This window comes from Trachypithecus francoisi, unplaced genomic scaffold (genome assembly GCF_009764315.1).
Source record: "Trachypithecus francoisi isolate TF-2019V2 unplaced genomic scaffold, Tfra_2.0 Contig00514, whole genome shotgun sequence".
Classification (NCBI taxonomy): Eukaryota; Metazoa; Chordata; class Mammalia; order Primates; family Cercopithecidae; genus Trachypithecus; species Trachypithecus francoisi.
Window position 1 is genome coordinate 1 of NW_022680690.1, and position 72,089 is coordinate 72,089.

The window sequence follows — 72,089 nt, forward strand, 5'->3', positions numbered from 1 at the left end:
GCACTGCTGAGAAGCCCAGCAGCTCAGAGCTGTGCCCTCACTGGGAAGTGCTGTTGGTTGCAGAATGCTTCCTCAAGTCTATGTCCCTTCTCAGACGGGTTCAGTTTAATGAACCAAGATCTCAATTCCCTACCTCATTTGAAGATGCCACTGAATGAAGGGCCTCCCAGCTCCGGAGCTCCCTGTGTGGACACCTGAGGCCTCAGTGGCAACCCCACCATGAGTCAGGGTCTCCTTCTGCCCATGTTTCCTCCCTCACTCCCTCCTAAATCTTCTGTGCATGGAAATCTCCATTGCAGAGTTGGCTTCCAGTGAACCCCATCTACAATGGCCAACTGTCCCCAACATGGGCCAACACGGACCTGAGGAGGCCACTATGCACTGAAAACTCCGGTTTCTGTCCTAAATTTTCAGAGCACATGTTGAAATGCCAAATTTGATGGTATCTTGAAATTTTATGGAAAGAAAAGGAAGCCTGAGTTGCCAGGTGCTCTGGGTTGAGGGAGAGTTGGAGCCAGATCTCCCTGCAGGGAACCCCGGGGTGGGCGGAGCAGCCTTCTCCCATGCAGGGACCACAGATGCACCCACAGGGTGAGCTGCAGGTGACACTGTCCACCTCCACCTTCCGTATCTTCTGCAAATTTCGCTCTTTTCTACACTCCCAACCAGATATGTAGATGTGATTAACTAGGTAAAACTCAGGTCACTTGTGATATCAAAAGCCACTGCAGGTCACCCTCATCAACAGAAAACCCATTCACATCCCCATCGACTACAGAGTCCCCAAATCATTAATCTCCAGAAAAATAACAGTAACAATAGCCAAGAAAATCTATGTAATTCATCTCATAAATAATTTCATGTTTATAACATGTGAAAATGATAGTATTTTGCTTTACTGACATAAATAAAATATACTATTTATCTGAATTTATTTGTCTTATCTTTTTATATTAAATGTGATTACTAGACACTAGGGGTCACAGGAGGATCGTGTCATACCGTTATGGGACAGAGCTGATCAGGACTCTTTCAGGTGACAGGTGCTGTCAAGTACCTACCTGGTGCAGGAAGCACCATCACCACCAGATGATATAAGTGTGAACCCAGGAAGAGGCACTGGAACAATAGACAGGACAACCTGCTTGTGCAGAGGACATTTCCCTCGAGCTCTCCTCCTGCTCCATCCTACTATAGATCCATCTCACTGTAGATCATTTCTTGCCCTGCCTGAGCTCATGACCAAGGGGATCCAGCTGGTCTGGCTGTGTGGTCACTGCTGTCTCATGTGGTTCTGTATATAACAAGGCCCATGAACATAAAAGAGGCTGTTTTGAAAAGATAAGTAATTCTCTACTGCACATGACATAGACATGTTGCTGAATCCCACGGGTCTACAGTAGGATTCTCCTCTAAAGCTTTACCTTAAGCACAAGGTTTCAGTTCCTATGTCCAGTTCCTCCATTATGGTAGAGTATGCTAGTTTCTCTGGCCCAGTAGCAGGACACTCACACTCCCCCCTGTACCTGCTGCAGAGCCTTTCTGCTCTTGGCCCCGAAACAATGGGGGACACAGTTCTTAGACCCTTGATTTATGAAGTGGCACAATCTCAGCTCACTGCAACCTCAGCCTCTCAGGTTCAAGCAATTCTCCCTGCCTCAGCCTCCTGAGTAGCTGGGATTAAAGGTGCCCACCATCACTCCTAGCTAACTTTTGTGTATTTAGTAGAGATGGGGTTTCACCATGTTGGCCAGCTGGTCTTGAACTCCTGATCTCCGGTGATCCACCCACCTAGGCCTCCCAAAGTGCTGGGAATATACACGTGAGCCACCGCACCTGGCTGTGTTTTTCTTATTTTTGCTCCTCCTCTTTTCCTCAATACCTCAGGTTGCTGAGCTAGGGAGATTTTGAGTAACAGACTCAGTGTTCCCTCAAAATCCCCCTGTCTCACATCACTGTGGCCCTGTCCTGGAAACTCCCCAGAAGTGGATGGTCTCCCTATAGGATGGGAGCTTCCAAAATGGCTCCACAGGAAGAGTTAACCTGAGTCCTTTCCTTCTTCCTCACTGACATCCAGCATTTGTGATTTCCATGGGCGTCAATACTTTTGTAGCTGAAATCTTTATTAATCTACTAAAAGTGAGAATGAATTGACAAAATATTCAGACATTAGTTGCATCCAATTTTTAAATTTCCTTAGTCAATTGGTAAACATCGCCATGATAGTGTGTAGTTTAGGATTCATAAACTTTGATTAAATGGATTTTACGAAAAACAAAGTAACCATTTTACTATATGTGTATCCCATATCAACATGTTGTATACTTGAAATATCCACAAGAAAATTTATTTCAGAAACCAAATTGTATTTGTTGTCTATTGTTGCATAAAAATTGCTCCCCAATAGTGAGCATGGTAAAAGAACATGTGTTTGTGATCTTGTCACTTCAGTGCACCTGGAATTGACAGTTGCTTAGTTTTGTGGTTCTGGCTCTGGGTTGGTCATGAAGTTGCAGCCAAGTTGTCAGGCCAGGCTGCATTGAGAGACCAGAGCAGGTGGCCAGGCCCTGCCTGAGGGGCTTTTATTGTCCCTACCCCGTTTGGCTGATGTGGAAAAGCTCAGAGGAAAAGGAGAGAGTGAAGTGTAAGGGGCCTGTCCTGGTTCGCCTTTGTCAAAGACCATCCCATACATGCACATTTCTTATTCTTTCCCAGGACATCTTAGGCATAGAGCACTGCCCAAGTATTCTAAGGTTGTAGAGTATTCCACAGCAGGATTTTAGCCAGGCAACCTCTAATGGTTATCACCATGATTTTGATCCTACAGATCACACTGCAGTGAGCATCCTGTGCAGACTCCTTTGAGTTCCTGTGTGCATATGACTGTAGGATAAATTTCCAGAAGTGGAATTGCTGGGTCAAAAAGATGTTCATTTCTAACTTTTACCCATTGTTTTCACATTCCCCTCCAGAGAGGTTCTACCAGTTTACAATGCCAGCCCTAAATATTGATGGGAGTACATTGGTGAAAGTGCAAATTTGTACCAATCTGTGAGATATAAAATGTTATCTAGTTACACTTTGAGTTTTGATTTCTCCTATTTTGCTTGAGGTTCAGCATTTACTCACATATTTTAGGGCTCATTATCTTTTAGGATTTGTTCAACTATTTATTAAATGTCTAGATAAGAAGCATTTTAGTCTTTGCCACACACAAGACAATGTTGGGGATAATATGTAGGTTCTGATAGCACCATCTGCAACGTAACCATTTAAATGTATAAAAACCACTGTCAGTTCTGGGGACATTAAAAAAAAAAAAGGTAGCAGACCAGGGACGTCCCACAGGATATGGTTTAACAATCCCTGGTTTCTAGGGTGATTTGAAGTTTGAAAATTGCACAATTATATGTTCTAGGTGGAGACCTCTTTGTGAGGGACACTGCAATTCACTTCACCTCCTATAGCAGCCTGAGGTCTTTCTTTGCATAAGAACATACTTGTACCATCTATTTAATTGGAGCTTGCAAATTATCTTTTTGTGTAAAAGAGTATTTTCCCTTTTACTTGGATAAAAGAAACATCTGGAACATCCTTCTCTCCAACTGTGAAAGCACAATTAAGCCACCAATAAACTGTAACATAAAGTAGGCAACAACTGCCTTTTTATATAACCATTGAGAGGTTGCTTTATTTGCACACCAAAATGTTGATGCTCAATGCTAAAATTGGATTTAGTAATTTAATGTGCTTACAAGTGTTTAATTTTCTTTGGACTATATTATTTCTGTCTACAATATATATTAGTTAACTCGGACATATTCTGCTCTAAAAACAATTCAATTTTTGGGTTTTTTGGGGTTATATTTTCCATATCAACTACGACTCCTTTCAAATGCTGTCAGAATAGCCCATGGCTACTGATTATATAATTTAATTTATGCGCATTTAAATTATTATGTCCTCTAAATTATTTTAGGAATGTACAGTGAATTTCACTTTCTTTCTTTTTTTTTTTTTTTTGACAAAGTCTTGCTCTGTTGCCAGCTGGAGTGCAGTGGTACAATCTCGGCTCACTGCAACCTCCGCCTCCCAGGTTCAAGTGATTCTCCTGCCTCAGCCTCCTGAGTAGTTGAGATTATAGGCACACGCCACCACACCCAGCTAATTTTTTTATTTGTGGTAGAGTCGGGATTTCACCATGTTGGCCAGGATAGTCTCAGTCTCTTGACCTTGTGATCCACCTGCCTTGGCCTCCCAAAGGGCTGGGATTACAGGTATGAGACACCACACCTGACCTATTTCAATCTTAATGAAGTAGAAGTTTATTTTTCTGGAACCCAGATGATAACAGGAGACTGGAGATGAAGCCCCCCCAAAGCTGTTTTCCTTTAAACCCTCAGGATGAATCATCCTGGGGAATCACTCACACTTGATTTGGATGATATGTAAATGAGAGTTGGGTCTTAGAGTTGGTGCTGAGTTAGTTTAGGATTTTGGCTACTGGAATGAGGTGAATATTTTTGCAAGGGAGAAAGACGTGAGTTTTTTGGAGTCCATTGGGTGGGGGGTTATTTGCTGAATTATGTTCCTCAAAATTCATGCACTGAAGCTGTAATGCACAGTGTGTGACCAAAATTGCATATAGAGTCTTTAAAGAGGTGATTAAGTGAAAATGAAGAAATTAGGGTGGATTCTTATCCAATCTAACTGATGTCATCCTAGAAAGTAAATATTTGCACACACAGAAGTGAGACACCAGAGATGAGTGTGCAGAGGAAAGACCATGTGAGGACACAGCAAGGAGGTAGCGAGAGAGGACACAAGCCAAGGAGAGAGGCCTTAGGGGAAGCCAAACCTATGAAAACATTTATCGTGGATTTTCCAGCTTCAGAAATGTGCAAAAATATGTGTTTCTGCCATTTAGGTCACTAGCTGTTTTATATCTGTTTGTGGGAGCTCTAGCAAATAAAAACCAGAGGGACCTCAAAGACCTTGGATGCGGGAGAAGGAGGAGATGGAGCAGGGTGCAGGAGGCAGAGTAGGGAGGGGCTGGAAGGTCAGGCTCTGAGGTGCATCTCCTGAGTGGAATCTTGACTCCACTCACTGCTGTCTGGCAGACTTGGGAAAAACATTTAACCTGCTAATATTGACTCACTAATAAAGATAGGCTTGGAGCATAAAGCTCCCCATCATCCTATTCCATATTATAAGTCTTATTGAAGTAACACTTGTAAAACTGTCACCAATGTATCTGGCATGAATTATGGGCTCATAGCTAGCCCTTCTGAGTGATCTAGTGACATACAGAAAATGGCATTCATGATGTGGGCACCAGGGGACACTGTGAGGTTTAGTCTGAGGCCCCTAATGAGTCCAAGCCCCTGGGAATGCTCAAGTGCAAAGGGCATGACTGTTGCTTTTTTTGAGGCTGCTTGTATTGGGTGAGTCTTAAAACACACTTGACCCTTCTTCTGATCTTGAGAAATTACTCAGAGAAGGCCATCAGGCCCAGACAAGAACTAGGACAAATGTTTTAGGGAATGGAGAACAAATTTGCATCCTCTGCTAACCAGAGCCACCTAACAATGACACAAGAATAAAGGCAGTAGATTTGCATGAAGAGACTTCCTTTCCTATGATAAGAGAGGACTGGAGGTTCCCCCTTAGCTGTGGGCTCAGAAGCCGAGCTCTGGGTCATCTCCACCATGGCCTGGACCCCTCCCCTGCTCATCCTCCTCACTCTCTGCACAGGTGCTGCCTCCCAGTGCTCAGCTACTGCAGAACCAGGGATCAACCTAGCCCTGAGCTTTAGCTCAGCACAGAAAGTGATGGAGGGTGTGGGGCTCTGGAAATGAGAGCTTCATCCTCAGACACCCCTCCTGTCCTCTCTTGCAGGTTCGGTGGTTTCCTCTGAGCTGACTCAGGACCCTGCAGTGTCTGTGGCCTTGGGACATACAGTCAGGATCACCTGCCAAGGAGACAGCCTCAGCAGCTATTATGCAAGCTGGTACCAGCAGAAGCCAGGTCAGGTCCCTGTGTTGGTCATCTATGGTAACAACAACCGGCCCTCAGGGATCCCAGACCGATTCTCTAGCTCCTACTCAGGAAACACAGGTTCCTTGACCATCACTGGGGCTCAGGTGGAAGATGAGGCTGTCTATTACTGTGGCTCCTGGGATAGCAGTGGTAACTATCCCACAGTGACACAGACAGATGGGGAAGTGAGACAGAAACCCCTTCACTATCTGTGTCACCCTCTCTCTCCAGCCCCAGCAGGATTGTGAACAAAGCCATAAGCAGACCTGACCAGTTCACCTGGATCTGAGACCTCCAGGCGGCCCTTCCCTGCAACCCTCTAGGCAGGCTCTGCAGAAGTTGGGTCAGTATAGGATTTGAGGCTATAAGGACCACTCTGTTCTGCTGTTGTTTGGACTGAGGGTGTCCTGGCTCAAGATGACTAAGTGGAAGGACAATAAGAGGGAGACACACAGCCGTTGAGTGGCCACGGTCCCTGGAGTTCCTCTTGTGTGGTGACTGGATCTAACACAATGCCTGGACCCTGTGGCCCAAATGCCCTGGATTATTGGTCTGAACTCCTCATGTTTAACCAAGATCCTCAAGCCCCAACCCCATGGATCCTGATGTTCTGAACAGGAAAGTTTCCTAGTGAGCACTGTGGCATCCCTTGGCACCCCCAGTTTCATACAGCAATTCCCCACTGAAAAGATGCCATGGAGTGCAAAGAATGGCTTCATGCAAAGATGTGCCTCCTTCAGAATGTAGTTCAGGAGCAGTGACTACCTGATGCCTTAATCCCAATGCATGCTTTAATTTAGAATGACATTGAAATGCCTTCTAGCTGAGCAGCCAACTGTAACACATTCCTACTCATGCCTCCCACACTTCTTTCCTGAGAGTATATCCTGAAACCCTGCTACATGGCATCCTGCCTCCCAGAGTAGGATTCCAGGGATCTGAAAAAAATTTTAAAAACAAACAAAAAGAGTCTAGTTGGAAGAGTCTTAAAGAGGAGACAGTTGCACATGGAGAGAACTCTGAAGTCTGCAAATATTCATGCACTGATGAGCACTTGCGTGCAAACAAACTCCCTCTGAAAGAGAAAAGAACCACCCAAAGACACTTGAGGGAACACCCCACAGAGCTCACACCCACACACACTCCCACACACACTTACAGACACTCACACACCGCAGTCAGAGGAAGGGCCTGAGTTACACAGCACAAGGTTGACTCATCAGAAGAGCTTTGCCTCAGTACTGGGGAAATGTGACCCTAGACAAAAGACTACTCAGGTCTCAACTATGAAAGTGTAAAAGCAAACAGGAAATTCAAACAGTTTCCAAGTAACTTTACTGAATTCAACAATAAAAGACAGAAATAGAGAATGAACTGCAAAAGAACTCTCAACCCAGCAGGAAAAATGTGCAATGCCTTCATCCTGTCAATATTTCCTGCAACGTACTGAGAAAATATATGCTATGTCACACAGAGAAGTGAATCAATCCCAAATGGCAGTAAAATTGCACAGGTGATAGACCTTGTAGGAAGGACATGAAAGAAATTCTTATAACTCTACTCTGTTGTACTTGTTCATAAGGATACAGGATTGAAAAAACATGTTAAGCAGAGACATAAAATGTATAAAGAGAGACCCAAGTTATACTCTTATAAATGATCCATAATACGGTTGCAGTGAAAAATACACTGAATGAGACTGATTGCAGATTGCATTCTATGAAAGAATAGATGAGTGAGCTTGAAGATATGCCAACGGCAGCTATTCAACATGAAGCACAAAAGTATAAACAGAGTGTCAGTGAGCTTTAAGACATCTTCAACTGCCTAAATTGGTATAATGAAAGTCATTAAAGGAGATAAGATTGGACAAGGAAGAGAAAAGGTAGAAAAACAATTTAAAGGAACAATGACCAAAACTTCCCAAATTTTGTGAAAACTAGAAACTTACTATTCCAAAAAGCTTAACATGTCCCAAAGACACACAACACACACAGGGAGGGTGGGGGGAGGGGGAAAGAGAGAGAGAAAGAGAGAGAGAGAGACAGAGAGAGGAACAACATAATGACAAGAACAAATTTGGTTTTAAAATTTTTTTAAATTTTAGTGGTTGCATAGTAGGCATATATTTTTATTGGGTACATGAGATGTTTCAAAACAGGCATGCAATGTGAAATAGCCACATTATGGAAAAGTCGGTATTCATTCACTCAAGCATTTATCCTTTGTGTTATAAAAAATTCAATTTTACTCTTTTAGCTTTATAAAATATACAATTAAGTTGTTATTGACTATAGTCATCCTGCTGTGCTGTCAAATAGTAGGCCTTATTCATTTTCTAACTAGTTTTTTCTTACCCAGTAACCATCCCCAGATAATAGCCGATTTCTTACTAGAAGTAATGCAAGCCAGAGTCAGTGGAGTTATATTTAGAAAATATTAAATGAAAAAAATTACTACCCAAAGCAATCTACAAACTCAATGCAATTCCTATCAAAATACCAATGACATTATTCACAGAAATAAAAAAAAACTCCTCTAAAATTGGTATAAAACCAGAAAAGACCCTGAATAACCAAAGCAATACTGGGCAAACAGAACACAGCTGAAGATATCACACTACTAGAATTAAAATATACTACAAACTATAGCAATCAAAGCAGGAAGGTATTGGCATGCAGTCGGACACTGAGACCAATATAACAAAGTAGAAAACCCAGAAATACATCCATATATCTATATATGGTTGGCTGATTTTCAACAAAGATGCCAAGAACATACACTGAGAAAATGGCACAATTTTCAATAAATGGTGTTGAGAAAACTGGATACCTGTGTACAGAACAATGAAACTAGACACTTATCCCCTCCACAAAAAATATCAACTAAAAATGGATTAAATACCCAAATATAACACCCCAAACTATAAAATGACTAGAAGGGAACTTAACATGGAAAGAACAAATTCTTTAGGACTTTGGTCTAGATAAAAATTATATGGTCAAGACTTCAAAAGCACAGGCAACAACAAATAATAGAGATATGAGACTTCATTAAACTCAAAGTCTCCTGAAAAGCAAAAGAAACAATCAACAGAGTAAAGACAACATGTAGAATGAGAGAAAATATTTGCAAACTGTTCACCTGGCAAGGACCTAACATTCTGTATAAGAAAAAAAAACTGAAATAACTCATTAGGATAAAAATAATATTAATACCATTAAAAAGTGGGCCAAGAATTTGAAGAGACTTTTCTCAATAGAAGACATACAAATGGGCAACAGTCATATGAGAAAAATGTTCAACATCACTAATCAGCGAGGGAACAAAAATCAAAACCCCAGTGAGATACAATCTCACCCTAGCTGGAATGGCTATAAACAAAAAGACAAAAAATACAAATGCTGGTGAAGGTAGGTGACTTCATATTTCTCTGGTCTGATTCTCTGGGAACAATGAGAGCTCTCTGTCTTTGTTCTCCCTCTAGGAATTATTTTTCACATACAAAAATACGGACCCTAGTGGAAAATTGCCTAAGACCACCAACACCTTAGTCATTTGTTCATCACACTAGAAATGAAACTGTTTTCCAAATAATATTAACATCTATCTCTATCTATCACAATTGTGTCAAAGTCTGTGTGATCCTACAAAATTTAGAAGGCCTAGAAGAATGTTCTTGCTTTTTGCAATACAAAGATGGCCTATATCATAGATGATACAGATATAAATAGATAGGGGGTTGTATCTTGAAATGTATTTCTCTAAAGGACTTATTTCACTTCAAATTTGTAATTATTCTGATTTTAAATGTCACAAATGATAAACCTTATAGAATATAACACAATTGTATAGTTATAGTCACAGGGTCTATCAAATGATGAACCAATCATTCAGTGTTGAGGTTAGTAGTTTTGTTTTTTTATTTCAATTCTCACTAAATGAGAACACATTTTATATTATATATTGCCCTAACCATACCACTTACAGGGATTGGTCAGAGACTGTGAGGTTCTGTCAACACTAAGCCAGGATGAGAATTGTATTCCTCACACTGCTCTCTGTACTCATTTGTATCCCATAATATCCCCCAATAGTGAACATGAAAAGTTCATTTTTTAAGCTGCTTGTTCATTCTCTTACATTTAATACATGTACCAAAAATTGTCTTCATTTTTAAAATAAAGAGTCTGGCAGCTCTTCAAATGGTTAATCATAGTGGCCCTGTGACCCAGCAATTCCACTCCTGAGTCTATACCCAAAAGAACTGAATACATGTGTCCACCCAAAAACCTATACAGTAATGTTTATAGCAACATTATTCATAAAAGTTAAAGGGTGGAAAAAAAATCCATCAACACTGATAATGAATGAATAAATAAAACGTGGAATATATCCACACAACAGAATATTATACACAATAAAAAGGAATGAAGTACTGATACATGCTACAACATGGATGAACCTTGAAAACATTATGCTAAGTGAAAGAAACCAGGCACAACATATCACACATTTTGTGATTCCATTCACATGAAATCTCCAGAGTAGACAAATCTGTGGAGTCAGAAAGCAGATTAGTGGTTGCCTAGCAGAAGGGGTCAGGGAGATGAGAGGATTGGGAAGTGGTAGCTAAGGGTGCAGGGTTTCTTCTTGTAATGAAGATGTTCTAAACTTGATTGTGGTGATGGATGCATAACTCTGTAAATAGGCTAAAAGTATAAGGGAGTGTACATTTAAATGGTGCGTTATATCTCAATAAAACTATTTAAATAATATATTTTATTCAACCCAATATACGTAGAATATTACTATTTTAGCATATCCTTAATATAAAAACTACAAATAATACATTTTACATTTTTTCATAACCCAATGTGTAATTTCTGCTTCTAGCACATCTCCACTTGGACTAGTCACATTGCAGTTGCTCAACAATCACTTGTGGCTAGTGGCTACCATATGGGACATCAAAGTTCTACAGCCTTCAGGAAGATCCTAGGAAGACTAAATAGTTACCAGATTGGTGGGGCCGACTGGTTCTTTTAATCCAGCTCCTTCATGGAATGTCCAGAGCGCCCACCCCCAGACCCTTCTGTAGCCGCTACTGCTGAATGAAGACAGAGTCAAGACTGCAGTCTGCATGAGAGATAGCCCTAGCAGGGAAGAGGGCTCCACGGTCTGTGACATGAGCCTCCACTTCTGGCTCCGTCCTGGCGCACACACCCTTTGTCAGGTTTGACTTCAGACTTGTATGAGTCTGTCTCATAAAAGTATGAGTGGTGTATGAGTGGTGTGTCTCATTTATGAAAATAGAGATGTCATAGTACCATTCCCTCGTAACTATTTTGAGAATGGAATGTCATAATGTATGTAAACTCCTTTGGATGGTGTCTGGTACAAAGTAAGCATTATTTGGTATTCGGTAATTATTGGGGAAGAATAATCATATTATTCATTTTGAAAAAAAAAAAGTATGCTGCCTTATAGTCTATGATCCTATAGAATAATCTTGATCCATACACTTTTGTTATCACAGGCAGAACAAGATCAACTTCCTCTCTCTGGGATAAATGCCGTGACCGCTGGTCTTTGAGCATTATTTTTCTTAGATTATTTTTTAAACAGAAATTTATCTGACATACCTTAACCAAATGTCTTTTCAAAGTAACCACTTTTCTTTTAAGTGAAAAATTAAATATTCACCGTCTATTATCAAGAATTATCTGAATACAAAATATTTATTGTTTTAACTATAGAAGGAATGAAAAACATGTACAGGTTACTAATCTAAAAATGCAGGCTCTAGGTTTATATGGTATTAACATGTCTTCCAAATTCTAAGGAATAGGTATTTAAATGACACACACTTTGTTTTCAAATTTAGAAAATGTTTCAACCTCGGCTGGGCATGGTGGCTCACGTCTATAACCCCAGAACATTGGGAGGACAAGCTGGGAGTTTTGCCTGATCCCAGGAGCTCAAGACCAGCCTGGGAAACATGATGAAACCCCATCTCTACAAACAGTTACCAAAATTGGCCAGGCATGGTGGCACCGCCTGTAGTCCCATCTACTCGAGAGACTGAGATGGGAGGTTGCTGGAGCCAGAGAAGTTGAGGCTGCAGAAGGTAAACTATCGAGGCTAAAACATGGTAAATACTTAATTCGCCACTTAAAAGAAATGTTGGTTACATTGAAAATAAATTTGATTCATCTAAGTTAGATATATTTCTGTTTAAAAAATAATTGAAGTGAGTTCTGTTAGCACCACTGCATTCCAGCCTGGGCAACAGAGCAAAACCTGTTGAAAGAAAGAAAGAAACGGAAGGAAGGAAGGAAGGAAGGAAGGAAACAAGGAAACAAGGAAGGAAGGAAGGGAGGAAAGAAGGAGAGCTGGAGGGAGGGAAGGAAGGAAGGAAGGAAGGAGAGATGGAGGGAGGGAAGGAAGGAAGGAAGGAAGGAGAAAGAAAAAAAGAAAGAAAACATTTCAAGCTTTACAGTAGCAGAGCCACTCTGTAATCAATAAGCAACAGAACCAAAATGAAAAGGGATTCTACAGAACAGTCTAACCAGCAATACAATTATAAACTGTTCAGATATCGAAACCATTTTTAACAGTAAATACATGGTACGAACACCCCATAGAGGTCAAGTAGGATGCATTATGTGTGAATGAAATTGTGACTTGAGAGTAGGAAATTTATAAATTTAATCAAACAAATTAAAGAATTATGAGTCAGTTGTGCTGCTAATGTATTATTTGGCAAGTTGTTCAGTGGAACACCAAGATATTCTTAAGGAAGATGCATATATCTTTTAAAATGTTATCATCGAAGTGGATTTTTAAAAATGAGGACATGAATACCTTTACAAAGTATTCAGGGAAAAAGAGAGAAAAATAAATTTAGATTGTGTATACATATTTAAAGTGTATTTTAAAAGATATGCATTAATTCTTTTTATTCCTTAAGTAAAAGGAGCAGATGTTGAAATTCCTTGCCTTTTATTTTAAAATTTAGAAAATGCTTACAGCTTCCCACACTGAAATTTATACTGAGACAGATAATCTAATCAAGGGATAACAAAATCAAAACAGAAGTCTCTTGACGAATCTACTTTCTTGATTTTGAAGTCTTAATATGTACTCTATAATAAAACTGTTTATCATTGATTCTGCTGTTTGAAAATATTTACTGATCATTTATCTCACACCAAGTGACCTCCAGCTCTGAAGATAGGTCAGTGGTAAAATATACAAAATTGCCCAACTTCGTTAAGTTTAAATTGTAATGAGGAAGAAAAGAAGTAATTGATCAGGGACTTTAAAACAGGAGTGTTGTGATATGACCTGGAACTCAAATTGCATACTATGCTTGCTGTGTGGAGACTGGATTGAAACATAGGGCAATGACAGAAGCTTAAATTCTTTTTTTTTTTTTTTTTGGGATGGAGTCTTGCTCTGCCGCCCAGGCTGGAGTGCAGTGGTCGGCTCTCAGCTCACTGCAAGCTCCGCCTCCCGGGTTGACGCCATTCTCCTGTCTCAGCCTCCCGAGTAGCTGGGACTGCAGGCGCCCGCCTCTTCGTCCGGCTGGTTTTTTTTTTTGTTTTTTTTTTGTATTTTTTAGTAGAGACAGGGTTTCACCGTGTTAGCCAGGATGGTCTCGATCTCCTGACCTCATGATCCGCCCGTCTCGGCCTCCCAAAGTGCTGGGATTACAGGCTTGAGCCACCGCGCCCGGCCGCTTAAATTCTTTTAGAGCATTGCTATCCTGCATTTTGAGGGCCTCTGAAAAAAGAATGTGTAATACTTCTCATTATTTCCTCAAGGTATCTCTGCAGTAGAGCTTTAGCCTTGTGAGGGAAGTACTATAGTCAGCAAGTGGTGAGGGTGGGAAGGTGAATTTGCAGATATCATCTGGAATGACTTCACTTTAAAGGTAAAGCTGGCAGGATTTTCATACATGTCAGTTCTGAAAGTGTGTGCGTATGTGTGTGTGTCTGTGTGTGTGTGTGCATGTGTGTGTGTGTGTGTTATAGAGAGAGAGAAAAAAAGAGAAAGAATGAGAACCAGACAGGTATAGAGAGACAATGACAGAGCTGCAATGACAGAGAGAATTAAAAGGGGACACCAAGAATATTGAGCTGAGAAACTATTAAATGGGAGTTGGCTTTAAACAGAATGGGGAAGAATAAGTTTGAGAAGTGTCAGCGGCTCCATGTGGACTTACTAATTTTAACATTCCTAACTGATATCCAAATGGAGAAGTCAGACGGGGTTGTGTGTAGTCTAGTGTTGTGGTATCAAAGAAAATACCAGGAAATGAATAACACAAAAGTTAGTAAGAAAGCAAAGGTAAGAAACGTAAGTCAAACTTCATTTAAAAACTTCATTTTGCCCTGGAATGGAATGGAATGGAATGGAATATGGAATGGAATGGAATGGAATATGAAATAGAATGGAAGGGAACTAAATGGAATGGAATGAAATTAAATATGGAATGGAATGGAATATGGAATGGAAAGGAATATGGAATGGAATGGAACGGCATGGAACGGAATGGAGAGGAAAGGGTTATAAAATGGAATAGAATGGAATAGAATGGAGTGGAAGGGAATGGAATGGAATATGGAATGGAATGGAATGGAATGTGGAATGGAATGGAATATGGAATGGAATGGAATGGAATATGGAATGGAATGCAAAGGAAAAAGGAATGGAATGGAATGAAATGGAAGATGGTATGGAATGGAATGCAGTGGAATGGAATGGAATATGGAATGGATTGTAAAGGATTATGGAATGGAATGGAATATGGAATGGAATGGCATATGGAACGGTATGGAATGGAATGGAATGGATTGGAATATATAATGGAAAGGAATATGGAATGGAATGGAACGGCATGGAACGGAATGGAGAGGAAAGGGTTATAAAATGGAATAGAATGGAATAGAATGGAGTGGAAGGGAATGGAATGGATATGGAATGGAATGGAATGGAATGTGGAATGGAATGGAATATGGAATGGAATGGAATGGAATATGGAATGGAATGCAAAGGAAAAAGGAATGGAATGGAATGAAATGGAAGATGGTATGGAATGGAATGCAGTGGAATGGAATGGAATATGGAATGGATTGTAAAGGATTATGGAATGGAATGGAATATGGAAGGAATGGAATGGAATGGAACGGCATGGAACGGAATGGAGAGGAAAGGGTTATAAAATGGAATAGAATGGAATAGAATGGAATAGAATGGAATAGAATGGAATAGAATGGAATAGAATGGAATAGAATGGAATAGAATGGAATAGAATGGAATAGAATGGAATAGAATGGAGTGGAAGGGAATGGAATGGAATGAAATGGAATGGAAGCGAATGGAATATAATGGAATGCAATGGAATATGAAATGGAATGGAATATTCAATGGAATGGAATGGAATGGAATATGGAATGGAATGGAATGCAATGGAATGTCGAATGGAATGAAATGGAATGGAATAGAATGGCATGGAATGGAATGGAAGCTGGAATGGAATGGATGGAAGGGAATGGAATGGAAGCTGGAATGGAATGGAAAATGGAATGCAATGGAATAGGGAAAAGAAGGAATTGGAAAGAAATGGAAAGGAATGGAATGAAATGGTGGATTTAATGGAAAGGAATGGAATGAAATATGGAATGAAATGGAATATTAAATGAAATGGAATATGGAATGGAATGGAATGGAGTGGAATATGGAATGGATTGGAATATGGAATGGAATGGAATAAAACACGGAATGGAATGATATGGATTTAAATGGAATATGGAATGAAACAGAATAAAGAACGGAATGGAATGGAATATCGAATGGAATGAAATATGGAATGGAGTGGAATATGGAATGGAATGGAATAAAATATGGAATGGAACGATACAGATTGAAATGGAATATGGAATGAAACAGAATAAAGAAGGGAATGGAATTGAATGGAATGATATATGGAATAAAATGGAATATGGAATGCAATGGAATATGGAACGGAATGGAATGGAAAGGAATATGGAAAGAATGGAATGGAATTCAATGGAAAGGAATGTAATGACATGGAATAGAATTGAATGGAATGGAATGGAATATGGAATGGAATATGAAATGGAATGGAATATTCAATGGAATATAGAAGAGAATGGAATATGGAATGGAATGAAGCGGAACGGAACGAAACGTAAAGGAACAGAACATGAAACGGAATGGAAGGGAACGGAATGGAATGAAAACAATGGAATATGCAATGGAATTCAATGAAATATGAAATCGAATGGAATATGGAATGGAATGGAATAGATTGGAATGGAATATGGAAAGGAATGGAATATGGAATGGAATGGAATGTGGAATAGAATGGTATGGAAGAGAATGGAATGGAACGGAATATGAAATGAAATGAAATGGAATGGATTGTGGAATGCAATGGAATGGAATGGAATGAAATATGGAATGGAATGGAATATGGAACTGAAGGAAATGGAACAGAAAGGAATGAAATGAAATATGCAATGGAATGGAATGGAATATGGGATTAAATGAAAGAAGGAATGCAATGGAATGGAATGGAAGGAAATAGGGAATCAAATGAAATGGAATATGGAAAGGAATAGAATGGAATGGAATGGAATGGAATCAATGAAATATGGAATGGAATGTAATATGGAATGGAATGGAATATGAAACGGAATGGAATGGAATGGCATGTTGAGAGGAATAGAATGGAAAGAAATGGAATGAAAAGGAGTATGGAATGGAAGGGAATATGAAGTGGAATATAGAATGGAAAGGAATATGAATGGAACGGAAGGGAACGAAACGGAATATAGTGGAACAGAAAGTAATATAAAATGCAAAAGAAGGGAATGGAATGGAATGGAATATGAAATGAAAAGGAATATGGAATGAAATGGAATGGAATAAATTGGAATATGGAATGGAACGAAATATGGAATGGAATGGAATGGATTGGAACACGGAATGGAATGGAATTGAAGGGAATCTGGAATGAAATGAAATGAAATGGAATGGAATCTGGAATGGAATGGAATGGAATAGAATCGATTGGAATGGAATATGGAATGGAATGCATAGGAATGGAATATGGAATGGAATGGAAAATGGAAGGGAATGGAATATGGACGGGAAGGAAATGGAAAGGAATGGAAAGGAAAGGAATATGGTATGGAATGTAATGGAATATGGAGTGGAATGGAATGGAAGGGAAAGACATGGAGTGGAATGGAATGAAATACGGAATAAAATGGAGTACAAAATGGAATGGAATATGTAATGGAATGGAATGGAATGAAATGCAATGTACAAACAAATGGAATATGTAATGGAATGGAATATGGAATGGAGTGGAATGGAATGTGGAATGGAATGGATTGGAATGGAATACGGAATGAAACGCAATGAGGAATGGAATGGAAGTGAATGGAATGGAATATGGAATGTAAAGGAAAGGATGGAATCGAATGGAATGGAATATGGAATGAAATGGAATAAAGAATGTAATGGAATTGAGTTTAATGGAATATGGAACGGCATGGAATGGGGAATGGAATGCAATACAATATGGAAAGTAATGTAATGGAATATGGAATGGAATGGATTGGAATGGAATAGAATGGAATGGAATGGGATACGAAGTGGAATGGAATAAGTAACGGAATGGAATGGAATAGAATGGAATATGGAATGGAAAAGAATGGAATGGAATGGAGTGGAAAGAATAAGGAATGGAATGGAATGGTATATGGAATGGGATGGAATAAAATCGAATATGGAATGGAATGGAATGCAATGGAATATGGAATGGAATGGAACGGAATATGGAAGGGAATAGAATGGAATATGTAATGCAATGGAATATGGAATGGAATGGAATAGAATGGAATGGAATATGGTATGGAATGGAATGGAATATGCAATGCAATGGAGTATGGAATGCAGTGGAAAGGAATATGGAATGGAATGGGAAGGAATTGAATATGAAATGCATTGAAATGGAATGGAATGGAATATGTAATGGAATGTAATATGGAAGGAAGTGAAATGCAACGGAATGGAAAGGAATGAAATATGGAATGGAATGGAATGGAATTTGGAATGGAATGGAATATGGAATGGAATGGAATAAGGAATGGAATGGAATATGGAATGGAATGGACTGGCATGGAATGAATATGGAATATAATGAAATACGAAATGGAATGGAATACGGAATGGAATAGAATATGGAACGGAATGAAATACGAAATGGAATGGAATATGGAATGGAATGGAATATGGAATGGAATGAAATGGAAAGGAATGGAATGGATGGGAATATGGAATGGGATGCAATGGAATGGAATGGTACGGAATACAGAATGGTATATGGAAAGGAAGGGAATGGAATGCAATGGAATGGAACAGAAAGGAATGGAATGGAATGGAATGGAATGGAATACGGAATGTAATGGAATACGAAATGGAATGGAAAATGGAATGGAATGGAATATGGAATGGAATGGATTGGAATTTGAAATGGAATGGAATATGGAATGTAATGAAATACAAAATGCAATGAAATAGGAATGAAATGGAATATCGAATGGAACAGAATGGAATATGGAATGGAATGGAATATGGAACGAAATGAAACGAACCGGAAAGGAATGGAATGGAATATGTAATGGAATGGAATGAAATTTGGAATGAAATGGAATATGGAATGGTATGGAATATGGAATGAAATGGAATATGGAATGGAATGGAATATGGAATGTTATGGAATATGAAATGGAAAGGAAATGAACGAAAAGGAATGGTATGCAATGGAATATGGAATAGAATGGAATTTTTTAATTGAATGGAATGGAATGGAATATGGATTGGAAAGGAAAATGGAATGGAATGAAATATGGAATGGAATGGAATGGAATGCAATATAAAATGAAATGGAATGGAATATGGAATGGAATGAAATGGAGTGGAATGGAATATGGAACGGAATGGAATGGAATGGAAGAGAATGGAATGGAATGGAGAATGGAATGGAAAGGAATGGAATTGAATATGGAATGGAATGTGATGGAATGGAATGGAATATGGAATGGAATGGCATTTGGAATGGAATGGAATATGGAATGAAATGGCATAAATAATGCAATGACATTGAATTTAATAGAATATGAAATGGAATGGAATGGAATATGGAATGGAATAGAATGGAATGGAATGGAGTGGAAAGGAATAAGGAATGCAATGGAAAGTAATATGGAATGGAATGGAATATGGAATGGAATGGAATGCAATGGAATATGGAATGGAATGGACGGAATATGGAATGGAATGGAATGGGTAATGGAATGGAATCAAATATAGAATGGAATAGAACGGAATGTGGAATGGAATAGAATGGAATGGAATGGATTGGAATGCAATAAGTAATGGAATAGAATGGAACGGAAAGGAATACGAATGGAATGGAATATGGAATGGAACAGAATGGAATATGGAAAGGAATGGAATATGGAATAGAATGGAATATCGATAGGAAGGGAATGAAATGGAATGGAATTGAATGGAAGATGGAAAGAACGGCATATAATGGAATGGAAGGGAATATGGAATGGAATTGAATATGAAATGGAATAAAGAATGAAATGGAATATAAAATGGAACAGAACGGAACATTACAGTATATAAGGGAATGGAACGGTATATGAAATGGAATGGAAGGGAAGGGAATGGAATGGAATGCAATCGAATGTGGAATGGAATGGAATATGAAATGTAAAGGAATGAATGGAATACGGAATGGAAGGGAATATAGAGTTGAATGGAATATGGAATGGAAAGGAATGTAATGGAATATGGAATGGAATGGAATGGAATGGAATATGGAATGGAATGAAATGTAATGGAATGGAAAGTGGAATGGAATCGAATGGAATAGAATGGATTGGAATGGAATAGGGAATTGAACGGAATGGAAAGGAATATCAAATGGAATGGAATGGAATATGAACTAGAATGGGATACGGAAGGAAATGAAATGGAACCAATGGAATAAGGAATGGAATTTGGAATGGAATGCAATATGGAATGCAATGGAATATGGAATGGACTGGAATATGGAATGGATGGAATATGGAATGGAATGGAATGGACTGGAATGGATTAGAATAGGGAATGAAATGGAATAACGAATGCAATAGAATGGAACGAAATGGAATTTCAACTGGAATAGAATAAAATGGAATATGGAATGGAATGGGAAATGGAATGTAATGGAATATGGAATGGAATGGAACGGAATGGAATATGGAATGGAATAGAATGGAAAGGAATGGAATATGGAATGGAATGGAATATGAAATAGAATGGAAAGGAACGGAATGGAACGGAATGGAAAAAACAAAATATGGAATGAAATGAAATGGAATATGGAATGGAATGGAAAATGAAAAGGAACATAGAATGGAATGGAATATGGATTCGAATGGAATGGATTGGAACAGAATATGAAATGGAACAGAAGAGAAAGGAATGGAATGGAATGCAAGGGAATATGGAATAGACTTCAAAGGATTATGAAATCAAATAGAATATGGAATGCAATGGAATGAAATATGGAATGGAATGTAAAATGGAAAGCAATGGAAAGGAATGGAATATGGAATGGAAAATGGAATGGAATGAAATGGGATGCAATGGAATGTGGAATGGAATGGAATGGATTGGAATATGGAATGGAATGGAATATGGAATGGAATGGAATATGGAGTGGAATGGAATGGAATATGGAATGGAATGGAATATGGAACGGAATGAAATGGAATGGAATGGAATATGGAAAGGAATGGAATATGGAATGGAATGGAATGGAACAAGGAATTAAATCGAATAAGGAATGCAATGGAATGGAATGGATTGGAATATGGGATCAAATGGAATGGAATATGGAATGAAATTGAAGGGGAATGGAATGGAATGGAATACGGAATGGAAGGGAATATAGAATGGAATGGAATATGGAAAGGAATGAAATGGAATATGGAATGGAATCGAATGAAATATGGAATGGATTGGAATATGGAATGGAATATGAAACGGAGTGGAATGGAATGGAATAAGGGAAGAAATGGAATGAATAGAATGGAAAGGAATGGAATATAGAATGAAATGGAATATGAAATGGAATACAGAATGGAAGGAAACATGGAATGGAACGGAACGGAACAGAACAGAAACGAACGGAATGGCATGGAATATGAAATGAAATGAAAGGGAACAGAATGGAATGGAAGGCAAAAGAATATGGAATGCAATGGAAAATGGAATTGATTGCAATGGAATGGAATATGGATTGAAATGGAATATGGAATGGAATGGAATATGGAATGGAATGGAATGGAATGACGTATGGAAACGAATGGAATGGAATATAGAATGGAATTAAATGGAATGGAATGGAAGGTGGAATGGAATGGAATAGTATGGAATGCAAAGGAATATGGAATGGAATGGAATGGAATTGAATATGGAATGGAACGGAATAGAAAATGGATTGGAATGGAATATGGAACGGAATGAAATGGAACGGAAGGCAAAGGAATGGAATAGGGAATGGAATGGATTTTGGAAAGGAATTGAATATGGAATGGAATGGAATAAGGAATAGAATGGAATACGTAATTGAATGGAATGGAATATGGAATGTAATGGAATACGAAATGGAATGGAATATGGAATGGAAAGGAATATGGAATGGAATAGAACATGGAATGGAATGTAATGGAACATGGAATGAAATGAATTAAGGAATGCAACGGAATTGAATTTAATGGAATATAGAATGGAATGGAATGGAATGTGGAAAGCATTGTAATGGGGAACGGAATGGAGTCGTATATGGAATGTAATGAAATGGAATGGAAAGGAATGGAATATGGAACGGAATGGAAAATGGAATGGAAGGGAATACAATGGAATATGAAATGGAATGGTACGGAATATGGAATGAAATGGAACGGAATATGGAATGGAATGGAATAGAATATGGAATGGAATGGAATGTTGAATGAAATGGAACGGAATAGGAAATGTAAAGGAAGGGTACAGAATGGATTGGAATGGAATGCAATGGAATATGGAATGGAATGGAATATTGAATGGCATGGAATGGAATGGAATGGACTATGGAATGGAAAGGAATATGGAATGGAATGGAATATGGAGTGGTTTGTAATGGAAAAGAATGGAATGGAACATGGAATGGGATGAAATGGAATGGAATGGAACGTGGAACGGAATGAAATGGAGTAGAATGGATTAGAATGGAAAGGAATGCAGTGAAATATGGAATGGAAGAGAATGGGATGGAATGGAATGGAATATGGAATGGAATGGAATATGGAAAGGAATGAAATTGAACGGAATGGAGTGGAATGGAGTGGAATGGAATATGGAATGGAATGGAATATGGAAAGGAATGGAATATGGAATGGAAAGAATATGGAATGTAATGGAACAAGGAAAGAAATGGAATATGTAATGTACTGGAATATGGAATGGAATGGAATGCAATATAAAATGGAATGCAATGGAACATAATGGAATGGAATGGAATATGGAATGAAATGGAATAAGGAATGCAATGGAATGGAATGGAATGGAAGATGGAATGGAATGGAAAGGAATGAAATGAAATGGAATGGAATAGGGAATGGAATGGAATGGAATATGAAATGGAATGAATGCAATGGAATGGGATGGAATATGGAACGGAATGGAATGTAATGGAAGGGAATAAGGAATGGAATGGAAAATGGAATTGAATGCAATATGCAATGGAATGGAGTATGGAATGAAATGGAATATAGAATAGACTGAAATGGAACATGGAAAGGAAAGGAATGGAATGAAATGGAATATGGAATGGAACATAATCAATTATTGAATGGAATGGAATGGAATGAAATGCAATGGAATATGGAAAGGAATGGAATGGAATGGAATATGGAAGGGAAGGGAATGGAATGGAATATGGAATGGAAAGGAATATGGAACAATCTGGAATGGAATTGAATGAGATGAAATTGAAGATGGAAAGAATGTCATGGAATGGAATGCAATGGAATATGAAACAGAAGGGAATTCAATATGGAACGGAATGGAATATGGAATGGAGTGAAGTAAAATGCAATGGAATTGAATATGCAATAGAATAGAGTTGAATATGGAACGGATTAGAATGGATTATATAACGGAATGGAATATGGAATGCAATGGCATATGCAACGGAATGGAATGGAAAACGGAAAGGAATATAGAATGGAATATACAATGGAATGGAATATGGAATGGAATTGAATGGAACGGAACGGAACAGAACGAAATGGGGAAGAACATGAAATGGAATGGAAGGGAACGGAATGAAATGCAATACAAAGGAATATTAAATGGAATGGAATATGGATTTAAGGGAATGGAATGGAACAGAATATGGAATGAAGTGGAATATGGAATGGAATATGAAATGGAATGGAATATAGAATATAATGGAAGGGATTGGAATGTGGAATGGAATGGAATGGAGTAGAATGGAATGGAATGGTATATGGAATGGAAGGAAATATGGAATGCAACGGAATATGGAAAGGAATGGAATATGAAATGGAATGGAATATGGAATGGAATGGAATGGAGTATGGAATGGAATGAATGGAATGGAATAGAATATGGAATGAAATGAAATAAGGAATGCAATGGAATGGACTGGAATATGGAATGGAATGGAATGCAATATGGAAAAAGGAATGAAATGGAATGGAACGGAATATGGAGTGGAATGAAAAGGAATGGAATGATATGGAATGGAATGGAATATGTAATGGAAAGGAATATGAAATGGAATGGAATGGAATGGAATGCAGAATGGAATGGAATATTGAATGGAATGGAATATGGAACGAACTGGAATAGAATATTGAATGGAATGGAATGAAACAGAAGATGGAAAGAATGGAATGGAATGGAATGCAAAGGAATATGGAATAGAATGGATTTTAATATGGAATGGAATGGAATGGAATATGGAATGGAATGGAATGGAATATGGAATGGAATATAGAAGGGAATGAAATATGGAATTGAATGAAAGGGAACAGAAGGGAAGGTAACAGAAGGAAACAAAATATGAAATGGACTGGAAGATATCTCAATGGAATTGAATGCAATGGAATATGGTTTGAGATGGAATGAAATATGGAATGAAATGGAACGGAATGGAATATGGAATTGAATGGAATATGGTATGTAATGGAATGGAATGGAGGATGGAATGGAATTGAATATGTAAGGCAATGGATTATGGAATGGAATGGAATGTGGTATTGAATGGAATGGAATGGAATATGGAATGGAATGGAATGCAATGGAATGGAATGGAATGCAATATGGATGGAATGGAATGGAATGCAATATGGAATGGAATGGAATGCAATATGGAATGGAATGGAATGGAACGGAATATGGAATGGAATGGAATATGGAATGGAATATAGAATGGAATGGAATGTTGAATGGAATGGAACAGAACAGAATGGAATGGATCAGAATATGAAATGGAATGGAAGGAAACGGAATGTAATATAATGGAATGGAATACAATGGAATTGAATATTGAATTAAATGGAATATGGAATGCAAAGGATTATGGAATGGAATGGAATAAAGAATGGAATGGAATGGAGTGGAATGGAATATGGAAATGAATGGAATGGAATGGAATTTGTAATGGAACGGAATATGGAATGGAATGGAATAAGGAATGGAATGGAACATGGTATGGAATGGAATATACAATGCAAGGGAATATGGAATGGAATAAATGAAACGGAATGCAATGGAGAGGAAAGGGATATAAAATGCAATGGAATGGAATGGAATATGGAAAGGAATGGAATGGAATACGGAATGGAATGGAATATGGAATGGAATGGAATGGAATATGGAATGGAACTGAATACAGAATGGTAAGGAATGGAATGGAATATGGAACAGAGTGGAATGGAATGGAATGGAATATGGAATATGAAATGGAATGTGAGAAGGAATGGAATGGAATGGAATAGAATTGAATGGAATAGAATGGAATATGGAATGGAATGGAAATGGAACGGAATGGAATGGAATGGTATGGAATAGAAAGGAATAGAATATGGAATGGAATGAAATGGAATACGAAATGGAATGAAATGGAAGTTGGAATGGAATTGAATGAAATGGAATGGAAAATGGAATGGAATGGAATGGAATGGAATGAAATGGAATGGAATGGAATGGAATATGGCATGAAATGGAATGGAATGGAGTGGAAAGGAATGGAATGCAATGGAATGGAAAGTGGAATGGAATAGAATGGAATGGAATACAATATGGAATGGAATGGAATATGGAATGGAAAGGAATGGAATAGAATGGAATGGAATATGGAGTGGAATGGAAAGGAATGGAATGGAATGTGGAATAGAATGGAAGCCAATATGGAATACAATGCATTATAAAACGGAATGGAATGGAATGGAATAGGGAATGGAATATGGAATGGAATGGAATGGAATGGTATCGAATGGAATATGGAATGGAATATGGACGCAATGGATTATAAAACGGAATGGAATGAAATGGAAGTTGGAATGGAATAGAATGAAAAGGAATGGAATATACAATGGAATGGAATATGGAATGGAATGGAATGGAAGGAATGGAATATGGAATGGAATGAAAAGAAATTGAATATGGAATTTAATGGAATGGAATGGAATATGTAGTGGAAGGGAATGGAGTGGAAAGGAATGGAATGGAACATGGAATGGAAAGGAATATGGAACGGAATGCAATGGAATGGAATGAAATGGAATGGAATGGAACCGAATGGACTGGAATTTAATACGGAATAGAGTGGAACATGGAATGTAATGGAATATGGAATGGATTGGAATGGAAAGGAACATGGAATGGAATGAAATGGAATGGAATATGGAATGGAATGGAATGGAATATTGAATGGTTTGGAATACGGAATATGGAAAAGAAGAGAATGCAATGAAATGGAATGGAATATGGAATGGAATGGAATGGGGAATGGAATGGAATGCAATATGGAATGGAATGGAATGTAATATGGAATGGAATAGAATGAAATGGAATGGAATGGAATAAGGAATGGAAAGGAATGGAATGGAATGCAACAGAATATGGAATGGAATGGAATAGGGAATGGAATGGAATGAAAAGGAATTGAATATGGAATGCAATGAAATGGAATGGAATGGAATACGGAATGGAATGGAACATGGAATGGAATATAGAATGAAATAAAATGAGGAATGGAATGAAACGGTACACAACCGAACGTAACAAAAAGGAACGGAATATGAAATGTAATGGAATGGAATGTAACAGAATGCAAAGGAATATGGTTGCGATGAAATATGGAATGGAATGGAATCGAATCGAATATGGAATGGAATGGAATATGGAATGGAATGGAAAAGAATATGAAATGGAATGGAACATGGAATGGAATATAGAATGAAATAAAATAAGGAATGGAATGATACGGAACAGAACCGAAAGTAATGAAAAGGAATGGAATATGAAATGGAATGGAATGCAACAGAATGCAAAGGAATATGGCTGGGATGAAATATGGAATGGAATGGAATCGAATCGAATATGGAATGGAATGGAATATGGAATGGAATTGAATGGAATGGAATGGAAGGGAATATGGAATGGAATGGAATATGGAAAGGAATGGAAGTTTGAATGGAATGGAATGGAATATGGAATTGAATTGAATGGAACGGAGTGGAATGGAACAGAATATGGAATGGAATGGAAGGGAATGAAGTGGAATGGAATATGGAATGGAAAGGAATATGAAATGGAATGGAATAGAATGAAATGGAATGGAGAGGAATGGGACATAAAGTACAGTGGAATGCAATGGAATGGAATGGAATATGGAAAGTAATGGAATGGGGTATGGAATGGAATGGAATATGGAATGGAATGGAATGGAATGGAAAGAAATGAAATAGGGCATGTAATGTAATGGAATATGGAATTTAATCGAATATGGAATGGCTTGGAATAGAATGGATTGGAATGGAATGAAATGGAATATGGAATGCAATGGAATATGGAATGCAATGAAATGGAATGCAATGGAATATGGAATGGAATGGAATATGGAATGGAATGGAATGAAATGGAATATGGAATGGAAAGGTATATGGAATGGAATGGAATATGGAATGGAATCGAATATGGAAAGAAATGGAATCAAATGGAATATGGAATGGAATGGAAAATGGAACGGAATATAGAATGGAATAGAATATGGAACACAAGGAAGCGGAACAGAACATAACGTAATGGAAAGGAATGACGTATGAAATGGAATGGAAAGCAACGGAATATAATGGAATGAAATGGAATCTAGTATGGGAGGAAATATGGAATGGAATGGAATGGAATGGAAGGGAATGGAAAACATAATGGAATGGAATATGGAATGGAATGGAATATGGAATGGAATGCACAGGAATGGAATATGCAATGGAAAGGAATGGAATGGAATGGAATGCAATGGAAGATGGAATGGAACGGAATGTGGAATGGAATGAAATATGGAATGGAATGGAAGAATATGGAATGGAATGGAATAGAATGGAATGAAATATGGAACGGAATGGAATGGAATGGAAAGGAATGGAATGGAATGGAATGCAATGGAATATGGAAAGGAATGGAATGGAATGGAATATGAAATGGAATATAGAATGGAACTGAATATGGAATGGAACGGAACGGAACGGAACAGAACAAAACGTAACGGAAGGAAACGGAATATGAAATGGAATGTAAGTGAACGGAATTAAATGGAATGTAGGAGAATATGGAATGGAATGGAATATGGAATGGAATGGAATGTAAGGGAATGGAATATGGAATGGAAAGGAATATCGAATTGAACGGAATGGAAAAGAATATGGAATGGAATGGAATGGAATATAGAATGGAATGAAATGTAATACAAAATGGAATGCAATATGGAATGGAATGGAATATGGAAGGGAATGGAATGGCATGGAAAATGGAATGGAATGGAATGGAATATGGAATGGAATGGAATATGGAATGGAATGGAATATGGAATGGAATATAGAAGGGAATGAAATATATAATGGAATGAAAGGGAACGGAAGGGAAGGTAACAGAGTGAAACAAATATGAAATGGAATGGAATATAACTCAATGGAATGGAATGCAATGGAATATGGTATGAGATGGAAAATGAAATGGAATTAAATGGAATGGAATGCAATGGAATATGAGATGGAATGAAATATGGAATGAAATGGAATGGAATACGGAATTGAATGGAATATGGTATGGAATGGAATGGAATGCAATATGGAATGGAATGGAATATGGAATGGAGTGGAAAGAAATTGAATATGTAATGGAATGGAATATGGAATGGAATGGAATATGGCACGGAATGGAATGGAATGGAATGAAATATGGAATGGGATGGAATGGGATGGAATACATAATGGAATGGAATATGGAATGGAATATAGAATGGAATGGAATCGAACGAAACGGAATGGAATGAATTGGAATACTAAATGGAATGGAAGGAAATGGAATGTAATGTAATGGAATGAAATAGAATATGGAATTAAATTTAATATGGAATGGAAAGGATTATGGAATGGAATGGAATAAAGAATGGAATGCAATGGAGTGGAATGGCAATGGAATTGAATGGAATGGAATGGAATTTGCAATGGAATGGAATATGGAATAGAATGGAATAAGGATGGAATGGAATAAGGAATGCAATGGAATATGGTATGGAATGGAATATAGAATGGAGAGGAATATGGAATGGAATCAATCAAAAGGAATGGAATGGAGAGGAATGGGATATAAAATGCAATGCAATGGAATGGAATGGAATGGAAAAGAATATGGAAAGGAATGGAATGCAATATGGAATGGAATGGAATATGAAATGGAATTAATTATGGAATGAAATGGAATGGCATGCAATGGACTATGGAATGGAATGGAATGGAAGGGAACGGAATGGAATGAAATATGGATTAGAATGGAATGGAATAGAATGGAATTAATGGAATATGGAATGGAGTGTAATGGAATGCAATCGAATGGAATATGGAATGAAATGGAATGGAATATGGAAAGGAATGTAATGTAATATGAAATGGAATGGAATATGGATGGAATGGAATGTGGAATGGAATGGAATGTGGAATGGAATGGAATATGGAACAAAATGGAATGGAACGTAATGTGGAATGGAATGGAATAAAAAACGGAATGGAATGGAATGTTGAATGAAATGGAATGAAATAGAATGGAATGGAATGGAATATGGAATGGAATGGAATGGAATCGAATATGGAATGAAATGGAAACGAATGGAATGGAGTGGAATATCGAATGGAATGGAATATGGAAAAGAATGAAATGGAACGATATGGAATGGAATGGAATATTCAATGGAATGGAATGGAAGGGGATATGGAATATAATGGAATAAGGAATGGAATTGAATGGAATTGAATGGAATGGAATGCAATGGAATATGGAATGAAATGGAAAATGGAATGGAATATAGAATGGAATGGAACATGGAGCGGAATGAAACAGAACAGAATGTAAATAGAATGGAATGGAACGGCATATGAAATGGAATGGAAAGGAACACATGTAATGGAATGAAATGGAATATGGTATGGGAGGAAATATGGAATGGAATAGAATGGAATGGAATACCTAATGGAATGGAATATGGAATGGAATGGAAAAAGAAATGGAATACACTGGAATGGAATATGCAATGGAATGGAATGGAATGCAACGCAATGGAAGATGGAATGGAACGGAATGTGGAATGGAATGAAATATGTAATGGAATGGAAAGGATATGGAATGGAATGGAATGGAAAGGAAAATGGAATGGAATGGAATATGGAACGGAATGGAATGGAATAGAAAGGAAGGGAATGCAATGGAATATGGAAAGGAATGGAATGGAATGGAATGAAAAGGAATGAGCAATGGAATGGAATATGAAATGGAATATAGAATGAAACTGAATATGGAATGGACCAGAACGAAACATAATGGAATTAAACGGAATATGAAATGGAATGGAAGTGAGCGGAATTATATGGAATGCAGGGGAATATGGAATGGAATGGAATATTGAATGGAATGGAATGGAATGGAATGCAATATGGAAAGGAAAGAAAAGGAATATGGAATGGAATGGAAGGGAATATGGAATGGAATGGAATGGAATATGGAATGGAAAGAAATAGCGAATCGAATGGAAGTGAAAAGAATATGGAATGGAATGGAATATGGAAAGGAATGAAATGTAATATGGAATGGAATGCAATATGGAATGGAATGGAATATGGAACGGAATGGAATATGGAATGGAATGAAATGGAATGGAATGAAATGGAATGGAGTGGAATTTGGAATGGAATGGAATATGGAATGGAATAGAGAAGGGAATGAAATATGGAATGGAATGAAAGAGAACGGAAGGGAAATTAACAGAATGAAGCAAAACATGAAATGGATTGGAAGATAACTCAATGGAATGGAATGCAATGGAATGTGGTATGAGATGAAAAATGAAATGGAATGCAATAGAATGGAATGCAATGGAACATGAGATGGAATGAAATATGGAATGAAATGGAATGGAATGGAACATGGAATTGAATGGAATATGGTATGAAATGGAATGGAATGGAATATGCAAGGGAATGGAATATTGAATGGAATGGAATGAAATTGAACATGTAATGGAATGGAATATGGAATGGAATGGAATATGGAATGGAATGGAATATGGTATGGAATGGAATGGAATGGAGTATGAAATGGAACAGAATGGAATGCAATGGAATGCGATGGAATGGAATATGGAATGGAATGGAATATATAATGGAATGGAATATGGAATGGAATACAGAATAAAATGGAATGTGGAATGGAATGGAAGAGAATGGAATGTAATGGATCGGAATAAGAAATGGAATGGAAGGAAACGGAATGTAATGGAATAGAATAAGGAATTACATGGAATATGGAATGGAATGGATTATGGAATGGAATGGAATAAAGAATGGAACGGAATGGAGTGGAATGGAATATAGAATTGAATGGAATGGAATGGATTTTACAGTGGAATGGAATATGGAATGGAATGGAATAAGGAATGGATGGGAATATGGTATGGAAATAAATATAGAATGTAAAGGAATATGGAATGGAATAAATGAAACGGAATGGAATGGAGAGGAGTGGGATATAAAATGCAAGGGGAAGGAATGGAATGGAATGGAATGGAATGAAATGGAATGGAATATGGAAAGGAATGGAGCGGAGTATGGAATGGAAAGGAATATGGAATGGAATGGAATATGGAATGGAATGGAATGCAATATGGAATGGAACTGAATACAGAATGGGAAGGAATGGAATGGAATGGAATATGGAACGGAGTGGAATGGAATGGAATGGAATATGGAATATGGAATGGAATTTGAGGTGGAATGGAATGGAATGGAATCGAATGTAATGTAATGTAATGGAATGGAATATGGAACGGAACGGAATGAAATGGAATGATATGGAATGGAATGAAATGGAACATGAAATGGACATAAACTGACGTTGGAATGGAATGAAATGAAATGGAATGGAATATGGAATGGAATGGAAACGAATGGAATGGAATATGGAATGGAATGGAATGGAAGGAATGGAATATGAAATGGAATGAAATGGAATGAATATGGAAATTAATGGAATGGAATGGAATGGAACATGGAATGGAAAGGAATATGGAACCTATTGGAATGAAATGGAATAAGATGGATGGAATGGAACCAAATGGAATGGAATTTAAAATGGAATGGAATGGAATATAGAATGTAATGGAATATGAAATGGATTGGAATGGAAAGGAATATACTGAAATGGAATGGAATACGGAAGCGAATGGAATGGACTATTGAATGGAATGGAATATGGAATGGAATGGAATGGGAAATTGAATGCAATGGAATATGGAATGGAAGGAAATGGAATGTGGAATGGAATAGAATGGATTGGAATGGAATAAGGAATGGAAAAAAATGGAAAGGAATGCAATAGAATATTGAATGGAATGGAATATGGAATGGAATGGAATGAAAAGGAATCGAATATGGAATTGAAGAGAATGAAATGGAGTGGAATGTAATATGGAATGGAATGTAATATGTAATGGAATATAAAATGAAATGAAATATGGAATAGAATGAAACGGAACAGAATCGAAAGCAAAGGAGTGGAACGGATTATGAAAAGGAATGGAAGGGAACAGAATGTAATGGAATGCAAAGGAATATGGTAGGGATGAACTATGGAATGGAATGGGATGGAATCAAATACGGAATGGAATGGAATATGGAATGGAATGGAATAGGAATCAAATGAAATATGGAATGGAATGGTATTTTGAATGGAATGGAATGGAGTATGGAATGGAATGGACTGGAATGGAATGTGGAATGGAATGGAATGCAATGGAATACGGAATGCAATGGAATATGGAATGGAATGGAACGGAATATGGAATGGAAAGGAAATGGAAAGAAATGAAATGGAATGGAACGGATTAATGAATGGAATTGAATGGAATATGGATTGGAATGCAATATGGAATTGAATGGAACATGGAACGGAATGGAATGCAATGAAATGGAATGGAATATAGAAAGAAATGGAATGGAATGGAATGGAATAGAATGGAATGGAATATATAAAGGAATGGAATGGAATATGGAATGGAAAGGAATATGGAATGGAATGGATGGAATGCAATATGGAATGGAATATAATGGTAAATGGAATGGAATGAAATACAGAATGGGATGGAATGCAATGTAATGGAATGGAATATGGAATATGGAATGGAATGTGAGGTGGAATGGAATGGAATGGAATATGGAATATAGAATGGAATGTGAGGTGGAATGGAATGGAATGGAACAGAATGTAATGTATTGGAATGGAATATGTAATGTAATGTAATATGGAATGGAACAGAATGGAATGGAATGGAAAGGACTATGGAATGGAATGGGATAGAATGGAGTGGAAAGGAATATGGAATGGAATTAAATCGAACGGAATAAAAGGAATGGAAAGGAACGGAATTGAATGGAAAGAATGTGGAATGGATTGGAATAAGGAATGTAATGGAATGGAACAGAGCGCGATGAGATGGAATGCAATGGAATGGAAGGGAATGGAAAGGAAAGGAATATGGAATGAAATTAAATATGGAATGGAATGGAATATGGAATGGAATGGAATGGAATATGGAATGGAATGGAATGGAATATGGAATGGAATGGAATGGAATGGAATGCAATGGAATGGAAAGTGGAATGGAATAGAATGGAATGGAATGGAATATGGAATGGAAAGGTATATGGGATGGAAAGGAATGGAATGGAATGGAATGGAATATGGAATGGAATGTGGAATGCAATGGATTATAAAATGGAATGGAATGGAATGGGGAATGGAATTAAATGTAATGGAATATGGAATGGAAAGGAAAGTGGAACGGAATGGAATGGAATGGAATCAAATGGAATGGAATGGAATACGGAATGGAATAAAAGAAAGTTGGAATGGAATAGAATGAAATGGAATGGAATATGGAATGGAATGGAATATGGAATGGAATGGAATGGAATGTAGGGAATGGAATATGGAATGGAATGAAATGGAAAGAAATATGGAATTCAATGGAATGGAATGGAATATGGAGTGGAATGAAATGGAGTGCAAAGGAATGGAATGGAACATGGAATGGAAAGAAATATGGAATGAAATGGAATGGAATGGAATAAAATGGAATGGAATGGAAGCGAATGGAATGGAATTTAATATGGAATAGAGTGGAACATGGAAAGTAATGGTATATGAAATGGATTGGAATGGAAAGGAAGATGGAAAGGAATGGAATGGAATATGGAATGGAACGGAATGGAATATTAAATGGATTGAAATATGGAATGGAAGGGAATATAGAAAAGATCAGAATGGAATGGAATATGGAATGCAATGGAATGGGGAATGAATGGAATGGAATATGGAATGGAATGGAATGGAATATGGAATGGAATAGAATGGAATGGAATGGAATGAGGAACGGAAAGGAATCGAATGGAATGCAACAGAATATGGAATGAAATGGAATATGGAATGGAATGGAATGAAAAGGAATCAAATATGGAATGGAACGGAATGAAATGGAATGGAATGGAATATGGAATGGAATGGAACATAAAATGGAATACAGAATGAAATAAAATAAGGAAAGGAAAGAAACGGAACAGAACCGAACGTAATGGAATGGAATGGAATATGAAATGGAATGGAATGTAACGGAATGCAAAGAGATATGGTTGGGATGAAATATGGAATGGAATGGAATCGAATTGAATATGGAATGGAATGGAATATGGAACGGAATGGAACGGAATGGAAGGGAATATGGAATGGAATGGAATATGGAATGGAATGGAATTTTGAATGGAATGGAATGCAGTATGGAATGGAATGGACTGGAATGGAATATGGAATGGAATGGAATGGAATGGAATGCGATGGAATATGTAATGGAATGGAACGGAATACAGAGAGGAGGGATATGGAATGGGATGGAATGGAATGGAATGGAATATGGAGTGGAATGAAATATGGAGTGGAATGGAATATGGAACAGAACAGAATGGAATGGAATGCAGTGGAATCGAACACAGAATGGAATGAAATGGAAGTTGGAATGGAATAGAATGAAATGGAACGGAATATGGAATTAAATTGAATGGAATGGAATATGGAATTTAATGGAATGGAATGGAATATGGAGTAGAATGGAATGGAATGGAAAGGAATGGAACGGAACATGGAATGGAAAAAAATTTGGAATGAAATGTAATGGAACAGAATAAAATGGAAGGAATAGAAATGAATGGAAATTAATTTAATATGGAATAGAATGGAATACAGAATGTAATGGAATATGGAATAGATTGGAATGGAAACGACTATGGAATGGAATGCAATGGAATGGAATATGGAATGGAATATTGAATGGAATGGAATATGGAATGGAATGGAATATGGAACGAAACAGAAAGGAATGGAATGGAATGGAATATGGAATGGAACGGAATGGAATGGAAAGGGGAATGGAATGGAATGGAATATGGAATGGAATGGAGTGGAATATGGAATGGAATAGAATGGAATGGAATGGAATAAGGAATGGAAGGGAAAGAAATGGAATGGAGTAGAATATGGAATGGAATTGAATATGGAATGGAAAGGAATGAAAAGGAATCCAATATGGAATGGAATGGAATGAAATGGAATGGAATGAAATATGGAATTGAATGGAATATGGAATGGAATATAGAATGAAATGAAATATGGGATGAAATGAAACAGTACAGAACCGAATGTAACGGAATAGAATGAAATATGAAATGGGATGGAAGGGAATGGAATGTAACGGAATGCAAAGAATTATGGTAGGGATGAAATATGGAATGGAATGGAATCAAAAATGGAATGGAATGGAATATGGAAAGGAATGGAATGGAACATAGAATGGAATGGAATATGGAATGGAATGGAATTTTGAACGGAATGGAATGGAATATGGAATGGAATGGACTGGATTGGAAAATGGAATGGAATGGAATGGAATTCAATGGAATGCAATTGAATATGGAATGGAATGGAACGGAATACGGAATGGAAGGGAATATGGAATGGGATGGAATGGAATGGAATGGATTAAGGAATGGAAAGGATTGGAATTTGGAGTTGAATGGAATATGGAAAGGAATGGAATATGGAACGGAATGGAATGGTATGGAATGGAATGAAATGGAATATATACAGAAATTTAATGGAATGGAACGGAATATGGAATGGAATGGAACAGAACATAATCGAATAAATCAGAATATGAATTGGAATGGAAGGGAAAAAAATGGAATGCAATGCAAAGGAAAATGGAATGGAATGTGGAATGCAATGAATTATAAAATGGAATGGAATGGAATGGAATATGGAATGGAAAAAAATGTGGAACGGAATGGAATGTAATGGAATCGAACGGAATGGAATGGAATACGGAATGGAATGAAATGGAAGTTGGAATGGAATAGAATGGAATGGAAGGGAATGCAACATGGAATGGAATGGTATATGAAATGGAATGGAATATGGATTGGAATGGAAAATGGAATTGAAAGGAAGGGAACGAGATATGCAATGGAATGGAATGGAACGCAAGGGAATGGAATAGAAAGGAATATGGAATGGATGGAATGGAATGGAATGGATGGAATGGAATGTATTTGAATGCAATATGGAACAAAATGGAATGGAATGAATGGAATATGGAATGGAATATAGAATGAAATGGAATGGAATATGGAATGGAATGGAACATAGAATGGAATGGAATATGGAAAGGAATGGAATGTAATGGAATATGGATGTAATAGAATGAAATGGAATGGAAGGGAATGGAATATGGAACGGAATGAAATGGAATGGAATGCTATATGGATTGAAATATGGAATGGAATGGATTGAAATATGGAATGGAATGGATTGGAATATGGAATGAAATGGAACATGGAACGTAATGGAATGGAATATTGAAAGGAATGGAGTGTAATGGAATATAAATGAAATGGAATGGAAGGGAATGGAATATGGAATGGAATGAAATGGAATGGAATTCAATGGAATGGAATGGAGTAGAATGGAATGGAATACGGAATGGAACGGAATGAAATGGAAAGGGGAATGCAATGGAATATGGAATGGAATGGAGTGGAATATGGAATGGAATGGAATTGAATATTGAATGGAATGGAATATGGAATGGAATGGAATATGGAACAGAACAGAATGGAATGGAATGGAATATGGAATGGAACGGAATGGAATGGAAAGGGGAATGGAATGGAATGGAATATGGAATGGAATGGAGTGGAATATGGAATGGAATGGAATGGAATATTGAATGGAATAGAATATGGAATGGAATGGAATATGGAACGGAACAGAATGGAATGGAATATGGAATGGAAAGGAATGGAATGGAAAGGGGAATGGAAGGAAGGAATATGGAATGGAATGGAGTGGAGTATGGAATGAAATAGAATGGAATGAATGGAATGGAATAAGGAATGGAAGAGAATGGAATGGAATGGAATAGAATATGGAATAGAATTGAATATGGAATGGAATGGAATGGAATGAAAAGGAATCCAATATGGAATGGAATGGAGTGAAATGGAATGGAATGCAATATGGAATTGAATGGAATATGGAATGGAATATAGAATGAAATGAAATATGGAATGGAATGAAACGGAACAGAACCGAATGTAACGGAATAGAATGCAATATGAAATGGGATGGAAGGGAACGGAATGTAACAGAATGCAAAGGATTATGGTAGGGATGAAATATGGAATGGAATGGAATCGAATCGAAAATGGAATGGAGTGGAATGGAATATGGAAAGGAATGGAATGGAATATAGAATGGAATTGAATATGGAATGTAACAGAATGGAATGGAATGGAATGGAATATGGAATGGAAAGGAATGGAATGGAAAGGGGAATGGAATGGAGTGGAATATGGAATGGAATAGAATGGAATGGAATCGAATGGAATAAGGAATGGAAGGGAATGGAATGGAATGGAATAGAATATGGAATGGAATTGAATATGGAATGGAATGGAATGAAAAGGAATCGAATATTTAATGGAATGGAATGAAATGGAATGGAATGCAATATGGAATTGAATGGAATATGGAATGGAATATAGAATGAAATGAAATATGGAATGGAATGAAACGGAACAGAACCGAATGTAATGGAATAGAACGCAATATGAAATGAGATGGAAGGGAACGGAATGTAACGGAATGCAAAGGATTATGGTAGGGATGAAATATGGAATGGAATGGAATGGAATCGAAAATGGAATGGAATGGAATATGGAAAGGAATGGAATGGAATGGAATGGAATATAGAATGGAATGGAATATGGAATGGAATGGAATTCTGAATGGAATGGAATGGAATACGGAATGGAATGGACTGGATTGGAATATGGAATGGAATGGAATGGAAGTCAATGGAATGCAATTGAATATGGAATGGAATGGAACGGAATACAGAATGGAAGGGAATATGGAATGGGATGGAATGGAATGGATTAAGGAATGGAATGGAATGGAATATGGAGTGGAATGGAATATGGAAAGGAATGGAATATGGAATGGAATGGAATGGTATGGAATGCAATGAAATGGAATATAGATAGAAATGGAATGGAAAGGAATGGAATATGGAATGGAATGGAACAGAAAGGAACAAAACATAATGGAATGAATCAGACTATGAAATGGAATGGGAGGGAACAAAATGGAATGCAATGCAATGGAAAATGGAATGGAATGGAATGTGGAATGCAATGAATTATAAAATGGAATGGAATGGAATATGGAATGGAAAGGAATGGAATGGAATGTAATGTAATGTAATGTAATGTAATGTAATGTAATGGAATGGAATGGAATGGAATGGAATGGAATACAGAATGGAATGAAATGTAAGTTGGAATGGAATAGAATGGAATGGAATGGAATGCAATATGGAATGGAATGGTGTATGGAATGGAATGGAATATGGATTGGAATGGAAAATGGAATTGAAACGAACAGAACGAAATATGCAATGCAATGGAACGGAACGCAAGGGAATGGAATAGAATGGAATAGAATGGAATATGGAATGGAATGGAGCATGGAATGGGATGGAATGGAATGTATTTGAATGGAATATGGAACAAAATGGAATGAAATGGTATGGAATGCTATATGGATTGAAATATGGAATGGAATGGAATGGAATAGAATGGAATGGAATGGAATGGATTGGAATATGGAATGAAATGGAATATGAAATGTAATGGAATATGGAAATGAATGGAATGTAATGGAATATGGATATAAGAGAATGAAATGGAATGGAAGGGAATGGAATGGAATGGAGTGAAATGGAATGGAATATGGAATGGAATGGAATAGAATGGAATGGAATGGAAAGGAGGATGGAATGGAATGGAATATGGAATGGAACGGATCGGAAGGGAACGGAATGAAATATGAAATGGAATGGAGTGGAACGCAAGAGAATGGAATGGAATGGAAAGGAATATGGATTGGAATTGAATATGGAATGGAATGAATAATGGAATGCAATGGAATTGAATGAATATGTAATGGAATGGAATTTAAAGGAATGGAATATGTAATGGAATGGAATAGAATATACAATGGAATGGAATATGGAATGGAATGGAACATTGAATGGAAAGGAATATGGAATGGAATGGAATGGAAAGCAATACAAAATGGAATGGAATGGACTGGACTGGAATGGAATGGAATATGGAATGGAATGAAATGGAATGTGGGATGGAATGGAATATGGAATGGAATGGAATGGAATATGGAATGGAATGGAATGGATGGAATATGGAATGGAATGGAATAGAATGGAATGAAATGTAAAGGAGGATGGAATGGAATGGAATATGGAACGGAACGGATCAGAAGGGAATGGAATGAAATATGAAATGGAATGCAATGGAACGCAAGAGAATGGAATGGAATGGAAAGGAATATCGAATGGAATTGAGTATGGAATGGAATAGATTTTGGAATGGAATGGAATCGAATGAATATGGAATGGAATGGAATTTAAAGGAATGGAATATGGAATGGAATATACAATGGAATGGAATGTGGAATGGAATGGAATATTGAACGGAAAGGAATATGGAATGGAATGGAATGGAAAGCTATACAAAATGGAATGGAATGGACTGGACTGGAATGGAATGAAATATGGAATGGAATGAAATGGAATGTGGGATGGAATGGAATATGGAATGGAATGGAATGGAAAATGGAATGGAATGGACTATAGAATGAGAAGGAATGGAATGGAATGGAATATGGAACGGAATGGAATGGAATAGAATGGAATGGAGTGGAATGTGGAATCGAATATGGAATGGAATATGGAATAGGATACAATGGAATGGTATGGAATGGAATATGGAACGGAATGGAACGGAATGGAATGGATGCAATATGGAATGGAATATGGAATGGAATGGAATGGAATATGGAATGGAATGGAATGGAATTTCAAAGGAAATGAAATGGAATGGAATATGGAATGGAATATGATGGAATGGAATATGGAATGGAATGGAATATGGAATGGAACAGAATGGAATGGAATAGAATGGAATGGAATGAAATGGAATGGAATACGGAATGAAATGGAATATGGAATGGAACTGAACAGAACGGAACGGTACAGAACGAAATATGAAATGGAATGGAATGGAACGGAATGGCATGGAATAGAATGGAAGGGAAATTTGAAAGGATTGGAATATGGAATGGAATGGAATATGTAATGGAAAGGAATATGGAATGGATTGGAATGGAAGATGGAATGGAATCCAATGAGATATGCAATGGAATGGAATATGGAATGGAATGGAATAGAATGGAATGGAATGGAATATGGAATGTAATGTAATGGAATGGAGTGGAATGGAATGGAATATGGAATGGAAAGGAATGTGGAATGGAAAGGAATGGAGTGGAATATGAAATGGAATGGTATTGAATATGTAGTGGAATGGAATGGAATGGAATGAAATGGAATGGAATGGAATATGAAATGGAATGGAGTGGAATATAAATGGAATGGATATGGAATATGGAATGGAATGGAATGGAATATGGAACTGAATGGAATGGAATATGTAATGGAATGGAATGGATCAGAGTAGAATGGAATGGAATACAGAATGTAATGTAATGGAATATGGAATGGAATGGAATATGCAATGGAATGGAACAGAACGGAATGGAACGAAATATGAAATGGAGTGGAATGGAACGGAATGGAATGGAACAAAATAGAAAATCATATGAATTGGGATGAAATATGGAATGGAATCGAATGGAATATGGAATGGAATGGAATGACAAGGAATGGAATATAATATGGAATGCAATGGAATGGAATGGAATCCGAAATGGAATGAAATATGGAATGGAATGGAATGGATGGAATACGGAATGGAATGGAATGGAAGGAATGGAATATGATGGAATGGAATATGAATGGAATGGAATAGAATGGAATGGAATGAAATGAAATGGAATGCATGGAATATGGAATGGAATGGAATATAGAATGGGAAGGAATGGAATGGAATGGAATATGGAACGGAATGGTATGGAATGGAATGGAGTGGAATATTGAATGGAATACGGAATGGAATGGAATAGAATGGAGTGGAATGGAATGGGAAGGAATGGAGTGGAATATTGAATGGAATATGTAATGGAATATGGAATGGAATGGAATGGAATGAATGGAATATAGAATGGAATGGAATGGAATATGAATGGAATGGAGTGGAACATTGAATGGAATATGGAATGGAATGGAATGGAATAGAATGGAATGGAATGGAATGGGAAGGAATGGAATATGGAATGGAATGGAATATGGAACGGAATGGATTAGAATGGAATGGCATGGAATACGGAATGGAATGAAGGGAATAGAATATGGAATGGAATGGAATATGATACGGAATGGAATGGAATGGAGTGGAATATGGAATGGAATGGAATATGGAATGGAATTGAAAATGGAATGGAATGGAATTGAAAATGGAATGGAATGGAATGGAATGGAATGGAATTGAAAATGGAATGGAATGGAATTGAAAATGGAATGGAATGGATATGGATTGGAATGGAATATAGAATGGAATGGGATGGAATAGAATGGAATATGGAATGGAATGGAAAGTAATGGAATATGGAATGGAATTGAATGGAATATAGAATGGAAAGGAATATGGAATGGAATGGAAAGCAATGGAATATGGAATTGAATGGAATGTAATATGGAATGGAATGGAAAATGAAACGGAAAGAAATGGAACGAAATTGAATGGAATGGAATATGGAATGGAAAGAAATATGGAATGGAATGGAGTGGAATATGAGATGGAACGGTATTGAATATGTAGTGGAATGTAATAAAATGGAATGAAATGGAATGGAATGGAATATGAAATGGAATGGAGTGGAATATAAATGGAATGGATATGGAATATGGAATGGAATGGAATATGGAATGGAATGGAATGGATTGGAGTAGAATGGGATAGAATATGCAATGTAATATAATCGAATATGGAACACAATGGAATATGCAATGGAATGGAACAGAACGGAATGGAACGAAATATGATATGAAATGGAATGGAATGAAATGAAATTGAAAATAATATGGAATGAGATAGAATATGGAATGGAATTGAATATGGAATGGAATGGAATGTGGAATAGAATAGAATGATAAGGAATATAATATATATGGAATGGAATGGAATGGAATACAAAATAGAATGAAATATGGAACAGAATGGAATGGAATGGAACCGAATGGAATGGAATGGAATGGAAGGTAATGGAATGGAATATGGAATGCAATGGAATATGGAATGGAATCGAATATTGAATGGAATGGAATATGGAATGGAATTGAAATTGGAATGGAATGAAATATGCATTGGAATTGAATGGAATGGAATATGAAATGGAATGTAATGCACTGGAGTATGGTATGGAATGTAATGGAATAGAATGGAATGGAATATGGAATGGAATGGAATGGAAGGGAACATGGAATGGAATGGAATATGGAACAGAATGGAATGGGCTAGAATGAAATGGATTGGAATGGAATGGAATATGGAATGCAATGGAATATGGAATGCCATGGAATATGGAATAGAAGGGAATGGAATATGGAATAGAAGGGAATGGAGTATGGAATGGAATGGAATATGGAATGGAATGGAATGGAGTGGAATATAGAATGGAATTAAATATGGAATGGAATGTAGAATGGAATGGAATGTGGAATGGAATGAAACGGAACGGAAAGGAACGAAGTATGAAATGGAATGGAATGGAATCCCAGTTTGTGTTAAAGCTTACTCTACGTTTCTCAATTTGAAAGTCAATCTTAGAGAGTTCAGCGAAGGCATATGTATTGGCAACTGGAGGCCTGTGTCGAGTAAGGAAATGTCTTCCATCGAATATTTGTGAGAAGCTTTCTGCACAACTTTTTGTGAAGTTTGTGCTCATCTCATAGACTTAAATCATTCTTTGGATTGAGTAGTTTGAAATCACTGTTTCTGTGGAATCTGGAAAGGCCATGTGGAAACATGCCTTAGAATATCCTGAAAAAGAAATAACCTCAGAGAGAAACCAGAGGGAAGCTTTCTGTGAAACTGCTCGGTGTCACGTGAATTCCGCTCACACAGTTAAACTTCTCTTTTCATTGAGCAGTATCATATCACTGTGTTGGTATAGTCTGCGAAGGGATATTCAGGAGCACTTTGAGACTACAGTAAAAAAAGAAACGTCTCACATAAAAACTGGAGAGAAGCTTTCTAAGGAGCTGCTTTGTGATGTCTACTTGCCACTCACAGAATTCCACTCACAGAATGACGTGTGCATTCCACTCACCTTTCTTGCTAGAGGATTCCGAATCCCTTTTGAGAGAAAAGCTACCAAGAGACATTGGGACTATAGGGATGGCTATTGTGAAAAAAGAAATATCCTCAGACAAAAACTGGAAAGAAGATTTCTGTGAAAATGCTTTGTGTTAGATTAGATATATCATTCATCTCACATAGATAAAACGTTCTTATATTATGCAGTTTGGAAATTCCGTCATGCACGAATCCGAGAGGAGACATTCGAGAGCAGTTCAGCCTGCCGGTGAAAGAGGAGATATCTTCTGATAAAAAGTGGATAGAAGCTTTCTGAGAAAAGACTTTGTGATGTATGCATTCCACTCAGGGAGTTATACCTCTTTTTTCACAAGGCAGTGTTTGAACACGGTTCCTGAGAAACCGAAAAACTGATATTTTGGAGAACATTGAGGACTATGGCGAATAGTGAAATACACTGAAATAAAATCAAGGAAGAAGCGTTCCTAGAATCTGTTCTCTGATATGTGCATTCACTTCACAGAGTTAATGCTTACTCTATGTTGCCCATTTTCGAAACTGTCTTTGAAGGATCTGTGAAGGGATATTTAGTGACGCCTGGATGCTTTTGGTGAGCAAGGAAAGGTTTTCCAATGAAACCTGCAGAGAAACTTTCTGAGCAACTGCTTTGCGATGTGTGTATTCGTCTCACAGAGCTAAACCATTCTTTGGATTGAACAGCTTGAAGTCACTGTTTTTGTGGAATCTGAGGAAGGACATTTGGTAACGATCCTTAGAACACTGAGAAAGAAATATCCTCAGGTAAAATCCAGACGGAATCTTTCTGTGAAATGGCTCTGTGTCGTCTCAATGGCTCTCACTCAGTTAAGCCCCTCTTTTCATTGAGCAGGTTTCTAACCCTGTGTATGCTTAGCGTGTGACAGGATATTCGGGATCACTTTGAGACTTATGGTGAAAAAGGAATATGTTAAGATCAAAACTGGAGAGAAGCTTTCGGAGGAACAGCCTTGTGACGTGTGCATTCAACTCACAGTGTTATACCTCTCTTCTCATAAAGCGTCGGGGAAACCCTTTTGGAAAAACAGGTACCAAGTGATATTCAGGAGCATGTTGATGACGATGGTTAAGAGAGAAATAGCCTCAAACTAAAACTGGAAAAATCTTTCTGTGAAACTGCCCTGTGATATGTATAATCATCTCACATCTACGTTATCTATTATCTATAATGCTTTCTTTACATTACGCAGCTTGGAAACTGTCATGGACGGATCCACGAAGGGAACTCAGGGTGCACTTTGAGGACTATAGTGAAGAACGAAATATCTTCAGCACAGAACGGGAAAGAAGCTTTCTGTGAATCTGCTTTTTGCTATGTTTATTCATCTCACATAGATGAAACTTTCTTTATATTACACAGCTTGGAAACTCCCTCGTGGATGGATCCACGAAGAGATGTTTGGGATGACATTCGGGCCTATAGTGAAATAGGAAATTTAGTCAGATCAAAACGGGAGAGAAGCTTTCTGAGAAACTGCTTGGTGTCGTGCGCATTCCACTTAGGGCGTTATAACTTTCTTCTCATAAGGCACAATTTGAACACTGTTACTCTAATACCAAAAGAGTGATATATGGAGCTCATTGAAGACGATGGCAAAATTGAAATGTCAAAAAAAAAAAAAAAAAAACCAGAAAGAAGCACTCGAAGAAACTGCTCTCTGACATGTCCATTTTTACACAGGGTTAAAGCTTACTCTACATTTCCCAGTTTGAAAATCATTCTTGGGCCGGGCGCGGTGGCTCAGCCTGTAATCACTCCAGCACGTTGGGAGGCGAGACGGCGGATCACGAGGTCAGGAGATCGGACCATCCTGGCTAACACGGTGAAACCCCATCTCTACTAAAAATACAAAACTAGCCGGGCGAAGTGGGGGCGGGGCCTACGCCTCGGGAGGCTGAGGCAGGAGAATGGCGTGAAACCGGGAGGCGGAGCTTGCAGTGAGCTGAGATCCGGCCACTGCACTCCAGTCCGGGCGACAGAGCGAGCTCCGCCTCAAAAAAAAAAAAAAAAAAAAAAAAAAGAAAATCATTCTTTGAGGGTTCTTCAAAGGGATAGTAAGTGGCAACCAGAGGCTTGGTCGAGCAAGGAAATGTCTTCCATTGAATATGTGAGAGAAGCTTTCTCCGCAACTCTTTTGTGTAGTTTGTGTGCATTCATAGAATTAAATCATTCTTTGGATGAGTAGTTTGAAATCACTGTTTCTCTGGAATCTGAGATAGGACATTGGAAACGCTCTTTAGAATATCCTGAAAAAGAAATAACGTGAGAGAGAAACCAGAAGGAAGATTCTGTCAAACTGCACTGTGTAAGGTGAATTCCGCTCACATAGTTAAGCTTCTCTTTTCATTGAGCAGTATCAGAACACCGTTTCTGTTTTGTCTGCAAAGGGATATTAAGGAGCGCTTTGAGGCTTACGGTGAGAAATGAAACGTCTTCACATAGAAACTGGAGAGAAGCTTTCTGAGGAGCTGTTTTCTGACGTGTGCATTCCACTCACAGAATTCCACTCACAGAATGACATGTGCATTCCACCCACCTTTATTCTCCTAGAGGACTCTGGAATCCCTTTTCGAGAAAAAGCTACCAAGAGACATTTGGGAGTATAGGGATGGCTATGGTGAAAAAGGTAATATCGTCAGACAAAAACTGCAAAGAAGATTTCTGTGAAACTGCTTTGTGTTAGATATATTTATTCATCTCACATAGTTAAAACTTTTCATATATTACACAGTTTGGGAACTCCGTCATGCACGGATCCACGAAGGGACATTCAGGAGCACATTCAGGCCTGCGGTGAAAGAGGAGATATCTTCAGATAAAAAGTGGAGAGAAGCTTTCTGAGAAACGACTTTGTGATGTATGCATTCAACTCAGGGAGTTATACCTCTTTTCTCACAAGTCAGTGTTTGAACACTGTTGCTGTGAAACCGAAAAAGTGATATTTTGGAGCGCATTGAAGACTATGGCGAATAGTGAAATATACTGAAATAAAATCGAGGAAGGAGCGTTCCTAGAATCTGCTTTCTGGTATGCGCATTCACTTCACAGAGATAATGCTTACTCTATGTTGTCCAGTTTCGAAACTCTGTCTTTGAAGGATCTGTGAAGGGATATTTAGTGACGCCCGGAGGCTTGTGCTGAGCAAGGATATGTCTTCCCATGAAACATGCAGAGAAACTTTCTGAGCAACTGCTTGGAGAGGTGTGTGTTCGTCTCATAGAGTTAAACCATTCTTTGGACAGAAAAGCTTGAAATCACTGTTTTTGTGTAATCTGAGGAAGGATATTTGGGAATGATCCTTAGAACATGGAGAAAGAAATATCCTCAGGGAATATCCAGAAGGAAATTTTCTGTGAAACTGCTCTGTGTCTTCTTAATGGCTCTCACTCAGTTAAGCCAACTTTTCATTGAGCAGTTTTCTAACCCTGTGTAAGCTTAGAATGTGACGGGATATTCTGGAGAACTTTGAGGCTTAAGGTGTAAAAGGAAATATGTTCAGACCAAAACTGGAGAGAAGCTTTCCGAGGAACTGCCTTGTGCCGTGTGCATTCCACTCACAGTGTTATACCTCTCTTCTCATACAGCGTCACGGAAACCCTTTGGGAGAAAAAGGTGCCAAGTGGTGTTCGGGAGCATGTTGGTGCCGATGGTGAAAAGGGAAATAGCCTCAGACAAAAACTGGAAAGAAGCTTTCTAAGAAACTACTCTGTGATATATGTAATCATCTCACAAAGAAATTGCTTTCTTAACATTACGGAGCTTGGAGACTGTCATGGATGGATACACGAAGGGACATTTGGGAGCACTTTGAAGACTATGGTGAAAAACGAAATATCTTCAGAAAAAAACGGGGAAGAAGCTTTCTGTGAATCTGCTTTTTGCTATGTTTATTCATCACACATAGATGAAGCTTTCTTCACATTACACAGATTGGAAACTCCCTCGTGGATGGATCCGCAAAAGGATATTTGGGATGACATTCGGGCCTATAGTGAAATAGGAAATATAGTCACATCAAAACGGGAGAGAAGCTTTCTGTGAAACCGCTTGGTGACGTGTGCATTCCACTTAGGGATTTATAAATTTATTCTCATAAGGCAAAATTTGAACACTGTTCCTGTAAAACCAAAGGAGTGATATCCGCAGCACATTGAAGACCATGGCAAAATTGAAATGTCCAATAAAAAACAGAAAGAAGCACTCGAAGAAACTGCTCTCTGACGTGTCGATCTTTATGCAGTATTAAAGCTTATTCTACATTTCCCAGTTTGAAAGTCAGTCTTTGTGGGTTCTGCGAAGGGATAGTAAGTGGCAACCAGAGGACTGTGTCGAGCAAGGAAATGTCTTCCATCGAATATTTGAGAGAAGCTTTCTCCGCAGTGAAGTTTGAATTCATCTCATAGAGTTAAGTCATTCTTTGCATTGAGTAGTTTGAAATCAATTTTTCTTTGGAATCTGAGAAAGGACATTTGGAAACACTCTTTAGAATATCCTGAAAAAGATATAACCTCAGAGAGAAATCAGAAGGAAGCTTTCTGTCAAACTGTTCTTTGTCACGTGAATTCTGCTCACACAGTTTAGCTTCTCGTTTCATTAAGCAGTATCAAAATACTGTTATCGTTTAGTATGTGAAGGGATATTCTGGAGCTCCTTGAGGCTTACGGTGAGAAAGGAAACGTCTTCAGATAGAAACTGGGGAGAAGCGTTCTGAGGAGCTGCTTTGTGACGTGTGCCTTCCACTCACAGAATTCCACTCACAGAATGACGTGTGCATTCCACTCACAGAATGACGTGTGTAGTCCACACACCTTTCTTCTCCTAGAGGATTCCGGAATTCCTTTTGGAGAAAAAGCTACCAAGAGAATTCGGGAGTATAGGGAAGGCTATGGTGAAAAAGGAAATATCCTCAGATAAAAACTGGAAAGAAGATTTCTGTGAAACTGCTTTGTGTTAGATATGTTTATACATCTCACATAGTTAAATCTTTTCTTATATTACGCAAATTGGAAACTCCGTCATGCATGGATCCAAGAAGGGACATTCAGGAGCACATTCAGGCCAATGGTGAAAGAGGAGATATCTTCAGATAAAAAGTGGATAGAAGCTTTCTGAGAAACGACCTTGTGATGTATGCATTCCATTCAGGGAGTTATACCTGTTTTCTCACAAGGCAGTGTTTGAACACTGTTCCTGTGAAATCAAAAAAGTGATATTTCAGAGCGCATTGAGGGCTATGGCGAATAGTCCTATATACTGAAATAAAATCGAGGAAGAAGCGATCCAAGAATCTCCTCTCTGATAAGTGCATTCACTTCACAGAGTTAATGCTTACTCTATGTTGCCAGCTTCGAAACTCTGTCTTTGAAGGATCTGTGAAGGGATATTACTGATGCCCGGAGACTTGTGGCGAGCAAGGAAACGTTCCAATGTAACCTGCAGAGAAACTTTCTGCGCAACTGCTTTGTGATGTGTATTCGTCTCATAGAGTTAAACCATTCTTTGGATTGGACAGCTTGAAATCACTGTTTTTGTGGAATCTGAGGAAGGACATTTGGGAAAGAACCTTAGAACAAGGGGATAGAAATATCCTCAGGTAACAGCCAGAAGGAACCTTTCGGTGAAACTGCTCTGTGTCGTCTTAATGGCTCTCACTCAGTTAAACCCCTCTTTTCATTGAGCAGCTTTATAACGCTGTGTATGCTTAATGTGTGACGGGATATTCGGGAGCACTTTGAGGCTTACGGTGAAAAAGGAAATATGTTCAGACAAACTCTGGAGAGAAGCTTTCTGAGGAACAGCCTTGTGACGTGTGCATTCCACTCACAGTGCTATACCTCTCTTCTCATACAGCATCGGGAAACCCTTCTGGAGAAACAGGTACCAAGTGATATTCGGGTGGATGTTGGTGCTGATGGTGAAAAGTGAAATAGCCTCAGACTAAAACTGGAAAAAGTTTTCTAGGAAACTACTCTGTCATATGTGTAATTATCTCACATAGATAGTGCTTTCTTTACATTATGCAGCTTGGAAACTGTCATGGACAGTTCCACGAAGAAACCTTCGGGAGCACTTTCAGGACTATGGTGAAAAACGAATTATCTTCATATCAGAATGCGAAAGAAGCTATTTGTGAATCTGCTTTATGCTATGTTCATTCATCTCACATAGATGAAGCTTTCTTTACATTACACCGCTTGGAAACTCGCTCTTGGATGGATTCGCAAAGAGATATTTGGGATCACATTGGGGCCTATAGTGAAATAGAAAATGTAGTCAGATCAAAACGGGAGAGAAGCTTTCTGAGAAATTCCGAAGGGATAGTAAGTGGCACCCAGAGGCCTGTGTCGAGCAAGGAAATGTTTTCCATCGAATATTTGAGAGACGCTTTCTGCACAAGTCTTTTGTGAAGTTTGAGTTCATCACTTAGAGTTAAATCCTTCTTTGGATTGCATAGTTTGAAATCTCAGTTTCTGTGAAATCTGAGAAAGGACATTTGGAAACGCTCTTTAGAATATCCTGAAAAAGAAATAACCTCAGAAAAAAACCAGAAGGAAGCTTTCTGTGAAACTGCTTTGTGTCAAGTGAATTCAGTTCACACAGTTAAGCTTCTCTTTTCATTGAGCAGTATCAGAACACTGTTTTTGTTTAGTCTGCGAAGGGATATTCAGAAGCACATTGAGGCTTATGGTGAGAAAGTAAACGTCTTCACATAGAAACTGGAGAGAAGCTTTCTGAGGAGTTGTTTTGTGATGTGTGCATTCCACTCACAGAATTCCACTCACAGAATGACGGGTGCATTCCACTCATCTTTCTTCTGCTAGAGGATTCCAGAATCCCTTTTGGAGAAGAAGCTACCAAGAGACATTCGGGAGTATAAGAATGGCTCTGGTGAAAAAGGAAATATCCTCGGACAAAAACTGGAAAGAAGATTTCTGTGATATTCCTTTGTGTTAGATATATTTATTCATCTCACATAGTTAAAACCTTTCTTATCTTATGCATTTTGGAAACTCCGTCATGCACGGTTCCGCAAAGGGATATGTGGGAGCACATTCAGGCCTATGGTGAAAGAGGAGATATCTTCAGATAAAAAGTGGAGAGAAGCTCCCCGAGAAACGACTTTGTGATGTATGCATTCCACTCAGTGAGTTATACCTGTTTTCTCACAAGGCAGTGTTTGAACACTGTTCCTGTGAAACGGAAAAAGTGATATTTCGTAGTGCTTTGAGGACTATAGGGAATAGCAAAATATACAGAAATAAAATCGAGGAAGAAGCATTCCAAGAATCTGCTCTCTGATATGTCCATTCACTTCAGAAAGTTAATGTTTTCTCTATGTTGCCCAGTTTCGAAACTCTGTCTTTGAAGAATCTGTGAGGGGATATTTAATGATACCCGGAGACTTGTGGTGAACAAGGAAACGTCTTCCGATGAAATCTGCAGAGAAACTTCTGAGCAACTTCTTTGTGATGTGTGTATTCGTATCATAGAGTAAACCATTCTTTGGATTGAGCAGCTTGAAATCACTGTTTTTCTGGCATCTGAGGAAGGATTTGGAATGATCCTTAGAATATGGAGAAGAAATATCCTCAGGTAAAATCCAGAAGGAAGCTTCTGTGAAACTACTCTGTGTCATCTTAATTCCTCTCACTCAATTAAGTCTCACTTTTCATTGAGCAGTTTTCTACCCTGTGTATGTTTAGCATGTGATGACATTTTCGGGAGCACTTTGAAGCTTGTGGTGTAAAAGGGAATATGTTCAGACCGAAACTGGAGAGAAGCTTTCCGAGGAACTGCTTTGTGACATGTGCATTCCACTCACAGTGTTGTACTTCTCTTCTCATAAAGCGTCGGTGAAACCCTTTTGGAGAAACAGGTATCAAGTGATATTCGGGAGCATATTGATGCTGATGGTGAAAAGGGAAATAGCCTCAGACAAAAACTGGAAAGAAGCTTTCTAGGAAACTGGTCTGTAATATGTGTAATCATCTTACATAGATATAGCTTTCTTTGCATTATGCAGCTTGTAAACTGTCATGGACGGATCTACGAAAGGACCTTTGGGAGCACATTCAAAACTATTGTGAAAAGGGAAATATACTCAGATAAAAACTGGAGAGAAGCTTTCTGTGAATCTACCTTTTGCTGTGTTTATTCCTTTAAAATAGATGAAGCATTCTTTACATTACGCAGCTTGGAGACTCCCTCGTGGATGGATCCATGAAGGGATATTTGGGATCACATTTGGCCTAGCTTGGAAACTCCTTCGTGGATTGATTCTCGAGGGTATATTTGGGATCACAGTCGGGCCTATGATGAAATAGAAAATATAGTCAGATAAAAACTGAAGAGAAGCTTTCTGAGAAACTACTTGGTGATGTGTGCATTCCTCTCATGGAGTTATAATTTTCTTCTCATAAGGCACAGTTTGAACACTGTTTCTGTAAAACCAAAAGAGTGATATTTGGAGCACATTTAAGATTATTGCAAAAAGTGAAATGTCGTCCAATAAAAAACAGAAAGAAGCACTCGAAGAAATGCTCTCTGACATATCCAATGTTTTCAGTGTTAAAGCTTACTCTACATTTCCCAATTTGAAAGTCGATCTTTGAGGGTTCTGCAAAGTGATAGTAAGTAGCAACGCGAGGCCTGTGTCAAGCAAGGAATCATCTTCCATCGAAAATTGGAGAGAAGCTTTGTTCGCAAATTTTTGGTGATGTTTGCCTTCATCTCATTGAGCTAAATCATTCTTTGGATTGAGAAGTTTGAAATCACTGTTTCTAAGGAATCTGAGAAAGGACATTTGGAAACGCTTTTTAGAATATCCTGAAACAGGCCGGGCGCGGTGGCTCAAGCCTGTAATCCCAGCACTTTGGGAGGCCGAGACGGGCGGATCACGAGGTCAGGAGATCGAGACCATCCTGGCTAACACGGTGAAACCCCGTCTCTACTAAAAAAATACAAAAAACTAGCCGGGCGCGGTGGCGGGTGCCTGTAGTCCCAGCTACTCCGGAGGCTGAGGCAGGAGAATGGCGTGAACCCGGGAGGCGGAGCTTGCAGTGAGCTGAGATCCGGCCACTGCACTCCAGCCTGGGCGACAGAGCGAGACTCCGTCTCAAAAAAAAAAAAAAAAAAAGAATATCCTGAAACAGAAATAACCTCAGAGAGAAACCAGAAGGAAGATTCTGTGAAATTTTTTGTGTCACGTGAATTCCGCTCACACAGTTAAGCTTCTCTTTTCATTGAGTAGTATCACAACACTGTTTTTGTTTAGCCTGCGAAGGGATATTCAGGAGCGCTTTGAGGGTTACGGTGAGAAAGGAAACGTATTCAGATAGAACCTGGAGATAAGCTTTCTGAGGAGCTGCTTTGTGACGTGTGCATTCCACTCACAGAAATATACCATTCCTCTCATAGAGGACTCTGGAATCCCTTTTGGAGAAAAAGCTAAAACGAGATATTCAGGAGTATAGGGATGGCTCTGGGGAAAAACGAAATATCCTCAGACAGAAACTGGAAAGAAGATTTCTGTGAAACTGCTTTGTGTTAGATATATTTATTCATCTCGCATAGTTAAAACTTTCTTATATTACACAGTTTGGAAACTCCGTCATGCACGGATCTGCGAAGGGACAGTTGGGAGCACATTCAGGCCTATGGTGAAAGAAGAGATATCGTCAGATAAAAACTGGATAGAAACTTTCTGAGAAACTACTTTGTGATATATGCATTCCACTCAGGGAGTTATACCTCTTTTCTCATAAGGCAGCGTTTGAACACTGTTCCTGATAAACCGAAAAAGTGATATTTCGGAGCACATTGAGGACTATGGCGGATAGTGAAATATACTGAAATAAAATCGAGGAAGAAGCGTTCCAAGAATCTGCTCTCTGATATGTGCATTCACTTCACAGAGTTAATGCTTACTCTATGTTGCGCAGTTTCAAAACTCTGTCTTTGAAGAATCTGTGAATGGATATTAAGTGATGCCTGGAGGCTTGCAGTGAGCAAGGAAATGTCTTCCGATGAAACCTGCAGAGAAACTTTCTGAGGAACTGCTTTGCGATGTGTGTTTTCGTCTCATAGAGTTAAACCTTTCTTTGGATTGAGCAGCTTTAAATCACTGTATTTGTGAGATCTGAGGAAGGACATTTGGGAACAATCCTTAGAATATGGAGAAAGAAATATTCCCAGGTAAAACCCAGAAGGAAGCTTTCTGTGAAACTGTTCTATGTCGTCTTAATTCCACTTGCTCAGTTAAGCCTCTCTTTTCAGTGAGCAGTTTTCTAACTCTGTGTATGTTTAGCGTGTGATGGGATATTTTGGAGCACATTGCGGCTTACACTGAAAAAGGAAATATGTTCAGACCGAAACTGGAGAGAAGCTTTCCGATGAACTGCTTTGTAATGTGTGCATTCCATTCACAGTGTTATACATGTCTTCTCATACAGCATTGGCAAAACCCTTTTTGAGAAACAGGTACCAAGTGATATTCGGGAGCATGTTGATGCCGATGGTGAAAAGGGAAATAGCCTCAGACCAAAACTGGAAAGAAGCTTTCTAGGAAACTAGTCTGTAATATGTGTAATCATCTCACATAGATAAAGCTTTCTTTACATTACACAGCTTGGAAACTGTCATGCACCGATTCACGAAGGGACCTTTGGGAGCACATTCAGGACTATGTTGAAAAAGAAAATATCTTCAGATAAAAACTGGAAAGAAGCTTTCTGTGAAACTGCTTTTTGCTATGTTTATTTATCTCACAGGGATGAAGCTTTCTTTACATTATGCAGCTTGGAAACTCCCTCATACATGGATCCGTGAAAGGATATTTGGGATCACATTCGGCCCTATAGTGAAATAGGAAATATAATCAGAAAAAAACTGTAGAGAAGCTTTGTGAGAAACTGCTCTGTGATGTGTGCATTCCACTCAGGGAGTTATAACTTTCTTCTCGTAAGGCACAGTTTGAACACAGTTCCTTTAAAACCAAAAGAGTGAAATTCGGAGCACATTGAAGACTATGGCAAAAAGTGAAATGTCGTCCAATAAAAAACAGAAAGAAAAACTCTAAGAAACTGCTGTCTGACATGTCCATTCTTTTTACAGGGTTAAATCTTACTTTACATTTCCCAGTTTGAAAGTCGGTCTTTGAGGGTTCTGCGAAGGGATAGAAAGTGGCAACCGGAGGCCTGTGTTGAGCAAGGTAATGTTTTCCATCGAAAATTGGAGAAAAGTTTTCTGCGCAACTCTTTTCTGATGTTTGCATTCATCTCATAGAGTTAAATCATTCTTTGGATTGAGCAGTTTGAAATCACTGTTTCTGTGGAATCTGAGAACGGACATTTGGAAAGGCTCTTTAGAATCGAATGAAAAAGAATTAACCTCAGAGAGAAACCAGAAGGAAGCTTTCTGTGAATCTGCTCTGTGTCACTTGAATTCCGCTCACACAGTTAAGCTTCTTTTTTCATTGAGCAGTAACATAACACTGTTTTTCTTTAGTCTGTGAAGGGATATTCTGGAGTACCTTGAGGCTTATGGTGAGAAAGGAAACGTCTTTACATAGAAAATTGGGCAAGCTTTCTGAGGAGCTGCTTTGTGACATTGCATTTCACTGACAGAAATATATTTTTCTTCTCCTAGAGGATTCCGGAATCCCTTCTGGAGAAAAAGCTACCAAGAGACATTGGGAGTATAGGGAAGGCTATGGAGAAAAAGGAAATATCCTCAGAGAAAAACTGGAAAGAAGATTTCTGTGAAACTGCTTTGTGTTAGATATATTTATTCATCTTGCATAGTTAAAACTTTTCTTATATCATGCAATTTGGAAACTCTGTCCTGCATGGTTCCGTGAAGGGACATTCGGTAGCACATTCAGGCCTATGGTGAGAGTGGAGATATCTTCAGATAAAAATTGGATAAAAGCTTTCTGAGAAACTATTTTGTGATGTATGCATTTCCCTCAGGGAGTTCAAACAGTGTTGGAACACTGTTCCTGTGAAACCGAAAAAGTGATATTTCAGAGCGCATTGAGGACTATGACAAACAGTGACATATACTGAAATAAAATCGAGGAAGAAGCGTTACAAGAATCTGCTCTCCAATATGTGCAGTCACTTCACAGAGTTAATGCTTACTCTATGTTGCTCAGTTTCAAAACTCTGTTTTTGAAGAATCTTTGAAGGGATATTTAGTGACGCCCTGAGGCTTGTGATGAGCAAGGAAACGTCTTCCGATGAAACCAGCAGAGAAACTTTCTGAGCAACTGCTTTGCCATGTGTGTATTCATCACATAGAGTTAAACCATTCTTTGGATTGAGTAGCATGAAATCACTGTTTTTGTGTAATCTGAAGAAGGACATTGGGAACGTTACTTAGAATATGGAGAAAGAAATATCCTGAGGTAAAATCCAGAAGGAAGCTTTCTGTGAAACTGCTCTGTATCATCTTAATTCCTCGAGCTCAGTTAAGCCTCTCTTTACATTGGGCAGGTTTCTATCCCTGTGTATGCTTAGCGTGTGATGGGATATTCGGGAGCACTTAGAGGCTTACAGTGGAAAAGGAAATATGTTCAGGCCGAAACTGGAGAGAAGCTTTCCGGGGAACTGCTTTGTGACGTGTGCATTCCACTCACAGTGTTATATATCTCTTCTCATACAGCGTCAGGCAAACCCTTTCGGAGAAACAGGTACCAAGTGATATTCGGGAGCATGTTGATGCTGAGGGTGAAAAGTGAAATAGCCTCAGACAATAACTGGAAAGAAGTTTTCTAGGAAACTACCCTGTGATATGTGTAATCATCACACACAGAAAAAGCTTTCTTTATATTATGCAACTTAGAAATTGTCATGGACAGATCCACGAAAGGACCTTCGGAAGCACATTCAGGACTATGGTGAAAAAGACAATATTCAGATAAAATTGGGAAGCAGCCTTCTGTGAATCTGCTTTTTTCTATGTTTATTATCTCACATAGTGAATCTTTCTTTACATTACAAAACCTGGAAACTCCTTCGTGGATGGATCCAGGAAGGGATATGTGGGATCACATTCGTGCCTATGTTGAAATAGGAAATATAGTCAGATAAAAACTGGAGAGAAGCTTTCTGAGAAACTGCTGTGTGATGTGTGCATTCCACTCAGGGAGTTATAACTTTCTTCTCATACGGCACAGTTTGAACACTGTTCCTGTAAAACCTAAAGGTTGATATTCAGAGCACATTGAAAACTATGTCAAAATGTGAAATGTCATCCAATAAAAAACAGAAAGAAGCACTCAAAGAAACTGCTCTCTGACATGTCCATTCTTTTCACAGGGTTAAAGCTTATTTTACATTCCCCAGTTTGAAAGTCGGTCTTTGAGGGTTCTGCAAAGGGATACTAAGTGGCAACCGGAGGCCTGCATTGAGCAAGGATATGTCTTCCATCGAGAACTGGAGAAATGCTTTCTGCGCAACTCTTTTGCAATGTTTCTATTCATCTCATAGAGTGAAATCCTTCTTTGGATTAAGTAGTTTGAAATCACTGTTTCTGTGGAATCTGAGAAAGGACATTTGGAAACGCTCTTTAGAATATCCTGAAGAAAAATAACCTCAGAGGGAAAACAGAAGGAGCTTTCTGTGGAACTGCTCTGTGTCACGTGAATTCCGCTCACACAGGTAAGCTTCTCTTTTGATTGAGCAGTATCATAACACTGTTTTTGTTTAGTCTGCGAAGGGATATTCAGGAGCGCTTTGAGGCTTATGGTGAGAAAGGAAACGTCTTCAGATAGAAACTGGAGATAATCTTTCTGAGGAGCTGCTTTGTGATGTGTGCATTGCACTCACAGAAATATACCATTCTTCTCATAGAGGATTCTCGAATCCCTTTTGGAGGAAAAGCTACCAATTGACATTCGGGAGTATAGGGACAGCTATGGCGAAAAAGGAAATATCCTCAGACAAAAACTGGAAAGAAGATTTCCACGAAACTCCTTTGTATTAGATATACTTATTCATCTAGCATAGTTAAAACTTTTCTTACCTTACACAGCTTGGAAATTCCTCATTCATGGATCTGTGAAGGGACATTCAGGAGCACATTCAGGCACATTCAGGCCTATGGTGAAAGAGGAGATATCTTCAGATAAAAACTGGATAGAAACTTTATGAGAAACTGCTTTGTGATGTATGCATTCCACTCAGGGAGTTATACCTCTTTTCTCAGGAGGCAGTGTTTGAACACTGTTCCTGTGAAACCGAAAAAGTGGAGAGAATCTTTCTGAACATCTGCTTTGTGATGTATGTATTCATCTCGTAGAGTTAAATCATTCTTTTGATTGAGCAGTTTGAAATCACTCCGTGGAACCTGAGAAAGGAAATTTGGGAACGCTCTTTAGAATAGGCTGCAAAGGAAATATCTTCAGATAAAAACAAGAAGTAAGCTTCCTGTGAAACTGCTCTGTGTCATGTGAATTACACTCGGCCAGTTAAGCTTCACTTTTCATTGAGTAGATTCCTAACACTGTTTATGTTTAGCGTGCTTAGAGATATTCAGAAATACTTTGAGGCTTATGGAGAAAAAGGAAATATGATCTGATAGAAACTGGAGAGAAGCTTTCTGAGGATCTGCATTGTGACGTGTGCATTTGACTCACAGTGTTATACTTCTCTTCTCATACTACATCTAGGAAACCCTTTTTGTGAAACTGTTCTTAGATACGCGTATTCATCTCACATAGATAAATCTTTCTCTACATTTCACAGCTTGGAAACTCTGTCATGGATGGATCTGTGAAGGGATATAGGAAAGCACATTCAGGACTATGGTGAAAAAGGAAATATCTTCAGATAAAAACTGGAAAGAAGCTTTCTGTGAATCTGATTTTGTTGTGTTTATTCATCTCACATAGATAAAACTTTCTCTATATTACGCAGTTTGGAAACTCTGTCATGGACGGATCCACGATGGGATATTTGAAAGGGCATTCAGGTCTATGGTGAAAAAGGAAATTTCTTCAGAGAAAAACTGGAGAGAAGCTTTCTGAGAAACTGCTTTGTGATGTGTGCATTCCACTCAGGGTGTTATACCTCTTTTCTCATAAGGCAGTGTTGCAACACTGTTCCTGTAAAACGAAAAAGTGATATTCTGGAGCGCATAGAAGACTATGGCAAAAGGTGATATATCCTCAAATGAAACCCAGAGCAAAGCATTAGAAGAAACTGCTCTCAGATATATGCATTCATTTCACTGAGATAAAGCTTAATCTACATTGCCGAGTTTGGAAATTCTGTCTTTCAGTAATCTGTGAGGGGATATTCGGTGGTGCTGGGAGGCCTGTGGTGAACTTCTCTTTTCATTGAGTAGTATCATAAAACTATTTTTGTTTAGTCTGCGAAGGGATATTCAGGTGTGCTTTACTGTGATGAGCAAGGAATGTCTTCCATTGAAAACTGGGGAGAAGTCTCTGAGCAACTGCTTTGTGATTTGTGTATTCATCTGTTAGTGTTAAATCGTTCCTAGGATTGAGCAGTTTGAAATCACTGGTTCTGTGGAATCTGAGGAAGGATATTTGGGAATGCTCTTTTGAATATGGAGAAATAACTATCCTCAAATAAAAACTGGAAGGAAGCTCTTTGAGGCTTATGGTGAGAAATGAAACGTCTTCAGATAGAAACTGGAGAGAAGATTTCTGAGGAGCTGCTTTGTGACGTGTGCATTCCACTCACAGAAATATAGCATTCTTCTAGAGGATTCTGGAAACCCTTTTGCAGAAAAAGCTACCAAGAGACATTCAGGAGTATAGGGACGGCTATGGTGAAAAAGGAAATATCCTCAGACAAAAACTGCAAAGAAGATTTCTGTGAAACTGCTTTGTGTTAGATATATTTATTCATCTCGCATAGTTAAAACTTTTCTTATATTACACAGTTTGGAAACTCCGTCATGCACGGATCCACGAAGGAACATTCGGGAGCACATTCAGGCCTATGGTGAAAGAGGAGATATCTTGAGATAAAAACTGGATAGAAGCTTTCCGAGGAACTACTTTGTGATGTATGCATTCCACTCAGGGAGTTATAACTCTTTTCTCACAAGACAGTGTTTGAACACTCTTCCTGTGAAACTGAAAAAGTGACATTTCGGAGCGCATTGAGGACTATGATGAATAGTGAAATATACTGAAATAAAATCGAGGAAGAAGCATTCCAAGAATCTGCTCTCTGATATGTGCATTCTCTTCACAGAGTTAATGTTTACTCTATGTTGCCCAGTTTCGAAACTCTGTCTTTGAAGAATCTGTGCAGGGAAATTTAGTGACGCCCAGAGGCTTGTGGTGAGCAAGGAAACGTCTTCTGATGAAATAGAGAAACGTTCTGAGCCACTGCCTTTCGTTGTGTGTATTCATCTCATAGAGTTAAACCATTCTTTGGATTGAGCAGCTTGAAATCACTGTTTTTGTGGCATCTGAGGAAGGACATTTGAGAACGATCCTTAGAACATGGAGAAAGAAATATCCTCAGGTAAAATCCAGAAGGAAGCTTTCTGTGAAAGTGCTCTGTGTCGTCTTAATTCCTCTTGCTCAGTTAAGCCTCTCTTTTCATTGAGCAGTTTTCTAACCCTGTGTATGTTTAGCGTGTGATGGGATATTTGGGAGCACTTTGAGGCTTACGATGTAAAAGGAAATATGTTCAGGCCGAACCTGGAGAGAAGCTTTCCGAGGAACTGCTTTGTGATGTGTGCATTCCACTCACAGTGTTATACCTCTCTTCTCATACAGCGTCGGGGAAACCCTTTTGAAGAAACAGGTACCAAGTGATGTTCGGGAGCATGTTGATGCCAATGGTGAAAAGGAAAATAACCTCAGACAAAAACTGGAAAGAAGCTTTCTAGGCAACTACTCTGTGATATGTGTAATCATCTCACATAGATAATGCTTTCTTTACATTACGCAGCTTGGAAGCTGTAATGGATGGATCAACAAAGGGACCTTCGGGAGCATTTTCAGAACTATGGTGAGAAAAATCTGCAGATAAAAACTGGAAAGAAGCTTTCTGTGAATCTGCTTTTTGCTATTTTTATTCATCTCACACAGATGAAGCTTTCTTTACCTTACGCAGCTGGGAAACTCCCTCGTGGATGGATCCGCAAAGGGATATTCGGGATCACGTTCAGGCCGATGGTGTAATAGAAAATATAGTCAGATAAAAACTGGAGAGAAGCTTTGTGAGAAACTGCTTGGTGATGTGTGCATTCTACTCGGGGGGTTATAACTTTCTTCACATAAGGCAGAGTTTGTATTCATCTCATAGATTTAAATCATTCTTTGGATTGAGAAAATACTTGGTGATGTGTGCATTCCAATAAGGGAGTTGTACCATTTTTCTCATAAGGCACTGTTTGAACACTGTTCTGTAAACCTAAAAAAGTGATATTTGGAGCACGTTGAAAACTATGGCAAAAAGTGAAATGTCTTCAATAAAACCCGGAAAGAAGCATTTCAAGAAACTGCTCTGTGACATGTCCATTCATTTCACAGAGATAAGCTACATTTCCCAGTTTGGAAAGTCTGTCTTTGAGGAATCTGCGAAGGGATATTAGGTGGCAACTGGAGGCCTGTAGCGAGTAACGAAATGTCTTCTGTTGAAAATTGGAGAGAAGCTTTCTGAGCAACACTTTTGTGATGTTTGTATTCATCTCAAAGAGTTAAATGATTCTTTGAATTGAGCAGTTTGAAGTCACTGTTTCTGTGGAGTCTGAAAAAGGACTTCTGGGAACACTCTTTAGAATATCCTGAAGAAGAAATAACCTCAGATAGAAACCAGAAGAAGCTTTCTGTGAAACTGTTCTGTGTCATGTGAATTTCGCTCACACAGTTAAGCTTATTTTTTCATTCAGCAGTATTCTAACACTGTTTATGTTTAGTCTGCAAAGGGATATTCAGGAGTGCTTTGAGGCTTATGGTGCAAAAGGAAATATCTTCAGATAGAAACTGGAGAGAAGCTTTCTGAGGAGCTGCTTTTTGACGTGTGCATTCCATTCAGGGACTTTTACCTCTTTGCTCATAAGGCAGTGTTTGAACACTGCTCTTGTAAAATCGAAAAGGTGATATTTCAGAAAGCATTGAAGACTATGGCGAAAAGTGAAATAACCTCAAGTACAACACAGAAAGAAGTATTCCAAGAAACAGCTTTCTGCTATGTGCATTCATTTCAGAGAGTTAAATCTTCCTCTACGTTGCTCAGTTTGGAAACTCTGTCTTTCAGGAATCCGTGAAGGGATATTAACTGTAGCCTGGAGGCTTTTGGTGAGCATGGAAACATCTTCTGATGAAAACTGAAGAGAAGGTTTCTGAACAACTGCTTTGTGATGTGTTCATTCATCTGATAGAGTTAAACCATTCTTTAGATTGAGCAGTTTGGAATCACTGTTTTTGTGGCATCTGAGGAATGACATTTGGGAACGCTCTTTAGAAAATGGAGAAAGACATATCCTCAGGTAAAATCCAGAAGGAAGATTTCTGTGAAACTGCTCTGTGTCATTTAATTTCTCTCACTCAGTTAAGCCTCTCTTTTCATTGAGCAGTTGTCTAACCCTGTTTATGTTTAGCGTGTGCAGGGATATTCAGGAGTGCTTTGAGGCTTATGGTGAAAAAGGAAATATGTTGAGACCAAAACTGGAAAGAAGCTTTCCAAGGAACTGCTTTGTGACATGTGCATTCCACTCACAGTGTTATACTTCTCTTTTCATATAGCATCAGGGAAACCCTTTTGGTGAAAAAGGTACCAAGTGATATTCAGGAGCATGTTGATGCCTATGGTGAAAAGGGAAATAGCCTCAGACAAAAACTGGAAAGAAGCATTCTTTGAATCTGCTTTTTGCTGTGTTTATTCATCTCACGTAGATAAAGCTTTCTTTGCATTATGCACCTTGGAAATTCTGTCACAGATGGATCTGTGAAGGCATATTCGGGATCATATTCAAGCCTTTGGTGTAAAAGGAAATATCGTCGGAAAAAAAGTGTAGAGAAGCATTCTAAGAAACTGCTTGGTGATGTGTGCATTCCACTCAGGGAGTTATACCTTTTTGCTCATAAGGCACTGTTTGAACACTGTTCCTGTAAAACTATCAAAGTGATATTTGGAGCACATTGAAGATTATGGTGACCAGATAGAAGCATTCCAAGAAACTGTTCTCTGACATGTCCATTCGTTTCACAGAGTTAAAGCTTACTCTATATTTCCCAGTTTGGAAAGTCTGTCTTTGTTGAATCTGTGCAGAGATATTAACTGGCAACTGGGAGCCTGTAGCGAACAAGGAAATGTCTTCCATTGAAAATTGGAGGCAAGGTTTCTGAGCAACACTTTTGTGATGTTTGTATGCATCTCTAGAGTAAAATGATTCTTTGGATTGAGCAGTTTGTAATCACTGTTTCTGTAGAATCTGAAAAAGGACATTTGGGAATGCTCTTTAGAATATCCTGAAAAAGAAATAACCTCAGACACAAACCAGAAGGAGCTTTCTGTGAAACTGCTCTGTGTCATGTGGATTCTGCACACACAGTTAAGCTTCTCTTTTCATTGAGCAATATTCTAACACTGTTTATGTTTAGTTTGCAAAGGGATATTCGAGAGCGCTTTGAGGCTTATGGTGAAAAATGAAATATCTTCAGATAGAAAGTGGAAAGAAGCTTTCTGAGGATGTGCTTTGTGACGTGTGCATTCCACTCACAGAATTATACGTTTCTGCTGATAGGGGATTGGGGAATCCCCTTTGGAGAAAAACCTACCAATGAACATTGGAGAGAATATGGATGGCTATGGTGAAAAAGGAAATATCCTCAGACAGAAATTGGAAAGAAGCTTTCTGTGAAACTGCTTTGTGATAGGTATGTGTATTCATCTCACATAGATGAAACTTTCTTTATATTACCCAGTTTGGGAACTCCGTCTAGGACAGATCCGCAAAGGGACATCTGGGAGCACATTCAGGCCTATGATGAAAAAGGACATATCTTCAGATAAAAACTGGATAGAAGCTTTCTGAGAAACTGCTTTGTGATGTGTGCATTCCACTCACGGAGTTATACCTCTTTTCTCCTAAGGCAGTGTTTGAACACTGTTACCATAAAACCGAAAATGTAATATTTCTGAGCACCTAGAAGACTATGGTGAAAAGTGCAATGTCCTCCAATAAAACCTGGAAAGAAGTGTTCCAGGAAATTGTTCCCTGATATATGCATTCATTTCATAGAGTTAGAGCTTACTCTACATTGCTCAATTTGGAAAGTCTGTCATTCAGGAATCTGTGAAGGGATATTAACTGGCGCCCAGAGGCTTGTGGTGAGCAAGGAAATGTATTCCGATGAATACTGGAGAGAATCTTTCTGAGCAATTGCTTTGTGGTGTGTGTATTCATCTCATAGAATTAAACCATTTTTTGGATTGAGCAGTTTGAAATCACTGTTTTTGTGGAATCTGAGGAAGGACATTTGGGAACGCTCCTTAGTATATGGAGAAAGAAATATCCTCAGGTAAAATCCAGAGGGAAGCTTTCTGTGAAACTGCTCTGTGTCATGTTAATTCCTCTCACTCAGTTAAGCCTCTGTTTTAATTGAGCAGTTTTCTAACCTGTTTATGTTTAGCACGTCAAGGGACATCGGGAGTGTTTTGAGGCTTATGGTGAAAAAGGAAATACGTTCAGACCGAAACTGGAAAGAAGCTTTCCGAGAAACTGTTTTGTGACGTGTGCATTCCACTCACAGTGTTATATCTCTCTTCTAATACAGCATTGGGGAAACCCCTTTGGAGAAACAGGTACCAAGTGATATTCAGGAGCATGTTGATGCCTATGGTGAAAAGGGAAATAGCCTCAGACAAAAACTGGAAAGATGCATTCTTTGAATCTGCTTTTTGCTGTGTTTATTTATCTCATGTAGATAAACCTTTCTTTACATTATGCAGCTTGGAAACTCTGTCATAGATGGATCCGTGAAGGGATATTCGGGATCATATTTGGGCCAATGGTGTAAAAGAAAATATCGACAGATAAAAACTGTACAGAAGCATTCTAAGAAACTGCTTGGTGATGTGTGCATTCCACTCAGGGAGTTATACCTTTTTGCTCACAAGGCACTGTTTGAACACTGTTCCTGTAAAACTATCAAAGTGATATTCGGAGCACATTTAAGATTAATGTGACTGGAAAGAAGCATTCCAAGAAACTGCTCTCTGACATGTCCAATCATTTCACAGAGTTAAAGCTTACTCTACATTTCCCAGTTTGGAAAGTCTGTCTTTGTTGAATCTGCGAAGAGATATTAACTGGCAACCAGAAGCCTGTGACGAGCAAGGGAATGTCTTCCGTTGAAAATTGGATAGAAGGTTTCTGAACAACTCTTTTGTGATGTTTGCATGCATCTCATAGACTAAAATGATTCTTTGGATTGAGCAGTTTGAAATCACTCTTTCTGTAGAATCTGAAAAAGGACATTTGGGAACGCTCTTTAGGATATCCTGAAAAAGAAATAAATTCAGATAGAAACCAGAAGGAGCTTTCTGTGAAACTGCTCTGTGTTGTGTGAATCTGCATGCCACAGCTAAGCTTCTCTTTTCATTGAATAGTATTCTAACACTGTTTATGTTTAGTCTGCAAAGGGATATTCAGGAGCCCTTTGAGGCTTACAGTGAAAAAGGAAATATCTTCAGATAGAAAGTGGAGAGAAGCTTTCTGAGGAGCTGCTTTGTGACTTGTGCATTGCACTCACAGAATTTTATGTTTCTTCTGATAGAGGATTGGGAAATACCTTTTGGAGAAAAAGCTACCAATGAACATTTGGGAGTACATGGACGGCTATGGTGAAAAAGGAAATATCATACACAAAAATTGGAAAGAAGCTTTCTGTGAAACTGCTTCATGATAGATATGTTTATGCATCTCACATAGACAAAACTTTCTTTCTATTATGAGGTTTTGAAATGCCGACATGAACGGATTTGTGAAGGGATATTCAGGACAATGATGAAAAAGAAAATATCTTCAGATAAAATCTGCATAGAATCTTTCTGAAAAACGGCTTTGTGATATATGCATTCTACTCAGGGAGTTTTACCTCTTTTCTCATAAGACTGTGTTTGAACACTGTTCCTGTAAAACCGAAAAAGTGATATTTTGGAGCTCATTGAAGACTATGGTGAAAAGTGAACTATCCTCAAATAAAAACGAGAAAGAAACGCTACAAGAAACTGCTCTCTGATATATGCATTCACTTCACAGTGTTAAAGCTTGCTCTACATTGCCCAGTTTGGAAACTCTGTCTTTGAGGAATCTGCAAAGGGATATTTAGTGGCACCCGGAGACCTGTGGCAAGCAAGGAATGTCTTCCGTTAAAAATTAGGGAGAAGTTTCTGAGCAACTGCTTTGTGACTTGTGTATTCATCTGTTAGAGTTATATCGTTATTGGGATTGAGCAGTTTGAAATCACTCTTTCTGTGGAATCTCAGGAAGGACATTTGGGAACTCTCTTTAGAATGTGGAGAAAGAACTATCCTCAGATAATAACCGGAAGGAAGCTTTCTGTGAAACTGCTTTGTGTGGTTTGAATTCCTCTCTCTCAGTTAAGCTTCTCTTTTCATTGAGCAGTTTTCTAACACTGTGTTTCCTTAGCGTGTCAAGGGATATTCAGGAAAACTTTGAGGCTTACAGTGAAAAAGGAAATATGTTCAGATGGAAACAGGAGAGAAGCTTTCTGAGGAGATGCTTTGTGACGTGTGCATTCAACTCAATTTATATCTCTGTTCTCATACGGCATCGGGGAAGCCCTTTTGGAGAAATAGATACCAAGGTATATTCGGGAGGATATTGACACCTATGGTGAAAAGGGAAATAGCCTCAGACAAAAAGAGAAAAAAAGCTTTCTGTGAAACTGCTCTATGCTAGGTGTATTCATCTCACATAGATAAAGCTTCCTTTACACTACGCAGCATGGAATCTCTGTCATGGACGGATCCGTGAAGGGACATTCAGGAGAACATTCAGGACTAGGATAAAAAAGGAAATATCATCAGATAAAAATGGCAAAGAAACTTTCCGTGAACCTGCTTTTTGCTATGTGTATTAATCTCACACGCATAAAGTTTTTTATGTTAAGCAACTTGGAAACTAAGTCATGGACTGATCCACGAAGAGACATTTGGGAGCACATTCAGGACTCTGGTGAAAAAGGAAATATCTTCAGATAAAAACTGGAAATAGGAGATATCTTCGGATAAATACTGGACAGAAGCTTTCCTAGAAACTGCTTAGTGATGTGTGCATTCCACTCAGGGAGTTATACCTCTTTCCTTATAAGGCAGTGTTTGAACACTGCTCCTGTAAAACTGAAAAAGTAATATTTCAGAGTGCATGCAAGACTGTGGTGAAAAGTGAAATATCCTGAAGTAAAACCCAGAGAGAAGCGTTCCAGGAAACTGCTGTCTGACATGTGCATTCATTTCAGAAAGTTGAAACTTTCCCTGAAGCTACATTTCCCAGTTTGGAAAGTCTGTCTTTGAGGATTCTGTGAAGGAATATTAAGTGGTGACAGGAGGCCTGTGGCCAGCAAGGAAATGTCTTCCGTTGAAAACTGGAAAGTTGCTTTCTGAGCAACTACTTTGTGATGTGTGTATCATCCTAAAGTTAAATCATTCTTCGGATTGAGCAGTTTGAAATCACTCTTTCTCTGCCACTTGAGAAAGGACATTTGAGAATGCTCTTAAGAATATGCTGAAAAAGAAATATCCTTCGATAAAAACCAGAAGGAATCTTTCTGTAATACTACTCTGTGTCATGTGAATTCCACTAGCACAGTTAATCTTCTGTTTTCCTTGAGCTGTATTCAAACACTGTTTAGTTTAGTCAGCTAAGGAATACTCACGAGCACTTTGTGGCTTATGGTGAAAATGGAAATATCTTCAGATGGAAACTGGGCAGAAGATTTCCGACTAGATGCTCTATGAACTGTGCATTCCACTCACAGTGTTATACTTTTCTTCTCGTAGAGGATTGGGGAATCCGTTTTGGAGAAAAAGCTAACACGGACATTCAGGAATATATGGATGGCTATGGTGGATAAGGAAATATCCACACACAAAAACTGGAAAGAAATTTTCTGTGAAACTGCTTTGTGATAGATATGTTTATGCATCTCACATAGACAAAACTTTCCTTATATTACGCAGCTGAAAACTCTGTCATGGTCATATCGCAGAAAGGACTTTCGGGAGCACATTCAGGACTATGGTGAAGAAGAAAATATGTTCAGATAAAAACGGGAAAGAAGCTTTCTCTGAATCTGCTTTTTGCTATGTTTATTCATCTCACATAGATAAGGTTTCTTTACATTACGCAGCTTGGAAACTCCGTCATGGATGGAACCGCGAAGGGATATTCGGGATCACATTCGGGCCTAAGGTATAAAAGAAATATCGTCAGATAAAAACTGCAGACAAGCTTTCTGAGAAACTGCTTGGTGGTATGTGCATTCCATTCAGGGAGTTATACCTTTCTTCTCATAAGGCACTGTTTGAACACTGTTCTTGTCAAACTAAAAAAGTGATATTCGGAGCACATTGAAGACTATGGCGAAAAGTGAAATGTCGTCAAATAAAACCGAGAAAGAAACATTCCAAAAAACTGCTCTCTGACATGTGATTCATTTCACAGAGTTAAAGCTTACACTACATTTCCCAGTTTGGAAATTCTGTCTTTGAGGATTCTGTGAAGGGGTATTAAGTGGCAACTGGAGGCCTGTTGTGAGCAAGGAAATGTCTTCCGTTGAAAATTGGAGAGAAGCTTTCTGAGCAACTCTTTTGTGATGCTTTTATTCATCTGATAGAGTTAAATCATTCTTTGGATTGAGCAGTTTGAAATCACTGTTTCTGTGGAATCTGAGAAAGGACATTTGGAAACACTCTTTAGAATATCCTGAAAAAGAAATAACCTCAGATACAAAACAGAAGGAAGCTCTCTGTGAAACTACTCTGTGTCGCGTGAATTCCGCTTGCACAGTTAACCTTCTCTTTCCATTGAGCAGTTTTCTAACTCTGTAATTGTTTAGTCTGTGAAGGGATATTGGGGAGTGCTTTGAGGCTTATGGTGATAACGGAAATATCTTCAGATAGAAACTGAAGAGAAGATTTCTGAGGAGCTGCTTTGAGACGTGTGCATTCGACTCACACAGTTATACTTTTCTTCTCATAGAGGATTGGGGAATCCCTTTTGGAGAAAAAAGCTACCAGGGGACTTTCAGGAGTATATGGGCGGCTATGGTGAAAAAGGAAATATCCCCAGACAAAAAATGAAAAGAAACTTTCTGTGAAACTGCTTTGTGATAGATATGTTTATTCATCTCACATAAACAAAACTTTCTTTCTTTTACACAGTTTTGAAACGACATCATGGACGGATTCGCGAAGGGACATTTGGAAGCAGAAACAGGCCTATGGTGATATCTTCAGATAAAAACTGGAGAAAAGCTTTCGGAGAAACTGCTTTGTGATGTGTGCATTCCACTCAGGCAGTTATACATCTTTTCCCATAAGGCAGTGTTTGAACACTGTTTCTGTAAAATCGAAAAAGTGATATTTCGGAGTGCTTGGTAGGTTATGGCGAACAGTGAAATTTCCTGAAATGAAACCTAGAAAGAAGCGTTCCAAAACACTGCTCTCTGATATGTGCATTCACTTCACAGAGGTAAAGCTTACTATACGTTGCCCAGTTTAGAAACTCTGTGTTTGAAGAATCTGTGAAGGGATATTATGTGGTGTCTGGAGGCTTCTGGTGAGCAAGGAAGCATCTTCCAATCAAAACTGGAGAACCTTTCTGAGCAACTGCTTTGTGATGTGTGCATTCATCTCAAAGAGTTAAACCATTCTTTAGATTGAGATGTTTGAAATCACTTTTTTTATTTTTTATTTTTATTTTTATTATACTTTAAGTTCTAGGGTACATGTGCATAACGTGCAGGTTTGTTACATATGTATACTTATGCCATGTTGGTGTGTTGCACCCATCAACTCGTCAGCACCCATCAAGTCATTATTTATATCATGTATAACTCTCCAATGCAATCCCTCCCTTCTCCCCCCTCCCCATGATAGGCCCCAGTGTGTGATGTTCCCCTTCCCGAGTCCAAGTGATCTCATTGTTCAGTTCCCACCTATGAGTGACAACATGCGGTGTTTGGTTTTCTCTTCTTGTGATAGTTACTAAGAATGATGGTTTCCAGCTGCATCCATGTCCCTACAAAGGACGCAAACTCATCCTTTTTGATGGCTGCATAGTATTCCATGGTATATGTGCCACATTTTCTTAATCCAGTCTGTCACAGATGGACATTTGGGTTGATTCCAAGTCTTTGCTATTGTGAATAGAGCCGCAATAAACAAACATGTGCATGTGTCTTTGTAGTAGAATAATTCATAATCCTTTGGATATATACCCAGTAGTGGGATGGCTGGGTCATATGGTACATCTAGTTCTTGATCCTTGAGGAATCGCCATACTGTTTTCCATAATGGTTGAACTAGTTTACAATCCCACCAACAGTGTAAAAGCGTTCCTATTTCTCCACATCCTCTCCAACACTTGTTGTTTCCTGACTTCTTAATGATTGCCATTCTGACTGGTGTGAGATGGTATCTCATTGTGGTTTTGATTTGCATTTCTCTGATGGCGAGTGATGATGAGCATTTTCTCATGTGTCTGTTGGCTGTATGAATGTCTTCTTTTGAGAAATGTCTGCTCATATCCTTTGCCCACTTTTTGATGGGGTTGTTTGTTTTTTTCTCGTATATTTGTTTGAGTTCTTTGTAGACTCTGGATATTCGCCCTTTGTTAGATGAGTAGATTGCAAAAATTTTCTCCCATTCTGTAGGTTGCCTGTTCACTCTGATGGTAGTTGCTTTTGCTGTGCAAAAGCTCTTTAGTTTAATTAGATCCCATTTGTCAATTTTGGCTTTTGCTGCCGTTGCTTTTGGTGTTTTAGACATGAAGTCCTTGCCCATGCCTGTGTCCTGAATGGTACTACCTAGATTTTCTTCTAGGGTTTTTATGGTATTAGGTCTAACATTTAAGTCTCTAATCCATCTTGAATTAATCTTCATATAAGGGGTAAGGAATGGATCCAGTTTCAACTTGCTACTTATGACTAGCCAATTTTCCCAGCACCATTTATTGAATAGGGAATCCTTTCCCCATTTCTTGTTTCTCTCAGGTTTGTCAAAGATCAGATGGCTGTAGATGGGTGGTATTATTTCTGAAAACTCCGTTCTGTTCCAGTGTTCTATATCTCTGTTTTGGTACCAGTACCATGCTGTTTTGGTTACTGTAGCCTTGTATTATGGTTTGAAGTCAGGTAGCGTGACGCCTCCAGCTTTGTCCTTTTGACTTAGGATTGTCTTGGCATTGCGGGCTCTTTTTTGGTTCCATATGAACTTTAAAGCAGTTTTTTTAGAATTCTGTGAAGAAAGTCATTGGTAGCTTGATGGGGATGGCATTGGATCTATAAATAACCTTGGGCAGTATGGCCATTTTCACGATATTGATTCTTCCTACCCATGAGCATGGTATGTTCTTCCATTTGTTAGTGTCCTCTTTGATTTCACTGAGCAGTGGTTTGTAATTCTCCTTGAAGAGGTCCTTTACATCCCTTGTAAGTTGGATTCTAGGTATTTTATTCTCTTTGAAGCAATTGTGAATGGAAGTTCATTCCTGATTTGGCTCTTTGCTTGTCTGTTACTGGTGTATAAGAATGCTTGTGATTTTTGCACATGAATTTTGTATCCTGAGACTTTGCTGAAGTTGCTTATCAGCTTCAGGAGATTTTGGGCTGAGACAATGGGGTTTTCTAAATATACAATCATGTCATTGAAATCACTCTTTTTATGGAATGTGAGGAAGGACATTTGGGAACGCACTTTAGAATATGGAGAGAGACATATCCTCAGGTAAAATCCAGAAGGAATCTTTCTGTGGAACTGCTCTGTGTTGTCTTAATTCCTCTCATTCACTTCAGCCTCTCTTTTCATTGAGCAGTTTTCTAACCCTGTTTATGTTTAGCATGTGAAGGG

General features: G+C 38.3%; 1 gene segment (V, D, J or C); it reads left to right on the forward strand.

Moving 5' to 3' along the window:
- The first annotated feature begins 5,643 nt into the window (after window positions 1-5,643).
- Window positions 5,644-9,613, forward strand: LOC117084923. The segment is given in 3 exon segments: window positions 5,644-5,754; window positions 5,899-6,224; window positions 9,527-9,613. Coding segments are annotated over 3 exon segments (459 nt in total).
- Window positions 9,614-72,089: the final 62,476 nt, after the last annotated feature.